Below are 70,652 nucleotides of genomic sequence, written 5' to 3'. Positions count from 1 at the left end.
CATGGGAGGTCCGCGGTTCAAACCCCGGGCCTCCTTGACCCGTGTGGAGCTGGCCCATGCGCAGTGCTGATGCGCGCAAGGAGTGCCGTGCCACGCAGGGGTGTCCCCCGCGTAGGGGAGCCCCATGCGCAAGGAGTGCGCCCCGTAAGGAGAGCCACCCAGCGCGAAAGAAAGTGCAGCCTGCCCAGGAATGATGCCGCACACAAGGAGAGCTGACACAGCAAGATGACGCAACAAAAAGAAACACAGATTCCCAGAGCCACTGATAAGGATAGAAGCGGTCACAGAAGACACACAGCGAATGGACACAGAGAGCAGACAACTGGGGGCGGGGGGGGGAGAAAAATTAAAAAAAATAAATTAAAAAAAAATCTTAAAAGAAAAAGGACCCACTCGGTGTGGGCGCCTGCACACCTGGCACGGGGGAGCAGGGCTGGCAGGGAGACCCGATGCCCTCCGGGCACTGGGCTGTGGGGATGGGGCCCGGGGGCAGCAGCAGCCTGGGACGATGAGTCTGCAGGGAACCGAGCCGGGTGTCGTTTCCCACCCACCGGGCTTCTGTCGGTCCAGAAATCTGTTTCTTGGGCTCTCATTTCCTGCCAGGCAGGTTCTGTGTCCAGTGCAGAGGGCAGTGGGTTTTCTCTGGTGAGGCTCTAAGGTGGGTGGGGACAGAGCCTGGAGGCTGCGCAGCCCCCACCTCCTGTCGGTGCAGCCATGGAGCGGGTCATGGGGCCAGGCACTAACGCAGGCGCAGAGGAGGCTGCAGGTGCAGCGGGCGCCGTCAGAGCAGGCCCTTCCCCTTTCTTTGCCTCAGTTTCCCCTCTGTCCCAGAGTAGAACTCTACAGTCCTCAGAGCGCAGAGTGAGGGAGAAATAAAGGAACTTACCTCTCGTTAACAAATGCTTATTCTCTTGCCATGTGCCAAGTACTATTCTAAGAGTGTTACAGTGGAGGAAACTGAGGCACAGAGAATTTAAGGAGTGTGTCCAATATCATGCATCTCTAGAAGGCAGAGCCAGGATCCAACCACACACTGGCCCCAGACCCCATACAGTTCACCTCTGTTTTTTGAGTTTCTGGGGCTGGGGCTTGAACTCTGGGCCTTGTATGTGGGAAGCATGTGCTCAGCTGCTGGGCTTCACTGGCTTCCCTGAGTTGGTTTTTTCGTTTGTTTTGTTTTGTTTTTAGGAGGTACCGGGGATCAAACCTGGGACCTCGTCATGGGAGGCAGGTGCTCAGCCACTTGAGCTACATCTGCTCCCACCTCTTTTTTTTTTTTGTAAGGACAGAGTATACTTTCCATGGGGTTTCTCCATTTCTTCTTAGTCACTTTTTAGAAAAATTGTTAATCAGCTTTAATGAGGAATAACTGACATACAATTAAGTCTACAGTTTGATGAGTATTGACACACATAACACCATGTAAACAATGGACATCAAAAGCATTTCCAGCACCCTAAATATTTCCCGTACGTTTCTCCCAGTCGATTCTACCCGTACCACAAGTTCCAGGCAACCACTGATCTGATTTCCACCACTACAGAGTGACGTCGCCTGTTTGAGAACGCTGGAGGAATGGACTCTCGGCAGAGCCTTTCCTGAGTGGCTTCTCCCAAGTTCGTGTCTTGGAGATTCACCCACGCTGCTGCATGCATCGGTCACCTGCTCCCCCCCCTTACTGAGCGGCGTTCTGTTGTGGATGCGCTACGACTGGTCCGTCCGTTCACCGTGGATGGACCTGTATGACTACATCTATTTACCATACGACCCAGCAAGTGCCTTCCTAGGCATCTGTCAAGAAACACGAAAGCATGTGCACACACACACAGACGCCTGCACACACATGGATTCAGAAAAGCCAGGAGCTGGCAACCATCGCAGCATTGTTCGTTCCCCGTGTCAGCTCAGCTAGGTCACGGTGTCCAGCTGTGTGGTCAACAAGTCCTGGCCTGATTGTTACTGGGAGGGTGTTTCTTCTCTGCGGGTGTTCACTTCTCTGCGGATGGTAAAATCCGCTGCCTTTTTTGTACTTATTGATCGGGCCCCTTGGGCAAGTGGGTGGCCTCCAATTCACACGGCCACCTCCACCAGCACCCGCCCTGCCCCCACCCACCACTTCACACGCCGCCCCCCCAGCACCCGCCCTGCCCACCCACCGTGCAGGTCAGAGGCGCTCAGACACTGGAGGCACGGCGCCGAGGCCTGCCCTGCGGCCGGCTTCCAGAGAGGCGGTCTCAAGGCTGGGAGCGCACCGGCCCTTGTGCGTGCGGTGGGCTGATGACCCGCGCCTAGGGCCCTTGGCACAGACGGCGGTCATCCTGCAAGGTCCAGGAGCACTGAGGAAAGCGGGCTTTACTTGCTGCTGTTAGGTTTTTCTGTTTTGCTTTTTTTCTCTCCTCCCCCCTCCCACTTGTCTGCTCTCTGTGTGCATTCTCTGTGTGCTGTTCTGTGACCGCTTCTATCCTTATCAGCGGCACGGGAATCTGTGTTTCTTTTTGCTGTGTCATCTTGCTGTGTCAGCTCTCCATGTGTGCAACGCCATTCCTAGGCAGGCTGCTCTTTCTTTCGCGCTGGGCGGCTCTCCTTACGGGGCGCACTCCTTGCGCGTGGGGCTCCCCTACGCGGGGAAACCCCTGCGTGGCAGGACACTCCTTGCGCGCATCAGCACTGCGCATGGGCCAGCTCCACATGGGTCAAGGAGGCCCGCAGTTTGAACCCTGGACTCTCCATATGGCAGATGGATGCTCTATCAGTTGAGCCACATCTGCTTCCCTCTGTTGGGTGTTTTTAATGCAGTGTGTAATTCCTGCCGCAGTCGAGTGCTGCCGTCTCGTACATCTCGCTTACACACCACACTCACGCACGCCTGTGGCGCTGAGGGGGTAAACAGTTGGCGCCTTAGGGGTGTGGGTTGTTGACGAGCATCCTCCTTTCCTGGGGAATATAAAGAACGCCACGCAGCCTGATCAGCTTCTCTTCTCTCGAGGGCCTTAGCCCAGGCGTGGGCCGGCGCGTTGGCCTCGGGCGAGCGGAGGTGTCTAATCCAAAGGCCCCTGCACCCGTTTCCCGGGGCGTTTTGGTCCTCACTGGCTCATTCCATTGGGCAGATGAGGGGAAACCACACATATTGTCTCAGCACGTGCTTTCGCTGTTCACAGGGCAAGATGCATTTTCGGTTTATTGGATCTTCAATTTCAATTCACAAAGTGGCGATGGTGCAGGTCCAGGAAATGTGTCTATTTAAATGAGTCTCAAGATGACTGGTCATCTTGGAGGCAGATCTTTGTAGTGATCATGGAAAGCAGTTGTTCATGATCTAGAAAGTGGAGAAAAGCTGGTTGCAAACTAATTGAAACAGGCTGCTATCGTTTATCTTAAAATACATACATTTACATTTAAATACACAGATATATTCTGGAAAAATACTTATTAACACTGGTTACCTTTTCAGGGAATGGGACTTGGATTTGGGGCTGGGTTTAAATCATTTACATTTTACTTTATACCCTTCCACACTCTCTGAGCATTTAGCTGTAGGCATGCATCAGTCTTACAATAAAAACAAGGTTTTCAAATTGTCATTTTAGGAAAATCACAGAGGCTATAAAAAGGAACACAGGAAGGACTGGCCTCGTGCCTCCAGCTGGACCGGACACGCTGTGGAAGACGGGGTCCCCTGCGGGCAGATGGGGGGCTCCGTGGACAGTGACTGCCTGAGGGCTGGTCTCAGGAGAAACAGGGAAAGGGAGGAAGGCGAGAAGCGATCAGGCTCGGGTAAGCCTAACCTCCGCCTGACCCCGCGGGGCGCCCGGGGGCAGACCTTGCGCCCCAGAGGGAGCTGGGGGGGACCCCTGCCCCCCTCGGTCACCGCACAGGCCTCTGGGAGAGGCGGCAGCTGTGAGCCGTTAGCCCGGCCCCTGCGGCAGCTGGGATGGGAACAGCTGAGCAGGTGAGAGGGCGCCAGGGGAGCCCCCGCTCCCTGAAGAATTGTGAACTGAACTGGAACCAGCTTCCTTGTCAACAAATTCATCAACTGTAAATAGATTTGTGAAATGCTTTCTTTGGGTGGGAAGGAGGATGGTGGCATTAGCAAATCACAAGTTACAGGACATTTCAGAAGCTGAAATATTCAAATGAAGACATAAAGAGCAGAACGACATTGGTTTGGCAGAATCCAATCAGACTGCAAGATTTTTGGAATTGGGGAAATCATCAAAAGGCTTGAGGAGAGGATGTGTGGCAGCTCAGAGCTGAATCCTGCTCAGGAAGGAGATGATGGGTGCTCTAATTCGGGCACTGCTGTTTGTAGAGAGGGCCTTTTAGAACTATATACAGGGAGCAGATGTGGCTCAAGTGGTTGAGTGCCTGCCTCCCACACAGAGGTCCTGGGTTCAGTTCCTAGTGCCTCCTGAATAAACAAAAACAAACAAGCAAAACAGACAAAAACCAGCTCAAGGAAGCCAGTGTGGCTCAGTGGTTGGTGCTGGCTTCCCACATACAAGACCCTGGGTTCAAACCCCAGCCCTTGGTACTACCAAAAAAAAAAAATTCACAGATAAGGCATACCTGTAGTTGGGTTTATCATCCTTTCTGCTTTGGTTGTTAGGAAAGCTCAAAGCCAAATTTGAACCCCAGTGTAGACTCCGGAACCCACAAATAAGGACAAAATAACCCAGGGAACGAGGCTACGTAAAGGCAGGGATTGACGTAGGAGGGACGTTTGCGGATGGCCACGCTTCCCGGGTACCTGATCGGAACGCGCCGTGTGCCTGCGTGCCGGAAGTACGGCTCGCCTGGCATCTGCTTGTGAAGAGCAGCTTTGCTTCCAGACAGCGCAGTAAGGAAGTTTCAAACTTTCAAAGCTGCCTGATCTAACAAAGGCAATATTCTAGGGAAAAAAAGATATGTTTGAAAAAGAAGCGGCCCCCTATTTCTCTTCTGCCAGCGATAGCAAAAGGCCTCTCAAGCTTTCCAGGAAACGTAGCTGCTGTGATCCCAGGCTGACCTGAAAAGTGAAATATTGAAATTCAATCTCCATTAAAGAGGGATTCATTTTCTTCTTAGTTTTGTGCTCATAAGAAGGGAAATGACCACGAGAATCCATAAAAGGGTATTCTGCTAACTCGTCTTTCTAGCATCTCCACCACGGAGTCACCTGTGCACCTGAGGATTATTCGTTTTATGGAGCAAAATTTGCCTGGAACAAGCCCTGAGGGCTCAGCTTGTGCCCGGCCTCTGCGCTCTTGGGGATCCCGCTGCAGGAAAGAAAGCTGGGGACCGGGGATTCTCTTCCCCCAGGCCCTCAAGGCAAGTAGAGAGGAACACCTTTGCACAAAGTCTAGTCCATCGAAAACGCCCTCAGGGAAATGAAGCACAGGCTCCAGGCCGCGCCACGGGGGAAGCCGCTGGCCGCGCCCCGTCCGCTCGCCTGTCGCCCGCCCTCAGGAGGCAGCTCCGGGCCCCGCCTGGCCTGGGAGGGCCTCGGAGGACCCGGGACGGCTGAGGTTTGGGAACCCCCACTGCGGCCCGAGCCCAGGGAAAGGGCTCCCTTTTTACCACTTTCCAGTGTCATCCCTCTCGATTCCGGCAGAGAATGGGAACGAGCTGGCCCTCCCGGGGTGCCCCGTGCAGCCCATAAAACGAGGCGACTTCGACGTGTGGCTCCTCCTCGGCCACAGGCTTTCCTCCAGTGGGAACAACTGACGATCCCGCTGAGCCCCGAGGCCAGCGCAGGTCTCCCCAGGGTCATTTCCCCGAAGGCCGAGGCCGCGACTTCCCCCAGAGGAGGGGTCCCCCTCTTCGGGTGGAGGCAGCCCTTGGGGCCTGCGGGCAGAAGGCCTGCCCTGCGGGGGCTGCAGGGGACCGCGTGCGCCCCCTCCTCTCATCCAAAGCCCGTGGAGGGAGCCGCTGAGCGCCCACTCCCCATGGACGAGGCCCAGGTTCAATCCCCGGTACCGCCTTAAAAAACAGCCCGGCAGCGGGAAACGACAGTGCAGGGGGCCACTTAGAGGCCAGCAGCCCTTCCTTCCCAGACGCCCCTCACGCCGTCTCTGCATGAAGCACAGCCCTTCAGTGAACTGGTCACGCACCTGCCCCGTGTCCCTGGCCCTGCCTCATCGTCACCATGGAGGGCGGTTGACAAATCCTCCTGCTAACTTCCCACGCACAGCCTGCTGGCATGTCGTAGGGCGCGGAAGAGCTCGCTGTCCCCTCTGTGAACGGCGCCCGCAGACCTTCTCTTTCAAACCTAAGCTGGGTTTCTCCAAACGGGGCATGTTTCTATTTCGTGGGAAACGGGCAATGTAGAGCTGCTTTGGTGGCAGCTCACTGCTTTTCCTCACTGCTTCGGTGGCAAGGAAACTCAAAGCCAAAATTTCGTTCCATTTTCCAGCACTTATTTAGGTGCCGCGCCCAATGTCCTCCGTTGCAATGGGAGAAGAAAGCGCGTGAGAATGAGCACGCCTCTCCACCGCCTCCCTGGGGCAGAGTCGTGAGTTGGCGTAGGAAGGAAAACAAGCTGAGGGCCTTGACCTTCTAAGCAACACAGTGTTTCCTATTTTTATCAACGATCTAAGTTTTCCTTTCGTTTGTCTTTGATCACTATTTAAAACCCTTCAGATTTGCTGTGGAATAAGATATAAGTATAAATAGAGGAAGGAAGGAAATACATTCATCTACCAAGCCGTTTCTGAGGAAGGGAGCAGCTTGCCACTTTGGCTAAGTCATCGCCAAGACAGGGCCTTCTCCAATGTGCCAGGGGCGTGTTAGAACCGGGAAGCCTCCCATCTGTGGGCCTGGCTGCTGCGGTACCCAGGGCCCCGACCAGCGCCCGCAATCAGCTACCCGACAGGGCCAGCACCCCTGGCTCCTCCACCTCCATCAGGGCCCTGCAGCCAAGTTCAGAAGCAGCCCCACTTCCCGCTTCCCGAGGGGCGCTCCCTGGGCTCAGGCCTTTCGCGCACATGGATCGGGCAGAGTTAGTGATGTGCTCCCCTCAGGATGCAGAGCAGGCAAGGGTGCATCTAGTGAGGACAGCGCTGGATGTGCGTGAGACGGCCTCCGTGGGGGGTCCCCAGGATCCCCGTAGGGTCTCCGCATCCGTCACGGCCCAGCTGCTGCCCACCTCCCTGCCCAGTGCTCTTTCCTGCTGAGTCTGGATGCAGCCTCTGAGCCACTCCAGGTGCCAGCAGGCGGTGGGGGGGGGGCATGCGGGCACAGAGTGCTGCTCCGGGGCCTGGGGGGTCCACACCTGCAGAGCTAGGCCAGGTCCTTCTCCTTTCCCACGGGCGCAGAGCCGGTCTTTCTGAACTGCCTGAACAGGCCTGGCTGACCTTTTTTTGAGGCTGGCCCGGAACATTCTTCTCAGGAGTGAAGGTCAGGGACATGACGGGACAGCTGGTTGGTGCGCTCTGGCCTGAGCTCACACGTGGGCTCTCTCTCGGCTTTGGGCTTTGTTCATCAGCAAGTGGCCAGGACTCCTGCCGCGGGAGGGCGGGTGGCAGGCACCGCCTGGCCGCCCCAGCCCTGAGCTCGCAGACGCCACGGGAGACACAGGCGGCGCTCCCCACTCAGCCTTCTCCCAGGCTCGGCTGAACACAGGGCCAGAGGGCGCGGACGTGGACGTGGCGAGTGGTTGAGCGCCTGCCTCCTCCCAGGCTCCATCCCCGGTACCTCCAGAAAGCGCAACTGGGATGCAGTAAAGGCCTTTCCCCCTGTTCCTCAGCGAGGGCGCCAGCAGCGCCTCCCCCTCCCCTGGGAGCGCAGGCCGGGGTGGGAGGCGGCTACCTGGGCGGGGGCCTGTGGCAGGGGCGACGCCCCCGCGGACGCCCAGGACAGAGGGAGGCCCCTCGGCTGAGCGCCGGGGACGCGCAGACCCGAGGGGGCAGCTCGTGGCTGGGCGGGCGCTGTCCCGGGGCCGCTCCTGGGGACGCGTTCTTCCCCTAGGATTGGAAAGCCGGGGGGCTCCCTGGAAGGACGCCCCCCGCCCCCCCGGGACCCTCACCCCCCAGCGGCCGCGGGTGGGGCCAGAGCACGTGCGTGCACGGGCCTCCCAGGCGAAGGCACAGGCTCCCCAAGCCCTGAGCTGACGTGAGGAGCGGAGCCACCGCGAGGCGTGTAAGCCCGGTGACCGCTGTGCCCCAAACACACCAGCCGGTGTCGGCCACCCGGACCCCAGCGAGTCAGAGGGCACGACTCAAGGGCACGTGCGGGATTTGCACTCGGGGCATGACCGGAAAGGGTCGCTCCATGGACTGCCCCAGCCGCGCGCCCCGGTGGCCGCCTCCTCCTGACCTTGGCCGACTCTCGGAGCTGCCCTTGGGACGCCCGCGGGTCAGCCCCCGCCCGCCGGATGTGGGATCTGGAGAGCGGCCCCTTAGCGCTCCCCAAAGCTGGAGTCGCTGAAAGAGGACCTCCGCCTCGGGCGCCTACACGCGGGTTTCGCGGGGAGCCGGGACCCGCGAGGACCTGTGCGTGGTCCCCGGGCGGCGCGGCCGGGAGCTTGCTCTGCAGACGAGGAAGCCGAGGTGCGGGGCCTCGAGGTCCCGGCCGCACGCCGACTTGGCTGCGATACTCGAGAGCTCGCGTGCCCTAGAGCAGGCACCGGTGCCCGCGGCTGGAGCGCCAGCCGACCCCGCCTCCCTGCTCTCAGCGGCCCTGGCACCGCACCGTCCTGTTCTTTGCTTCCCCGCCTCACCCCTCAGGCCCCGGGGAGATCCCTGAGGACACAAGGCCCACTCCGCAGAGGTGCCTGGCCCCGGCCCGGGCGGGCGCTGCGCTCCCTTCAGGATGTTCAGGAGCGGGGTGGGGGTCCCCGAAATGCCGCGGGACAGGGCTCTTGGCCTCAAGGTGTGCCCTTGCAGGTGGGGGCGGGGGCCTCGGGCCTCCACCTGGAGCGCAGGTGGCCGAGCAGGGCCAGGGAGCAGGGCCAGGCCGAGCAGGGCCAGCGCGGCGTGGCCGAGCGCCGGGACGCCCGCCGTGGAGAGGCCCAGGCTCTTAGCGCGGTAACCTCGAGGCGGCTGCCAGGGGCACGAAGTCCGCGGGAAAACCGGGAAGATCCAGTGATGCCCCAGGATGCCCCAGAGGAGGACAGGCCGAGGCGGGGTGGGCGTCGTATTGGCGGGCGCGCTGCCTCCAGGGGCAGTCGCCGTCCTCGTGACCCCCACCGCCTTGGACAGGAGCCGCCTCGCCCTGGTGGGGCTGGAGCAGGAGGCACACCTGGCGGGCAGGGGGCGGGGCAGCAGAGGCAGGGGAGGGCAGAGGCATGAGCCTGCAGGCTGGAGCCCGAGAGAGCCAAGAGCGGCCTTTGGGTCTGAAGAATGAGGACTGGCAAGAAGGAAGGGACGAAGGGAGCAGGTGGAGCGCCAGTGGTTGAGCGCCTGCCTCCCAAGGACGAGGCCCTGGGTTTGATCCCCGGTACCTCCTAAAAACAAATGAACAAAAAAAACCAACTCTCATTGGGGAGTGGGTGTGGCTCAAGTGGCTGAGCGCCTGCCTCCCAAGGACGACTCACTGGGGAGTGGGTGTCACTCAGTGTTGAGCTCCTGCTTCCATGTACGAGGTCCTGGGTTCAATCCCTGGTACCTCCTTAAAAAAATAAGAATGAAGGTGTAGGGTACTAGTCCAACCAGTCTCTGGTGGCGTTTTCCTCTTAGACGACTGAGTTGGTCTGGACCAGGGATTAGTTAACAAATTCATCTCTGCACCCAAAGCTTCGGTGCGTCTTGGCTCCCTTCACGGTCCTCGGCCCCCTTGGCTCCAGCGCCCTGCTTCCCCTGCTCTTGAGCCACGTCCTCCCAGGGCCACGGCGGGCCATGGCGGGCCCTGCGCGCTGGACGCGCCCTCCTCCTCCACCCCCCTGCAGTGCTGGGCCTGCCTGCCCAGCCTCACCCCGCCCTCCCAGGCGCCACCCGGGCCTCCCTGCCCCCCGACCCTCAGGCTCCCCTTCTCCACGCTCCCCTGCTGGGCTCGCCCCTCTCCCCACCCATCCTGGAGTCCACGGTTTTCCTTCTGGCCTAGTCCCTGCCGGCCCCCTGGATTGCTCGCATCCCAGGCCTTCCGCCCGCCCTCTGGGCGAAACCCCGAGCCCAGGTCAACCCTGACATCGGCCATGTGCGCCCCCCCAGCTCCCCACCACTCATGCGGGGGCCAGGGCGAAGGCAGGCCTCCAGCCGCACCTGCTCCCGCTCCCCGAGAAGACCCCTGCGTGCAGCCCGGGCCGCCCCGCGCCGCCTCAAGCCCGCTCGGCCCCCTCGGGCGGCCTTGCTCCCTCGCTCACCTGAGCCGAGTCCCGCCGTGGGTTTCCCTCCGCTCCTTTCTCTCCCCTCGTGCCCCACACTCGCCTTGGACGGTCTTGGTGCTGGCCTCCGCGGTCCAGGGGGCACCCCACTCCCGGGACGTCCTTCCTGGGCCAGCAGCTCCCCTCCAGGTCCCGCCTCCCCACTGGCCCCTTTCCTGGCCTCTGAATATCCTCACGTATTTCACAAGCACCGCCCGGGGGCCTCCTTGCTGCCCCCAGGGGTCCCACCCTGCGAAGAGGTGGGTCCCAGTTCCTCCTTCCCTGGCCACCGCTAGAGCTGCTCTCCCACGGCCCGTCGCCTCCGCGCAGGGGCGTCCTCCCCGGCTCCTTCCCAGCCCACCCACTACACTGGACACGGAGCACAGTTTCTTCTCTTCGGAAACGCCTACTCCCGTGACTTCCGGGACACTCCATTGTCTTGGTTCTCCCTTTTTCCTTTTTATTTTGAAACTCCCATTTTTTTTCAGTACTCACTTTGCATCAGACATTATCTTAAGTACTTTTGGGTATGTTGTCTTGTTTAAAATCACCCTCTGGAAGGCATGTGACATCCCCCACATCCGAAACAGAGGAATGGAAGGTGGAGAAGTCAAGACTGAGCCAAGGTCCCGTGTGGAAAAGGAGGAAGACGCAGAGTGAGGCGGCTAGTAAGAGTCAACAGACGGACCTGGAACCTGCCAGAGCCCACGCGGGCGCGAGTACCCCGAGGAGGCTGCTGAAGGACCCCCAGCCCCAGGATTCTGCCATCCAGAGCAAAGACCTCTTCTGGGAGCAAGGAGAAGCCCCGGGTGTTCCCTGGGGACTTTATCATCGGCCCTCACTGGGGCATTGATGGGGGGGTGACCAAGCAAAACCACAAACAGCTGGAACCCTCCCCTGCCACCAGCAGAGGGCTGGAAGAGTTAACAGCTGAAAAGCCAGGCTAAGCCTGAGTGCGCGCGCGCGGCTCTCTCGCCCCTGGACCCGTTCCTGCCTTCTGCGCGCCGCTCTCACCATTTGTCCTCTGCAAGTAAACCTGGGGATTTATAACCCATAATGGGGAATTGTAGCTTGTACGTCAGCCCTCTTCATCCCTTTTCACCCCCTTCCTCTCTACCCGGGACCCCTGCTCTGTTATTTTCTCCCATTTCTCTTCCCTCCCTCCCTGAATAAATGGCCTGACTCGTCCGACATGTGAAATTTGTTTCTGCAGCATAGCCAAGACCCTAGACAAAATCTGGTGACAGGAGTACAAAGACAGGTCTGTCTTCGCCCAGCGCTGGCCGCCTGCTGAGCCATTCTGCACCTGAGCCTCTCCGCCCGGCGAGCGGGGCCCGGCGCCCTGTGCCGTGTGGGCACTCCTGCCCGCCGCTCGCGCTGCCTGCGTGCCCGGGCGCCCCTGCTCCCGCCCTGACCTCTCGAGCGTCCAGAGGGCCGTGGCCTCCTCAGGAAGGGCTCCTGGCCTCGCGGTAGGCTTAGGAGCCGCCTTCTCCCTTTCCTGGGCGCTCTCTGCACCACTGCCGGTCCCTCGGCACACTGTACAGTCCTTATCTGTGTATGATCCTCTCGCCACAGGACCTGGGGCCGTAGTGAGAAAAGGACAGAAAGTGACCTTTGGGGCTTGGGAACCGGGAGGCCATTGGTGACCTTGATGAGCAGAGCGATGGGCGGAAGCCGGATTTTAGAGGCGCGGATGGGAGGCAAGGGGTGGGAAAGCCAGTGTAGACGATGCTCAAGAAACGTCAGCCAACGCCTGCGTGGAGGCAGCGGGCCTGAGACGGGAGGCGGTGCCGGGAGGCTCCACAGCCCTGGCCAGCGCCGGCTCCTGCGCGCTCCTCCTCCTGTGCGAGCCGAGGCAGAGCGCAGCGGGGCCGGGCCCTCGGTGAGGCTGCGGGGCACGCGTGCGTGTGTGGACCCCGGGGCCCCTGCACTGCGTCGCTTGGCGCCCCAGCCTTCCCCACCGCCGACGCTGGGTGGGAGGAAACCAGGGCGGGCGGCGCGGGAGCCCGCGGCTGTGCGCTGGGAGGAAGCCCCCTGGAGACCCCGTCCCCACCCTCTCCTCTCCCCAAGCCCTGAGCTTTCCTCACTTGCTGCGCCTGGCAGGGCCTTCCTGCTGCCCTGGGGTCCCAAAGGTCCCAAAGAACGTCTGCCCGGCCTCCAGCACCACCCACCAGGTCTCCGTCTGAAGGGGAACCGAGGCTCCCTTCCATTGCCCTAGCACAACTCCACCCACACATGGCATTGCGCGATGGACACGTGGGCCCTGCCCGACCCAGAGGGCACAGCGAGACGCCGGGGGCTCCGCCGCACAGAGGCCAAGGACAGCCAGGCAAGAACCGGCGGCCACAGCTTTCCGAAAGCTCCAGAAAGCTGCCAAAGGACGGCAGTAACGAGGCAAGCACCGAAGCCAGGAAAAGGCCCCTGGAAAGCAGTGGGGTCCCCTGGCCCTCGATGGCTGGCTCGCCCTGGGCGGGGGGGCCACGGCACCTCTCCCATGCAGGGGCCTGCGCGCCGGCCTCAGGCCCGAGGGGCTCACCGTCCCAGAGCCTGCCCTGTTCGAAGGCGGTGGCGGAGCTCACGGAGGCAGTCGGAGTGGAAAGTGTGCAGCCGGGTGAGGCGGGCTGGCTGCAGGGCACGTTCGGGGAGAGCCGGCCGAGACTGCCTCCTAGGGAAGGGGGGACATTGGTACTCCTGTAAGCAGGGGAATTCCTGGGGCCAAGCGCACTTACCCAAGGCAAGAGCAGGGCCAGGAAGGCCCCTACGCTTTGACCTGGAGCTGTTCTCCAAGCTCATCGTATGGATAAGCCCTGAAGGAGAGCACTCGGGGGCTTGATCTGCAAAGACCCGAAAGGTGTTTTCCTTTTTCCTTCTTATATTTTTCTTTCTTTGTTGTTAGCTCCTGGCATTCAAGGAAAGAAAGCTCCAGCATATACTAGATGAATACAAGCTTAAAGAGCAGATGCCTGGGAGTCTGAAGTCCAGGGAGTGGTGGTGGTGGGGAATAAATAAATAAGTAAATCTTAAAAAAAAATGTTCCAAAACTAGACAGGTAGTTAGGAAGGTAGGTAGGTAGATAGGTAGGTAGATAGATCATTAGATGATAGATAAATGATAGATGATGATAGATGGATAAATTGATAAAAGAGATAGGTGCTAGATGATAGGTAGATATTAGATGATAGATGATAGATAAATGGACAGATTGATAGAAAAGATAGGTAATTAGATAAATGATAGATGATGGTAGATGGATAGATTGATAAAAACAGGTAGAAAGATGCTAGATAGACAGATGTAAGAGATGGATAGATAGATAGATAGATAGATAGATAGATAGATAGATAGATAGATAGATAGATAGATAGATAGATAGAGAATGAATGATATGGCAAAGGTCACAAAAAGTTAAAACCGGTGGATGTGGATTTCTGGGGGCTTGGGGCTTTGTTGAGTCCTCTGTATGAGGTTTGTATTATTTTTATAACTATCTTCTAAGTTTGAAATTATTTCAAAATAAAAAGTTTTTGAAAACCCGACAGGTGGCCTGGAGGCTGGAGGACGTGGCAAGGCCCTAACTTGGGGGGCCCCCAGCATACGCCCCCAGGCTCCCCGCGCCCCCATGGCTGACTCGGGCGCGCTGCACCCTGCCGCCCGCCCAGCCTGCTCGTCTCCTCTCTTGGGCATTAACGCACTCCCCATCTCCCGGCTCCTGGCGTCCCCAGGGGCCAGGCGCTGCTTCCGCGCCATCGTGCTTGTTAAGTGGAGCGCCCGGGCGCTTGTCCTCTGAGGGACACCACGGCTCATCACCCCTGGGGAAACGACCCTCCGGACGCGCAGGGCGGCTCCGCTCCATGCTGCGCCGCAGAACCCACGCGCCTTCCAGTCCTGCTCCCATTTTATCCTGCGAAGGACCATCCTCACTACCCAGCTCTGACCAGCCCGGGGTGCCTTGTCTCCTCTGAAAACGCCACGGAGGGAGAAGCCCCCTCCTCTGGACAGATGCCCCGTTTCCTGCCTTCTCTTGGGCCAGCAAGGCTGACCTCTGAATTTCTTCAAAACCTGGCCTGCTCAGCCGTCTTCTCCCAGATCCCAGGCGTGCCTGCTCCCAGCCACCCTCACGGCATCCTCAGCTCAGGGACAGCCAGTCTTTGGAAAGACTCTTTGGACAACAGAGAGCATGGGGTGATTCTGAGCGTGAGCGAAGGGCAAGGCAGGACTCAGGAGAGGCCCACCTGGCTTCCAAACCCGGGGCAGCGCGGCTGGGGTAAGAGCCGAGTCCGCGTGGGTTACAGTTGACAAGGAAACGCCGTGCAAGTGTCCCGGGGATGAACCGACGGGTGAGGGCTGACGGTGTGCACACTGGAGTTCTACGCGCAGAGGTGCCAGTGACCTTGGAACGGATGCTGTGCAAAAGGCGCGCCTGGCACTGGGCTAACATGTAATCACATCACCCCAACGGATCCGCCCAGCAACTCGTGCGAGACATATTCAGTGAGTGTTTGCATGGGAGGGCAGAACCCATCCGTCAGGCCAAGAGAGGTTAACAGGGATTGGCTCTGGGTTGTGGGATTTGCAGGTGACTTTTGTTTTCTTCTCTGTGCTTATCTGTAGTCTCTGATTCTCTACAGCAAAAAGTTATTACTGGGCAGCAGATGTGGCTCAGGTGGTAGAGCTTCCGTCTACCATAGGGGAGGACCTGGGTTCGATCCCTGGGGCCTCCTGGTGAAAAAGAAGAAGAGACAGCTCGCCTGCACAGTGAGCCAGTGCCCACACGAGAGTCCTCGTGGTGAGCCAGTGCCCGCACAAGTGAGTCACGCAGCAAGATGATGATGCATCAAAAGAGAGACAAGGGGAGCGTCAAGGTGAAGCGCAGCAGAAACAGGAACTGAGGTGGCACAATTGACAGGGAACCTCTCTCCCCATCAGAGGTCTCCAGGATTGAACCCCAGTGAATCCTAGAGGAGAGAAAGGGAAGAGAAGACAACACAGACAGCAAAAACAGCAGGGCGGGAGGAGAGGAAGGGGGGAAAATCAATAAATGAATCTCTTAAAAAAAGTCATTGCAATGAGAAAACAAGGGAACCTAAGTAAAGCGGCTAGTTCAGTGCTTTGCATGTCTGGTTTCATGTGATGCTCAGAAAAGAACCTACAAGGTGTATATGTTATTCCTGGTCCACAGATGAGAAACTGAGGCTCAGAAGTCCATGTCGTCCAGGGCTGCTGTCTGTAAGGAGACGAGCTGCACTTTGGTCCACGCTGCTCTGACCCCTCATCTCCACCACACTGCATCGCCGCTCAAATCGGAGGAGGTGGGGTTCTCTCCTATGCTGGGAGAGCGCTCCCACTTGCCCTGCCCACCCGGGTTCCCCAAGAGTTAAGACACACAGCTGCCAAGCAGGGAGGGCTTCCTGGAAGAGGGGACGCCGGACCTGCTGTGAGAGAGGGGCGGGAAGGGGCCTCCTCAGAGGGCTGAGGTGTGACAAAGGCCAAGGGTGGAGGGTTTAGGGAGGAGGAGAAACCAGTGACTGGAGCAGAGTGGCAGAGCAGGGGGCCCGAGGCCAGGCGGGCCGAGGTGAGACGCCGGCTCTGCGGCTGGCGCGGCGTGAGCTGCGGGGAAAGCGGACCCCAGGCCCCGGGCTCCTCCGCCGGCCCCGGAGCTGACCGTGCACCTAGGTCTTCGTCACCCAGCAGACCTTCCTCCTTAGAGGGCCCCAGCCCTCTTCCTCAGGGACATTCTCCACCCGGCATGTGTCGTCTTGGCGGAGGGTAAGGCCCGGTGCCTGAAATTAGCCAGAGCTGATTTTGTTCCTTCCTGATACAAGTTTGTGCCCCCAAAGGGTGCTGGGAACTCTCAGCGAGTTCCAGAGGGCCAGCGAGTTAGCACGGTGCCTGGCGCAAAACAAACACTCTCTGCGGTAGCGCTGAAAAAACCAGCCAGCCTCGGCGGACTCCTGTCCTAGTAAAAACCAGAGCCTAAATAGGATTTGGGGCCCCTTTTATACAGAGGATGTAGGAGTGGGGGTCAAACGGCGCTTGTATGCACAAGGGCTTTTTGTTAGTTTCTTCAAGTGTCTTACCTGAGTATTAGATAGGTTATATCCTCCAGGTGAGCTTGAATTAGCACATATCCCCCACATTCCAGGTAAGCTTTTACCCCAAACCCCCCACATTCCAGGTAAACTTTAATTAACACATTTGGCTTGCATCCTTCCTGAATATCCAAAGCTTATACCTCTCAACTGGCTTTCCAGGGCACTAGGCACACTTGATATAGAATAAGTGTGAATTTATGCAGTGGCCATATGAGCAGCAATCATCCCCAAGAAGGGAGGCACGGGAGGGGAGGCCGAGCAGCGGTCAGCCACAGCCACCACGCCAGCCTTTTCCAAATTTTTTCTTTTTCTTTTTTCTTTTGGAGATACCAGTTTTCAAACGCAGGACCTTGTACATGGGAAGCAGGCACTCAACCACTGAGCTACATCCGCTCCCCTCACGTTTTCTTTTAATACAGATCTGGCAACAAGTACGTTTTATTTTTTATTTTTATTTTATTTTTTAAAATTTCTCTCCCCTTCCCTTCCCCTTATTTGTCTGCTCTCTGTGTCCATTCTCTGTGTGTTCTTCTGTGTCCGCTTGGATACTTGTCAGCGGCGCTCCGAATCTGTCTTGTTTTGTTGCGTCATCTTGCTGCATTAGCTCTCCATGTGCGCGGCACCATTCCTGGGCAGGCTGCACTTTCTTTCGCGCTGGGCGGCTCTCCTTACGGGGCGCACTCCTTGCGCGTGGGGCTCCCCTACGCAGGGTACACCCCTGCGTGGCAGGGCACTCCTTGCGCGCATCAGCACTGCGCATGGGCCAGCTCCACACGGGTCAGGGAGGCCCGGGGTTTGAACTGTGGACCTCCCATGTGGTAGACGGACGCCCTATCCACTGGGCCAAGTCCGCTTCCCAACAGGTACATTTTATATCATGACTCAGCAATTGGGGGATCCCGGACCCTCACTGGCTCTGGAAAGTCCTGGGGTGGTGATGATTAGAGCCCCTTGGTGCTCTGAGAGCCCCGGGTCGATGGCCAGCTCGCCCGAGCACACCTGCGTGCACGCGCACGTGTCGCACGGCGCCAAGCAAGCTGCGCGCCGGTATTTCCTGTTCTATTTGCTCAGAGCTGGTCACGACGCACACCCGAGGAGGCCGCGATCCTCGTTCTTCTGGCAATGCCGGAAGCATCCGCTTGCTCCTCCCTGGTTCTCTGCTCAACAAAATGAGCCCTGTCATGTCTTTGGTGCGTCCTGCCGCGGTGCTGGGACCCAGGGGCCCGCGTTCTGAGCGGCCGGATAAACGGCGGACACGCCGGTGGAAACGCGTGTGTCCCCGCTTCTACCAACCCGTCTGCTTCGGCTCTAAAGGTTTCAGACCCCGTTATTACCTCCCTGTGATGAGCACAAAAACTTAATTTGGCTTTAGGAGAGAAAAGTTTTTAAAATATCAACAACGAGGACCCTGGTTTGTTCATTAAAATATGTTCCCGCGGGGCTGGCTCAACTAGAGGACAAGTTTGCTCTCCGGAGTTACAAGTGCACAGGAAGGAGCCGCTTGGCGGCTTGGTGCCAAAGTGGTAGAGCACGAGCCGGCGGCAGAGGTAATTACGACTCGCACCAGGCCCTCATCCGGGCGTCTCGATGGCCTGGACCCATGGACCATGCCTGAATGCTGGGGTCCAGGGAACGGCGGCCCACCCCGCGGAGCACCTCTGGGCTCTCCTGGGAGTGGACCCTGCGGGCGGGTGGGCATTGGAGGGAGGCCAGCGTGTGCTCATGCCCCCAGACAGCGTCAGGAGAGGGAGAAAACACGGGCACACGGGCCCCAGAGGAGCGCCCCCAGCCAGCCATCAGCTCCCGGGGCAGAGCGAGCTCGTGGGGACTGACCGCACGGGAGAACGGCATCTTTACCATGTCCCTTCGCTGTCCAGGCCAAAACCAAAGAAAGCTCGGCCCAGCATCTTTTTTTTTTTTTTAAAGATTTATTTATTTTTTCTCTCCCCTCCCCCCCCACCCCGGTTGTCTGTTCTCTGTGTCTATTTGCTGCATCTTCTTTGTCTGCTTATTTTGTTGTCAGTGGCACAGCGTCTCTTTTTGTTGTATCATCTTGCTGTGTCAGCTCTCCGTGTGTGCGGTGCCATTCCTGGGCAGGCTGCACTTTCTTTTGCGCTGGGCGGCTCTCCTTACAGGGTGCACTCCTTGCGCGTGGAGCTCCCCTACGCGGGGTACACCCCTGTGTGGCAGGGCACTCCTTGCGCGCATCAGCACTGCGCATGGGCCAGCTCCACACGGGTCAAGGAGGCCCGGGGCTTGAACCGTGGACCTCCCATGTGGTAGACGGACGCCCTCACCACTGGGCCAAGTCCGACTCCTCGGCCCGGCATCTTTTGAAGGCCCCAGAGGGGAGGGGAACAAAGAAACCAAATGCGGGTCCAGATGAAGTTTCATCCTGGGCCCTCGTGGCTCTGTTTTCCTTGGGCTTAGTTTGTAAGAAACCGCTTTTGGGAATCAGATGCTTGTGTTTTCTGGCTTTGGGCACAGGAAGCTTTGAAGTGGCCTTGGCTGGTTGGGAAGGGTCGTGGTTAAACCTAAGAGGATCTAAGGTTACTGCGGCAGGACACATCATTTCTGTGGCCGGGGATTTTGGAAATGCACTTGCCAGGTTCTGCACGGCCCTTGCTATTCCTTCTTCAGTTGCTTTTGCTGTTTAAACAGAGGTCAGGAAAACGCAGGAGCAAACCGGCTCCCTAGGTTGACCCAAGCTTGAGAGAGAAGCCCCCCGTTTAACCGCTGATTATGCCCACAGCCAATCACTTCTCTGCTAGAACCAGGAGCTATCCTTGAAAATGGAAATAAGACTGCTAAAATCAAGCACGTGTCCACCAGATGCCGACTCTCCTGCCCTACAGAGGAGACTTTAAAAAGACGCTTAGCGAAGGCTGTGGTTACATCCGCTGGTGTCAGCTGGTGGCTCTGCAGCAGCAGCTATCGTGAGATCAAAGGCACAGCTTAGTGCGTGCGCCTGGGATGGCAGGAAGGAAGCCGCTGCGAAGACGCACGGCTGGCTGACGCCCCGCATCTGGAACAGCCGGTGTCTCCACAGCCAGCCATCATCTTCCCACATGGCTCTGTCCCAGACGTGGGCTCTGGAGGAAGCCGTTGGACTCCCCTCGGAGCAGCAGACAGTGAAAAGATGCATTCCAGTCCTCGGTGCCTGCAAGTTAGATTTCTACAAGAACTACAAACAACTAACAGTTACAATTCACCTTTAAGGTACCGACCATCCCGCCTGCCAGAAAATATAAAGAAATGAGGGGCTGTATGGGGCTGCGTCCAAAAACACCATTCCTGCACGGGGAGAAAGCAGAAGAGGCTGGAGAGGACGCAGTCAAGGGCACACATCCTGGTTGTGAAAACGAGTTAAATACCTAGGCAAGCCAGACTGTCGGTCACTCACATTGGAACTGGATGCCCTGGGGTGGCACCTGCGCGGCCCCTCGGACCACGGGCCATTGTCTTCAGGACAGGGCGGGACCACTGCCGCAGCGGAGTGGTGGGGGCACACGGCACTGCCCTTGGATCTGGGATTCCCCGGCCTTGGGTGCATGGCGCTTTTATGGAAACGCAGCGTGTGAAAGCCTGCGGTTCACACAAGGATTCAAAGAATCCCTTTGAGGATCCAATTCCCTTGATGTGCTTAAAATAAGATTCACTTGGTGTGCCACTTTCCCCAAATGCCCCCCACGCGTGCACAGCAAGCTCCGCTCACTCTGCCTCCAGGGCCGGGTGGCAGGGCAGTGGGCGGAGCCCTCTCCCACCGCGGCACAAGGAGACCGCCTGTACACCTGCGCAGTCACCGCCTTCCCCCTGGCCGCACACCCGCTGGCCGGGAGACGCCTGTTGACTGCCGAGTTCCAGCCGGATCTGGAAACTTCCAAATCAAGCCCCACAGCCCCCACGCTTCTTTCTTTTGGAGGAGGTACCGGGGATTGAACCTGGGACCTTGTACACGGGAAGCTGTGCACACCCACTGAGCCACGCCCACCCCCGGCCCACCCTTTCTTGAAGCAGCTTCCCCTCCCCCCGTGCTGCAGTGCCTACTTTTCTCAGGTGGTTGGGTTCTAGGTCGAGCATTAGCCGTGATGATACGATGGAGCGCTTTAAAATCCAAGGAAGGCCTGTTTTCTTCACGTAACCGTGCGGCCCAAAGGCTGGGCTTCAGGTGGGAGCCAGCGCCCATCCTTGCTGCGAGGCGTTTCCGCTCAGCCTGAGCCCTCCCTCTGCCGGCTCCCACGAGGTCAGGCCGGGAGCGAGATGGGTTCTAACAGTGGGCTCGAGGGAAGCGGACTTGGCCCAGTGGTTAGGGCGTCCGCCTACCACATGGGAGGTCCCCGGTTCAAACCCTGGGCCTCCTTGACCCGTGTGGAGCTGGCCCATGCGCAGTGCTGATGCGCGCAAGGAGTGCCGCGCCACGCAGGGGTGTCCCCATGTAGGGGAGCCCCACGCGCAAGGAGTACACCCGTAAGGAGAGCCACCCAGCACGAAAGAAAGTGCAGCCTGCCCAGGAATGACGCCACACACATGGAGAGCTGACGCAGCAAGATGATGCAGCAACAAAAGAGACACAGATTTCCGTGCCGCTGCCAACAACAGAAGCGGACAAAGAAGACGCAGCAAATAGACACAGAGAACAGACAACCGGGGTGGGAGGAAGGGGACAGAAATAAATAAAAATAAATTTTTAAAAAACAAAACAGCGGGTTCGAGCCTCCCTGAGGCCCCCGCAGGGCCTCTCTCCTGGCGAGACGCTGCGCCTCCAGATGGAAGCGCCCACAGGGTCCCGGGCCCATGCGGGGTCTGCGCAGGCCAGAAATAACCCTCCGAAGGCCCCGCCGCCAGCTCTCAGGGCCGATTTGTGGCTGCGACATAGTTAAATGACACCGACGGAGGCCTGGGGCAACAAAGTGCAGGGAAGCGAGCTATCGTTGCAGAGCCCAAGTCTCCTGTGGAAATGACATGCAGAGCTTGAGTCTGGATCTGACGGTTTTTTTCCCACTGATGCAGAGGAAGGAACCATGTTCCTCTGAGGACGTGGGCTTCCACTGACATTAACGGAAAATGTTTGGGCATGCAGACACCCACAAATTCAGAGCCCAAAACAAAGTCGAATGTACATGTTTATTCCCTCATCAGCCTGCAAAGAAGCCTTCTTTTCTAGATAGCACTGCTCTTGGGCTGAATCTGATATTAGGTAGCAAGAGTTTCCAAGTTTCAACCACCTTTACACACAAAGACTTTTAAGTCCTTCATGCCAGATTTGCTGGCTGTGCTCTGCCGTTCTCTAAATTCAAAACCCAGCTGTGAAATGAGCGTTGAGTAATGACTTACATATCTGCTCATTTCTAATGAATGGAAACAGCTGCTGCTCACAGGAGAGGCCATCCGTGTGCAGATGGCTCGAAAGGACCCTAAGACACGTCACAAAAGCTGCCCTTCCTCCAGGGTTTTTCCCAGATTGCCTCGAATCCATCTTAACTCTAGATTTTCTGTGATCTGCAGTATCACAATCATCCCCCTTTGGGCTATAAAACCCTCCCCAGTAAAGCTGAGAACGTCTCCCAGCTGTGCGGCGCTGGTAGCACTTTTAAGCAGAGCCCGCGGGGATTCGATGTTGAGTGTCTTCTCTCATCCAGTATTGCTGGGGCGGGAACTGTCCCAGCTACATTTATTTTCCATATACCTAAATCTTGGGCTTCCAAGGGTCATGCTCTTTTTTTTTTTTTAAATAGTTTATTATTATTATTTACTAGAGAAGCTGTAGGTTTACAGCTTCCATGCATAAAACATGTAAAATGCATATACCACCCCAGTGCTCCTTCCTCTGTTGATTTTGCATAGCACACTGTCTCGAGGGCCCTCGGAAGCACGTGCTGGTGGAGCGGAGCCTGACCGTGAAGGCCAGTTTTTAAACTGCCCTGTAACCGTGACAGCCTCAGGGCTGTGGGCGTGGTTGAATGGTTCACCCCCGCATTCCACGGCCCCAGAACCCATCAGCTGCTGTAGTTCCCGTAAACGTCACCTTTTTATTTTGTTCTTTTATTTCTTGTCCAGCTGTCAGTTGTCATTTCATACACATCTAAGGGTGTCAGGTGTTTTTTGCAAACCATCCTGTGCCCTTTTAATTTCTGCTCCGGATGCCTGAGCCTCCATGTCCCTGGCCCCCGTGTCCCTGGCCCCCCTGTCCCTGGCCTCCATGTTCCTGGCCCCGTGTCCCTGGCCCCCGTGTCCCTGGCCTCCGTGTCCCTGGCCCCCGTGTCCCTGGCCTCCGTGTCCCTGGCCCCCGTGTCCCTGGCCCCCGTGTCCCTGGCCTCCGTGTCCCTGGCCCCCGTGTCCCTGGCCTCCGTGTCCCTGGCCCCCGTGTCCCTGGCCCCCGTGTCCCTGGCCTCTGTGTCCCTGGCCCCCGTGTCCCTGGCCTCCGTGTCCCTGGCCTCCGTGTCCCTGGCCCCCGTGTCCCTGGCCCCCGTGTCCCTGGCCTCCGTGTCTCTGGCCCCCGTGTCCCTGGCCTCCGTGTCCCTGGCCTCCGTGTCCCTGGCCCCCCTGGCCCTGGCCTCCGTGTCCCTGGCCCCCCTGGCCCTGGCCTCCGTGTCCCTGGCCCCCGTGTCCCTGGCCCCCGTGTCCCTGGCCTCCGTGTCCCTGGCCCCCGTGTCCCTGGCCCCCCTGGCCCTGGCCTCCGTGTCCCTGGCCCCCGTGTCCCTGGCCCCCGTGTCCCTGGCCCCCCTGGCCCTGGCCTCCGTGTCCCTGGCCCCCGTGTCCCTGGCCCCCGTGTCCCTGGCCTCCGTGTCCCTGGCCCCCGTGTCCCTGGCCTCCGTGTTCCTGGCCTCCGTGTCCCTGGCCCCCCTGGCCCTGGCCCCCGTGTCCCTGGCCTCCGTGTCCCTGGCCTCCGTGTCCCTGGCCCCCGTGTCCCTGGCCTCCGTGTCCCTGGCCCCCGTGTCCCTGGCCCCCGTGTCCCTGGCCTCCGTGTTCCTGGCCCCCGTGTGCTCGGCCTCCGTGTGCTGGCCCCCGTGTGCTCGACCTCCGTGTGCTCGACCTCCGTGTGCTCGGCCCCCGTGTGCTCGGCCCCCGTGTGCTCGGCCCCCGTGTGCTCGGCCTCCGTGTTCCTGGCCCCCGTGTGCTTGGCCTCCGTGTGCTCGGCCTCCGTGTTCCTGGCCCCTGTGTGCTCGGCCTCCGTGTGCTCGGCCTCCGTGTGCTGGCCCCCGTGTGCTCGGCCCCCGTGTGCTCGGCCCCCGTGTGCTCGGCCTCCGTGTTCCTGGCCCCCGTGTGCTTGGCCTCCGTGTGCTCGGCCTCCGTGTGCTGGCCCCCGTGTGCTCGGCCTCCGTGTGCCTTGGCCAGCCCTCAGTGTCCCTGAGGAGGCGCTGATGGTCCTAGGGCCTGGATTTCCTGTGGGCCTCTCCCGGCACCCACAGCGCACAGGGAAAGCGCCGGTGCAGGGGCCGCCCCTCCGTGCTGGGGAGCGGAGGTCCCGGCCGAGCAGAGGGGCGTTGAGCCTGGCGTCCGGGGCACCAACCCCGCCGCAGGCGCTGGCCCCGGGGGAGGAGCCTGGCAGCACCTGGCCGGTCGAGCTGCCTGGTGACGGCCTTCTCCCTGGATCTGCGCACATACCCCACACGCCCGCATGTAACAGGCTCAAACCCCAGTGCCGACGGCGCAGCGCGACTGGGGTTTCCCTCGCGTTGAAGGCACTAGTCCGTCCGGGCCGCGCTGGGAAGGACAGTGGTTTGGGGCGAATGCCGAGTCCTTGAGGCCCTGCTGCCCCGGCTGTGACGTGGAGGACGCCCGCGAGCGCTTCGGCCGGGCCAGCTCTGACCATCGGGCAATCACCCCCACTCTGGGTCTGCGTTCCCTCATCCATTCAATAGCCTGCAATACAGATTTGCTCATCAGCGTCTCTTAAACTCTGAATTGGAACGCCCTCTGGGGAGGCCTGCGCCCTATGCCCTTTTTGAAAACTAGAGAGCGCGGGTCACACACCGGCCTTTCCTGCCAGGCCCTGTTGTCCCAAGAGCAGAGGAGGCGGCGACGCGGGGGTCTTCCCGGTGCCCACTCCTTCTTCTCTGCGTAAGCGCGCGGACTTTTGTTCCGGCAGCCCCGCTTCCTCGCCTCCCCGTTGTCTGTGTGGTTTATGTGCTCTGGCAAAAGGCGACTCTTCCAGGCTTTGGGAAGGACGTGAATTCCAGCCCTACATGTATCAGCAGTCCCAGTCACTGGCCACGTTATCTGTTGATGGGTGGGCTCATGGCCAAGGAGACAAAAGGGTGGGTTTACTGTGAGTGAGGAAAAAAGCTTTCTCAGTCTTCTGATAGAACTTCCAAAAGCAAGACTTCTCCCTGGTCAATGGTGAGGAAGCAAGATACTCTGCCGGTTGTTCGCAGCCGTCTTGTCACCACGACAGGAACCAGGCTGAGAACGAGTCTTTGCCACAGAAGGCAAAATGGGTAGTGCGAAAAGAAACTGGCTCTTTAATGACTGAATCATACCACTCCTGGTGCTGCACTACTTCTGAACCTTCTATTTCTATGAACCAATAACTGCTCTTTATTGTGATCTGTTTTTCATTACCTGCCCTGACCCCACTGTCAGTAGCTTAATTGACAAGATCCATTCCAGTTTAAAATTGTCAAAGATCGTTTGTTAGTGGCCTTCAGTCATCTGTGCCACCAGTGACACCCTTGGGGCTGTGAAATGGGGACACCGCCACAGGCTGGCACCGAAAGGCCCTGTTCACGAAGAGAAAATATGCAAGCTGTGCAAGTGCCTGCCGCTGGGCCCCACGCTCACGCCACCGAACACCAGCTCCCACACTGCACAGGGCCAGGCTGAGGCCCCGGACACCGCCCTTCAGGCCAATCTTGACCTTCACCTCCAGGGACATCCAGGGGGACAGGCGTGCAGAAAGATCGTTCCGATTTTCGTTTCTCTCCTCAAGCCACCCTTCGCTGCATCAGCCACAAGGGCCGGCTCGCGGGCGCGGCTCTGCGGTCACGCAGGCGCCCTCCGCCCCTCAGAAGGGCCCTTGCTGGCGTAGCCTCCTTTGTGTCCGTCTTGAAATGCGCGATGGTTCTACCTTGCGCTTGTGTTCTGTAAGCGAGGTCCGGGGGGACGCGAGGGGAGGGGCGGGCAGCCCCCTCTTTCCGTGCCACCCGGTCCCACGCAGCGCTCGGGGGAGCCACAGTGCACGGGTGGGGCCGCGGCAGCCGGAAGTTCTTTCTTGAATCCGGAGAAAGAAGATTATGTTCCTGAGCTTGTCTTGGGCCCTGGGGCACGGGGCCCTCTGGCCTGGGCTGGGTGCCTGAGGGGAAGCACAGGCTGCATCTCCACCTTCTTCCTGAGCCGGGAGTAACCCGAGACACGGAGAGGAGGGCCAGCGCCGCCTCCGCCCTGCCCCGGGAGAGAGGCCTCGGGGACCGCCAGCGGGGAAGCTGGAGCACGAGGCCCCAGGAGGCCGGGCCGCGGACACCGCAGGGTCAGGAGACGCCCCGGCCAATCGCCCCGCCGCAGGGCGCCGGGACCACCCGGAGCTGACTTCGGTGAGAAGGCGGCTCTGGTGGTGCCTTGGTTTGCACATTTCACGGTCTCAGAACTGTACGCTTTTATCCCAAGCAGAATCCCCATTATAAAGGCCAACCCACAGGGAGCAACCGCGTCTCTCCCACTCCGGAAGGTCCCAGGATCAGTTCCCCAAGTCGCCTAAGGAGAAGACAAGCAGACACAGAAGAACACACAGCGAATGGACAGAGAGAGCAGACCACGGAGGCAGAGAAATAAAATAAAAATAGATCTTTAAAAAAAAGCCAAGCCATGTTTGGTAATTTGCATCGGCAGCCCTTTGGCAAACTAAGACAAAGACCCAGAGGGATACAAGGTACCAGCGGGGTTGCCTGCACGCCTAAGTGAGGAGTGGAGGACAGCCCCTGCCCCACACTTGCCACGTCCACAGGAGCCTTCGTGAAATGCAGACGGAAGGCAACGGTGTTCAAAGAACGGCTTTTTAGCTCATGCCTCCTCACTGCCGGCACTTCCCTGCCTTAGCCGCCACCCCCCGGAACTCGATGCCGGAGAAGGGGAAGCAGGGCAGCCAGGGGTCCTTTTCCTTCCAACCCCTCCTTGCTCATCGACGGGCTGGAGGTGGTGCTGGAAGAATGCACATGTATCAAGAGGAGAAATAAAAAGTCAGGAGAGTTTTGGGTAATGTTTCCACTTCTTTCTTAAGGTACAAAACCCATCGCAGGTAAGAACTGTGAGATGCAAATCCCATGCCTTCGGAGGGTCTGCATCTGCCTCGCAGCCAGTGTTCTCGTGTTTGCATTTACACCTGGTGCTATCTGATGTTAAGGTGGATGGTAAAACGTGTGCTAATGAGTTATAATTCAAATTTTTCTTTATTTAGGACAACATTAATAGCAATTTAAAAATGCCAAGGTAAGCTGAGAAGCACCACAGAGGAAAGGAAAGAGCTTTATATTTTGTATTTTAGCGCCACTCTTGTCCCGCCTTTTGAGTGAGGCACTCTGCACTGCCCTCTTGTGCTGGGCCCTCAAATCGTGCAGCTGCCCTGACGACACAGCAGTGCCCACAGGTGAGCCAGGTGACAGCAAGCGTTTCAGTCCATCTAGCCAATCTGTTTTGTTTTTTAAAGATTTATTTAGTTATTTATTTCCCCCTCCCCCTCCTCCCACCCTGCTGTTTTTGCTGTCTGTGCTGTCTTCTCTTCCCATTTTCTTTCCTCCAGGATTCACTAGGATTCGATCCTGGGGACCTCTGATGGGGAGAGAGGTTCCCTGTCAGCTGCACCACCTCAGTTCCTGGTCTCTGCTGCACTTCACCTTGACTCTCCCCTTGTCTCTCTTTTGTTGAGTCATCATCTTGCTGCGTGACTCACTGGTGTGGGTGCTCAGCTCACCATGTGGGCACTGGCTCGCTGTGCAGGCACGCTTTCTCTCCTTTTTCACCGGGAGGCCCCGGGGATCGAACCCGGGTCCTCCCACTACGGTAGGCGGAAGCCCTATCACTTGCGCCACACCTGCTTCCCCAGCCAGTCTGTTTTGATCCCCACTTTAAAGTTGGCTGTCAGGAAGATGACAGAAAACCGAGGAGCCAACGAGTCCCAGGCCCCTTCCGCCTCTGGAGGCTTGCTGCGGGCTGACGGGGCGATGGGCTTCCTGGCAGGCCCTTCCCGCGCCGCACGCTCGAGGCAGAGCTGCCTGGCCGGGTGCGGGCCCCGTGGTCGGTGCCACGGAGCCGCATTCCCAGGGCAGGCGCCCGCCACGGAAGCAAGGCCAGAGAGAAGCCTCAGCGGACGGTCCTGCTGAGCCCAGGAGAGCCCCCCGCCGAGCCCCCGCCTCCCTGGAGCCGGCGGGCTCTTCGCCCTGACGTTGGCAGCCCTGGTCGTAACTTGCTAGACCTGCCGAAACGAGGTTCTGCCTGCTGGGGCCACAGCCACACACGCGCGCAGCCTCGGCTCTCCAGGAGCCAGCAGAGTCGACTCCCGGCCCTTCTCTTTACTGGGAAAAGGCACCCGGGTTCCTGACCAGGCGAGCAGGACTGTGTTTTCTGGGAGTGGCCCTGGACCTGCCGTCAATTTGTATTATCTGAACCTGCTGCAGCTGAGTTTCGTTTGTCAGCTAATGTGTTTATGTCTCCACGCCTTTTCTTTCTTAAACAGATCTCGCCTTTATGAACAGTGTCTCTTGCAATGAGTCTGATTGTAGGCCGATTCCTCTCCCGTGTCCTTCTAACACTACCACGTGGTCCTCGGTGCGCCTTTGATCTGGTAACTGCTGACTGGCTGTGCTGGCAGCTTGCAATCAAGCCAATGGGTAAATCATATTGAACATCCAAAAAAACCCAAAGGAAGGTGCGGGCAGGCCTGGGGGCGCATGCCCGCTCTCCGCGCAGGGCCCTGCCGGCGCCCGCGGCACTCCCTGGCCCGCAGCAGCACGCCCGGCCCCCTCCGTGGCCCCACGGCCTGCCCCCGCCGCCCGTCGCCTCTTTGCCTCTCCGAAGGTCCTCGGTCGTGTGGATTGAGGGACCGCCCTGCACAAGGACGACCTCGTCCTCGCCGAGCTCGCCTCCACGCGCCCTGACCCTCATTCCCATTCTGAGGCCCTGGGGGTTAGCACGTCAGCACAGCCTTTGGGGGGACACGGGTCAAACGCAGTGGCCCTCATTTTTAAAACGAGCGCAATCAGAGCACCCACTAGTCGGCTTGCCCCGGCGACCGAGCGTCCCAGGCCCCGCGCCGGGGACGCCGTCGTCATTGCGATTCTCCCTCTGAAGGGGGGACAGCCGCGGCACCGCTGTTTCACACGCCAGTCCTTGCCGAGTGGAGACGTTTTTACACACGAGGGCTCCGTGGCGAGCTGAGCCGGGATGGTCCCAGGCGGGGTCTGCGGGTGGCCCCGGCCTTGCCCCCGGCGCCGTCCTCCGAGCCGCGTGCCCCCGAGAGGCGGCCTGCCTGGCCCCGTGAGGCCGGCCGCGCTCTCGCACTGCCAGGCCGCAAGTCCCCCGGCTCAGTGTCAACTCCAGACCTAGCGAGTCAAAATCTCGACGCCAGGCCGGGGTCTGTGCCTCCCCGCGGCTCCCAGGGGTCCACACAGCACGGTTTCACGAGGAGGGGTTTGCTCCTCAGCGGGGGAGGCTGCGACAGCTTGAAGTACTTCCTGGAATCCCGGAAGATTCCGTTCTTAAACTCATCTACTCCTGTGGGTGGCGTCGCCTCTGACTGCGCTCGATGCCCTTTGGATGACGTGACCAGATCACTTCTGATTGGCCTGCGCCAGGGAGACGCGACACAGGCTGGGTTTCCACCCTCTCGCTGGGCCTTATGAGGGCGACGGAGACCCACAGGTTCTATGGTCATGGCAGAGAGCTCTGGAGTTCAGTGCCTGGCCAGTGGGCCCTACTTTGGAGTTTGTGCTCCTGAGTCTGATGGAGCTGGACTCAGATGTGACTTTTCCACACATGCCTCTTCTGTCACTTTTACTGACCTGTGGTTGGCGCTAGGGATGGTCCTTACTCAGGAGACCTGAATCTCTGCACTGTCCATGTGCCAGCTGGGCCCTGAGCCTCAGCAGAGTTGCAACTCCTACTCTCCACATTGTTGGACTTACCCAGGTCAGCTAACAGGGAGGTGAGGATGGTGAAACAACACACCAGGGAACGGAGAGTATCTACAACTGCAAGCAGGAGAATCGCATCCATCAGCCTCATGGAATCTAAGCTCCCTCTTGATCTAGAGGTGGAGTGGACATCACCATCCCAGGGCCCACAGATGGAGGAATAAAATATGGATTAGAGTGGACTTACTGGTATTCTACTGTAAAACTTTTGTGACTACTAATAGAAGAAATTGTATCATTGATGGGGACAAAGTGACCAAAGTAGTTGCTGAGGGCAGGGAGTGGGAAGAAGAGATGTGATGTGGGGCATTTTCTGGACTTAAGAGTTGTCCTGAATGATACTGCAGGGACAGATGCTGGACTTTATATATCCTGCCTTAACCCACTGAATGGACTGGGGGAGAGTGCGAACTACAGGGCAAACTATTATCCACGTGGTGCAGCAGTGCTCCAAGATGTGTTCACCGAGTGCGATGAGTGTGCCACAGTGATGGGGGGTTGTTGGTGTGGGAGGAGTGGGGGGGGGAGTGGGGTTATATGGGAACCCTTTGTGATTTTTATAATGTAACATTCTACGCGGGAGGGCTGCGGGAAGACAGAGGCGGGCAGGCTGCGCAGAGAGAGGCCCCTGGGGGCCGGGCCCCGGGCAGCTCAGGGCCAGGCCAGCCGCCCGTCGCCCGCCCGCTCACCGCGCGGCAGGGCAAGCACCAGGGGCCGACTCGGGAGAGAAAGCAGCTCTGCTGGCGCCTTGATTTGGACATTCCACGGCCTCGGAACCGTGAGCTTTCACCCCACATAAATCTCCTTTCTCAAAGCCAACCCATTTCTGCCACTTTGCATGGGCAGCCTGGAAGCAAATGAAGACAAAAGTAGTGGTTAGTGCGGTGCTGAGCTAAGACCCCTCAGTCAGGATGGGGCTTAATCCTGCTACTGGGGCCTTCTAGGGGAGGCCAGAGACAGAGGAAGCCACAGGAGGAAGCCGGAAGCCGGCGGAGCCCCGAGAAGCCAGGGGAGGCCGCGCCTTCGCTGGTGACAGACACCCGGGCCCAGGACGCCGCGGCTTCTGAGAAAGCACTGCCTTGAAGACACCTCGATCTGGACTTCTCCCAGCCTCAAGACCAGGAGCCAGTTAAGTCCCATTGTTGAAGCCAACTCAGGAAACTAAAATAGTCAGGGACCCCAAATCCCCACCCCCTGTCGACTCCCCAGCCTCCTGGGGGGCCACGACACAGTCACTGCTCATTAGAGGCCCTGGCATCGGAGCTGGGTTTCGGGGAGCTTTGGTGATGCCTGGGCAATCGGGGTTTTTTTTGTTGTTGTTTTGTTTTGTTCATTGAGATGGTGAGGCCGGGGATTGAACCCGGGGCCTCGTAGGCGGGAAGTCGGCACTCAGCCACTGAGCCACGTCGGCTCCCTGGAGTTGGTTTTCTCGTTTGTTTGCTTGGTGCTGTTGTTTTGTTGCTGTTTAGGAGGCACCGGGAACTGAACCTGGGACCTCCCGTGTGGGAAGTAGGCCCTCAACCACATCCACTTTCCTGGATGATGGTCTGACAGCAGCAACTACTGCAAACAAATACTCAAGTTGAATGAGATTCCAACGTGGTTCTGGTTTTAGACAAAAATGAGAGTTTCTAGCTATTGAGTCAGTTTGAAAGAGCCGAATTAAAATGGCTAAATCAGCTGAGATGCCAAAGGAGAAAATAATTCAGAGTTCAAGCAAGCGGGAGGATATAAGAATCAAATGATTGGAGCCGACCCATCCTCTATGCCAAGGACACAGATAAACTGATGCCCAACTTATTGAAGGCTGTGAAGAGAAAGAACCCGTGGAAGGGAGCCTTCCACAGGGGCTCCGGGATCGGCGGGCTCTCGGTTCTAGCTACAGCTTGACGCGGGGCTCGTGGCGCAGCTCTCACTGTCAGTGGTGGCTCCAGCTACGGGTTGCCAGTGGGCGTTAGAGACGTGTTAGCGCCCTCCTGCAGGTCAGAACTGGAAATATTAGAAACATTTTTGAAAGGGAAAATCTTGGTAGGGAAAAAAGGATAAGTTTTGGCTTAGTCTATTCTCAAGGATCTCCAGAACCTGTTTCCTAGGTACAGAAAGCGTATTCTCCTGCTCTCTTGCTTAAGTTAATTAGTTTAATGAGGGAAAACTGAGACCAGGACCCAGTAGTTTTTTCTGCATTGCTACCTCTCAAGTGGGGCTTCTGAGTTACCAAATGCCCAGGAGGCGATTGGCAAAGGGTGCAGGAGGATAAACTCAAACTAAACTCGCCATCTTTCCAAATGGCTCTCAGCCTCCCTGTATCTGTATCGGCACCAGAGGTCAGTCCTCTGTGCCACTTTGGCCCTGTCCTGGATGTCTCAGAAACTCGGTCTCTGTCTCATCTTTCACATCGATCCTTCTCCCCCATCCCTGTACCAGTACCTTCATCATCCTCTCCCTGGACTATTCCACAGCCACCCACTATTCCCCAGAAGTGATGGTTGATACCAATTTGCACGAGTTCATGTTTGTTTAGCACATAAACTGAAGAGAGATGAACTTCTTTATAGAGTTTCATCCGCTCTTCCTTGCAGTTGAAAAAGGTTTGGGGAGAATGAGGCGGAATGGGCATGATGGTCCTTATCAACATAGACCTCACAACCTCAGAGGGAGCTAAGAGGTATACCCAAGGTTCCAGAGCAAACCAGGGCACAAAAGAGCTGCCAGGGGTGTAGGAAGCAGTAAAGGAAACCCAACAGGGGAGGGCCAGGAGGGGATCAGGGAGAGCTTCAAGGAGAAGGAGAGGTTTACACTGAGCTTTGGTGGATGGGTAGGGTTTGGAAAGTTCAAGTTCTGGGAGGTGGCTTCTCCATGAGGGAAGATGGTAAACTAAAGAAGCTATTTGAGGAAGAAAAGCTCAGGATGAGTTTAGGGAGTGGCAAATCGTAACCTTTAGCTGGAGCATAGGATGTTTGTAATGGAGAGATGAGATTGGAACCAGATATTGAGAGGAGATGGTGCTTCCGTTCCACATCAGAGCATTTGGATTTTATTGGGAAGATAAAGGGAGCTGAAGGATTCAGAGCTGGGAAGTGACATAATGGAAGTTGAGTCTTGGGGAAAAGAGTGGAACCAAAGGGGTGGTGCTGGCAGCAGGGGACAATGAGGAGACTGAGCAGTAATTCAGCTGGGGGCAAGCACGAGGTAGCAGCAGTGTGGCAGTTTGAGATTATTTTTGAATTCCAAAAAGAGAGATAATGTTTGGTCTGTTCGTCTGGGTGTAATCCCCTTTGGTCGTATTAGACCCACCTGAGATGTCTTTTTTTTTTTTTTTTTTTTGTAGAAATTTTTATTTATCAATTCATATTACCATCCAGAGATATTAAAATATATACTGACATTGAACAAACACAAAAACAATTACATACAACACACCAACAGAAATATAAAATTTACAATTTGACTCATAATTCTTACTTTTGAGATGTCTTTGATGAAATTAGCTGTTAAGATTAGGGCTTTGATTCAATGACAGCAGTAGGGGGTGACTCAGGGTTGAGTTCCCGCCCCCTTGGTGCGCTCTATAAGTGGACATTCAAGAAGACACAGAAGAAGATACATGGGAAGAGAGAGCTCCAGAGATGCCAGAGGAGAGAACTCCGTCAGGACACAGAGGAGGAGAGGACTGCAATCCTGAGCCCCAGGAAGAGAGACAAGCCTTTGCCATCAGCCTACAGCTGAGAGAGAGGAAGGCAGAGCCCTCACAGACGTCGCCTGCCATCTTGCTTCAACACGTGGCAACTGACTTTGGTGAGAAAAGCCTTGAGTTGGACTCCTTAGTGCCTTGAAACCGTAATCTTCTACCCCAAATAAATGCCCTTTATAAAAGCCAGCAGATCCCTGGTACTCCGCATCAGCACCCCTTTGGCTACTAATACAGGCAGGGTGCCTTGAATACCAATTAGATGCGGAAAGGAAGGAAAGAAAGGAATAAGAAATGACTCGGGTGCTGTGCCTCTGTGACAAAAATGATGGTGGCACTAACGAAGGGCGCAGGGTGCAAAGCTTTGGGGAAAGGATGTGTGTTTGGTTCAGAATCCATTGCATTGAATGGGTCAAGGAAATTTACTGGAATTACACGATTATGTCGTACTAGATAAGGAATGTGGAAAACTTAGAAAAGCAAAAAGAAGAAAATTTAAGTCACTCTAAAGAGTAGTTTGGTGTCTATGTATCTCATGTCCAACTGTATCAAATTTGGGAAAAAGCCAAGGAGGATTTTTCCCAGACTAGATTCTAAAAGGAAATGTTAGTTGTGAAAATGTTTAATCATTCAGAAAAGTATAGAGAGTAACAGAGCAAATATTCAGGCATCTACAATACCGAGATTTTTATTTGTGTGTTTTGAAGTTTTGAAGCTTTTTATTTGGAAAGAATTCCAGAGTGTAATTTCCTAAACTTAGTACAGTTTAATTTAGTCCACATTCCAATTTTGTTGACCAAGTAAAGTTCTTTGTAGCATCTGCCCTGCCCCCTGTACAGCTTCCAGTCTAGGCTCAGCATTTAGTTGTCATGTGTCTTTAGTCTCCTTGAATCCGAAATGTTTCCACAGCCTTTCTTTGTTTCCTATATTCACATTTTTGAAGAATGCAGTCCTTTTTTAATAGAATGCTCACTTTTAATGTTCCCTTGTGTTTAGAGTAAGGCTATGCACTCTTCCTTTTTTTTTTTCTTCATTTAAAAATGTTTATTTACAGCTGAGATCTGAAGAAGCTGGGCCCATGGAGCGTTAAGAGGAAGAAGGGGGAAACGGACTTGGCCCAGTGGTTAGGGCGTCCGTCTACCACATGGGAGGTCCACGGTTCAAACCCCGGGCCTCCCTGACCCGTGTGGAGCTGGCCCAAGGGCAGTGCTGATGTGCGCAAGGAGTGCCGTGCCACGCAGGGGTGTCCCCTGCGTAGGGGAGCCCCATGTGCAAGGAGTGCACCCCGTAAAGAGAGCCGCCCAGCGCGAAAGAAAGAGCAGCCTGCCCAGGAATGGTGCCGCCCACACTTCCGGTGCCACTGACGACAACAGAAGCGGACAAAGAAACAAGATGCAGCAAAGAGACACAGAGAACAGACAACCGGGGGAGGGGGCAAATTAAATAAATATATAAATCTTTAAAAAAAAAGAGGAAGAAGGAAGGAGAGACCAGGCAGAGATCGCCCACCATGTTGCTTCAACACATGGCAACTGACTTTGGTGAGAAAGCACCTCTTACAGTACCTTGAACTGGATTCTTTAGGGCCTTGTAATTGTAAACTTTTATCCCAAATACATACCCTTTATAAAAGCCACAAAAACATGTTTATTGAAATGTATCATTCATACATGAACACCCATAAACAAACATGGGTGAACCTACAAAACAAACATGCACATCCTCATCCAGGCTCCCACATATCACCCCGCCACCACCGCCTCGCAGCGTGGTGAAACGTGTCACAAACCATGAGAGAGCATGGTCACAATATCACTTCTCAACACAGGTTATGTATTCCAGGCTAGACCACTGCGGAGGGGCTGGACCACTGCATCCCCTCAGTGTGGGCGTTAATTTTGAACTCCCAAGTTTTGCCCAACTTCTCCCCTGTGTACTAACTTTCTTTTCCTGCCTTGCAACCAATGAGCAGTCTATGGGAACCTTCTAAGGCAATGCAAATACCCTCCTTGTTATAAAAATTCTCTCTTAGACTTAGCATCCACTGATGATTTTTGCCTAACCCAATCTTTATCTGAGGGGGCAGGTGGGAGGAAGGAGAACTCTGGGCAAATAAATGCAATTTGGAAGGCTGTGGGAACTAAGAAAGCCTGGTGTTTTTAGGGAAGCAATGGTGCTTTAGTCTGACCAGATTCTCCAGACAAGAAGGGAAGAAGAGACGGCACGGGAAGTCAAGAGCAACCAGGTAACACAGGGTCTTTCCAGTGAGCTGAGGTTTACATGGTTCTATATGGTGCAGGGGCGGGGGTCACTAAGCAGGAAGGGGCATCGCTGGCTGCTGTGTGGATGCTGAGCTGAGGCCGGGAGTCATTCACAAACTCAGAGGTGAGAGCTCAGGGACCAAGCAGGCCACAGACAGGGCAGCGTCCTCTGGCCGGTCAGCCGTTCTAGTCTCCTTCAGGAGCAGCCATGTTAAGGAGCTGGACCAGGGGATTTATTGTGCACCCAGGAAATAGCCCCTTTTCTGGGAAGGCAAGGCTGACAGGAGTTTGGAGACCCTGAGAGTACTTCCTCCCTTGCCAACCTAGCATCTCTGTCAGGGCTCCTGTTGCAGGAACCGGTGGGGGGTGTGTGTATGTGTTTGTGGTGGGGTTGGGGGCTGGGGATGGGAGGGACTTGCTGAATTTCAGGAGAAAGTAGACATATAATATAGACACTGTGGCTTCTTCCCCAAGGGACACTGAACCAACCTGCCTGTCTCAATTCCTGCCAGAGTATGATGGTTTGAAGCTATATGGACCCCAGAAGAGTTAATCCATTCCTGTGGGTGTGGACCCATTGCAAGTAGGGCGTTCTGATGAGGTTATTTCGGTTAAGGTGTGACCCAGAGTGGATTTTAATCCTCTTACTGGGGTCCTTTATAAACAGGATGAATATGAAGAGAGACAGACAGACAGAGGCAGAGAGAGAGAGAGAAACAGAGACACAGAAACAGAGAAAGACGGAAAGAGAGAGCCAATGAAGCAAGAAGCAGAAGGGAGAGACCAACAGATGCTGCCATGTGCCTTGCCAAGTGGCAGAGAAATCCAGGATCCCTGGCAGCTGTTCTTCAAGAAGAAAGCATTGCTTGATGATGCCTTGATTTGGGTATGTTGTCCAGCCTCAAAAGATGTAAGCTTGTCAGTTAATATACTCCCACTGTTAAAAGCCAACTCATTTCTGGTACCTTGCATTTTGGCAGCCCAGCAAACTAAAGCACAGAGCATTCATGATTCTGGACAGAGGCTCCAGCACCACTGCCCCCACATGGGTCCCCACAGCAGGAGGTATGCTCCAGAGGGGACGGGGTGGTGGTCCTCAGAGCCGTCCCCAGTCATCCCTCGGGGGGAGGGGGCTGGGTTCATCACCTGTGGGAGAAGGTCAGGTCCAGCAGCTGATGGCTTTACCCAGTCATCCACTATTTACTGAGCTCCTACCATGTGCCAGGCAGCACCCAGGACACTGAGAATGCACCCTGAATACATCATCCAGGGAGGAGTGGTGAGGAGGTGGGGAGGTAGATGGTGATGGAGAATTAATACAGACACGCAAAAGTAGCCACACACTCTCGATCCTTAGTCCTTGGTACATGTCTACCCACCAACTGCTCTTTCCTGATACTATTTCTCTAAGATTTGTGGCTCATGACTTCCCACCATTTCCTTTTAATCACATTTTCATCTATAAAAATGTTTGAACACACATCTCACCAGGAGGTAAATGTTTTCACCCAGAAGAGTCCCAAAGTTTGGGCTCTACTTCTGGGATGTTCCAGATGCCATCATCTAAACCAGGCTTTCTGCGGTTGTGGTCCAGGCCCTCCAGTGACAAAGGACCCGAGCAAATGATGGTGGGAGGGAAAGTCCAGCTTGGCATGGAGCGAGGGTATGGTGAGGCAGGAATGACAGAAAGCTATGCCAAACCCAAAGCGCTCACGTCTGTGGGTTATGTTTCCCAGCACTGTAGCCATTATACATTAGTTGTATCAGCTACTCCACTCATTCAAATATTTTTTTGAACCATATTATGTTCAAAACACATACTCTGTACTATGGAAGCTAATGATTAAGAAGTAGTAAGTGTAAGGCAAAGACAGCCAAACAGAAGGCAGGGCACTATCTTCCCAGCTCCAGCCTGAGCCCAGCACTGCCAACTCCATGAGGCTTGCTCCAGGTCTTAGCTCATCACGTGATCCCAGAGCCCACAGAACTCCAGAACTAAAGTAGGTCTCAGCGCTGCGACTCGCCATCACGGGTGATGTGGGACTGCGCCGGTGGCATGCCTTCTCCAGACCGCCTGGCATTGTTCGTGTTTGCTGACACAGTTCTGGGGACCAAGAGTGATTCATGAGAAAGGCTGGTGGGAGGTCTCCCCTGGGCCGGTTTCCCTCCTCCATGTGTATCAGCTGTGGCCTGCAGGGTCACCAACCATCTCCCGTCTGCCTGCCAGTGTGTCCCTGTGAGTGCTTATCAGAGCTGAGAGGCGCACCCACGATTTCACCGAAGAGGAGACCGAGGCTCAGAGAGGTTGAGAGGCTTGCCCCAGGATTCCCGGCAGGGGCACAGGGGGCCTGGAGGCCAGGATATTAACAGTGGTCACTCACCAAGCAACTGCTAAGTGCCAGGAATCACTTGGCCCTACTGACAATGACACATATGCCATCTCATTACGAATCCCACAGCAATCCTACCTGGGGAGCATCATTAGCCCTATTGACAGGTGGCACATCAGAGACTCAGATATTTCAAATTTGCCCAAAAGTCAGAGCTGGCAACTGCCAGAGCCCACATTTGATCCAGATATATTGATGGAGCTGGATCCCTTCTGACCTCAGTGCACAAATCCAGCTGCTCTCCACTATAAGGGCACAAATCCAGCTGCTCTCCACTATAAGGGCACAAATCCAGCTGCTCTCCACTATAAGGGCACAAATCCAGCTGCTCTCCTCTATAAGGGCACAAATCCAGCTGCTCTCCACTATAAGGGCACAAATCCAGCTGCTCTCCACTATAAGGGCACAAATCCAGCTACTCTCCTCTATAAGGGCACAAATCCAGCTGCTCTCCACTATAAGGGCACAAATCCAGCTGCTCTCCTCTATAAGGGCACAAATCCAGCTGCTCTCCTCTATAAGGGCACAAATCCAGCTGCTCTCCTCTATAAGGGCACAAATCCAGCTGCTCTCCTCTATAAGGGCACAAATCCAGCTGCTCTCCTCTATAAGGGCACAAATCCAGCTGCTCTCCACTATAAGGGCACAAATCCAGCTGCTCTCCTCTATAAGGGCACTCGACAAAAGTCCATGCAGGCAGGGTGACCGTGCACTTGGCCACAGCAGCCTGGGCCAACACCCCAGCAGCCTGGGTACCTGACCCTGCCTCCCTGTGGACTTGCTGTGGTCTGAGCAAGGTGGTCTACACTGTGAGAAATGGCTTCATTTCCTTGAAAGAAATGTTCATGAATTCTTAGGTGCACAGCAAAAACCCAACCTATTGAGTAAGAAGACAGCAAATTCTCCTGCCATAGGAAATGAGGTAGCCCTCCTCCCCTGCAACCTGTTGTTTTTTAAAAGATTTATTTCTTTTATCTGCCCCCCTGCTCCCCAAAATGGCCCCCTCATCTGTCTGCTCATTGTCTGCTCACTGTGTCCACTCATCTTCTCTAGGAGGGACCAGTAACTACATCCAGGACCTCCCACGTGGGAGGCCAGGGCCCAACTGCCTGAGCCACATTGGCTCCCTTTGGCAGTCTGATATAGTTATGAATTCCAAAAATAGTTACTGGATTATGTTTGTGATCTGGTCTGTACCTGGGCATGATTGAGTTATGATTAGGGCTTTGATTGGGCCACATAATTAGGGGGTTGAGTCCTCGCCCCTTGGTGGGGGGGGGCTCACAGATAAAAGGCATGGCAAAGGACAGAGTTGAGGTTTCTGAAGTTGCAGTGTTGATGTTGGAGTTTGATGCTGAAGCCTTAAGCTGGAGCCCTGGGAAGTAAGCTCACAGAGGAAACAGAAGCCCCAGGAAGAGAGGAACCCTGAGCCCAGGAAGAAGCAAGACCCTGGAAGGGAGGAACCCTGAGCCCTGGAAGAAGCAAGCCCTGGGAAGAAAGGAGCCTTGAACCCAGAGAGAAGCAAGACCCTGGAAGGGAGGAACCCAGCTGTTAGCAGCCATCTTGCTCCAACACGTGAAAATAGACTGGTGAGGGAAGTCACTTATGCTTTATGGCCTGGTGTCTGTAAGCGCCTACCCCAAATAGATAGCCTTCATAAAACCCAGCCACTTTCTGGTGCTGTGCATCAGCACCCCTTTGGCTGGCTAAGACACTCGCCAATAACCTGTTCTCAAGAAGCTCTGCTCTGTCTGAAGGTGTGAATCCACAGTCATTGCTGCTGTGCTCAGGCACTTCCAAGCTAGGAGGCCGGGGCCCGTCAGCAGCCTGGGTGCAGGGCTGCCTGGTGAGAAGGGCCTCCGTGCAGGCGAAGCTGGCAGTGACAGGAGCGTCTGCCGCGGGGCACCAAGGGGGAAGGACACCGCCTCGGAGCGCGCGTCCAGGGCCCGCAGCTGGGCCGCAGCGTGCTTCACCCACCCCCGCCGGGGCCCACGGCGGGCAGCAGCCCCAGCAGACGCCTCTTCCTCTGGCACGTCTCTCAGGCCAGGCGATTTAGGCGGCGCGTCAGAGCCGGGGAGGTGGCAGGAGACACCGGCTTCATTCCCCCACCACTGTGCCCAGGGACATGTCCTGCTTGACGCCTCGCCTTGGCACCTGGAGGGTTCTGTTTGCCGTACGACGGGAGGTGGGTCAGTTCCGAGCCGGTGGCATGGCACAGGCCCTTGCCAGGCTCTCCCACTCGTTTAATTCTCCCAGTTACCCAGGAGGCGGGGATGCCCCCCTTTCACGGGAGAAGACAGGCTCCTACCAGGGCCAGGGAGTTTGGTCAAGGTCACCTTGCCGGCAGGCAGCAGAACTGGGATTTGAGACGAGGCTTCCGCGGCTCTGTGCGAAACCCCGTCTCCGTGATTTCAAAGCCCAAGTCTCTCACCTTACCACAGAGTGAGAAAAAAGAGAAAGAAACCCTAGAAAAGAAGTGCTCCCAAAGTGAGGTCAGAGGTTATACAAAGAGCCATTTGTGCTTTCTGATAAATCCTGTGGGTCCATGATCTCATTTACCAGGTAAGTATTATTATCCCATTTTACAGTTGAGGAGACTGAGGGTCAGAAGAGACAAGGATTTGCACAGGTGTCTTAGGATCAGCAAGCTGAGCTGCAGGGACAGGGGTGGCTCAGTGAGTTGAGCACCTGCTTCCCACATCCGAGGTCCTGGGTTCAATCCCCGGTACGTCCTGAAAAACAAAACAAACAAACAAAGCTGAGCTTCTGCTCTTTCTCCACCAGAACCACTTTGGATTGGTTGGACTGCGACAGGAAACGGCGGGGCTGAGCACACAGGGCTCTGTGCTCCTTCGTCCCTCGCACGCAGTGCTGGCGCGCCCCAGGGCCGCCCTCCTGTCCCACACAGTAGGTCTTCAGTCTATGTCTGATGAAGGGACTAATCAAATGTCTCTTCACGTGCCTCTGTTTTTCCACAATGTCCTTGTAAATCCTGTGACCATGTGTCCTCGCCCACAGAAAACCAGGAGAGCGGCGGCCCCGGGTACACACAGCCCACCCCCTGCCCCTGGCCTGGTTTCCCCTGACGGCGTGGACTGGAAGCCTTCCTCTGCCCTTCCCTTGCGCCCTGAGCCGTGGCCAGCCGGGAGCTGCGGATCTACTGTTGGGGACTGCAGTTAACCGGGCCGATCACCACGGGGCGCCCAAGGGTCGGCCCCTCAAAATCCCAGCGGGAACTGCCCTCCGGCCCAACACGCAGCCCCCTGAGGGCTCCGGAGGGCCCAGGGCCCCCAGCCCCCAGCAGCCGGGAGGAGGGCGTTCTCAGCACAGTGCAAGGGGGGCTCTTGTTAGGACACCAAGCCCCTGCCCTGAGCAAGCCTGTGTCGGAGAGCTTCTCCCGCGGGCCAGCGGGCGTGCCCCCGGGGCTGTGGAGGACTGTGCTGCCTCTGACAACACCCCAGAAAGCGTCCCCAGCCCCACACACCTCCCTTGCTACGTCCCCACCCCAGACGTGCGGCTTTCCCGCTCTGTCTGCGGGCCCTGGGGCAGTTTCCGAAGGCGGGAACTGCAGCCCCACAGGCTATAGGTGCCAGGATGTGATATCTAAGTAACATTTAGCCTTGGTTGACTTTTCTTCTCAAGGGTTGGTGAGGACTTCAAATCTTCTAGCCACTGGTCACCCATTTTCCTTAAATACCATAGAAGAGAAATACTGGAGGGAAGAGAGATAAGGGCAAACCATTGGTTCTCAGGTGGTAGAACTGCCACAGATTTATGAATTTCCTTTGAGACAGCATTGCCTTAGTTTTCCAGGCTGCTGTGACAAATGCCATCTAGTGGGTTGGCTTAAACGATTGGAATTTATTGCTCATGAGTTCAGAAGCGAGAAGCCCAAAATCCGGGCATCATGGAGCCAGGTTTTCTCCCTAAGACGGGGTGTCCCGGGGCTGGCAAGCCTCGAGTTCCCATGACCATGTCCTTTGCTTTCTCTTGGGGTTCCCATCGACTTTTGGCTCCCAGCTTTCCGTTTGGCTTTCCGTATGTCTGGATTGATTTCATTTATAAAGAATTCCAGTAATATGGAGTAAGACACATCCTGGTTAGGGCAGCCACACCTTAACTAAAAATAACACCTTCAAAAGGTCCTACCAACAATGCCTTCAAGTCTAAATTGAGGTGCATGATTCAGCCCATCACAAACACGTTTCACTGCTTCTCTCATACCTACAAATCCAAGATATTCCAGTTTTCAAGTCCACGGAGGCTCTGTGGAAACCATCTGTGTTTGTCTGTGTCACATTATAGGAACACAAACATTTCTCCCTTGAGCCACTAACTGGGGTAAGAGGTATACACTTTCATTTCCTGGGAACCTTGAAGAAAGGTGTCACACTGCAAACAGTAGTGTAGGGCTGCCTAAGGATTTTTTAGAAGTTAACTAGCCCACACTGACTGATCTCTTCAGCCACCAACTGCAAACAATGGTAGAAACAATAAAACCCTGGGAGCTTATTGGTAATGATTTCAGACGCAACGAGGTGGCAACCAACGGAACAAGTCACACGGTGTGCACTGTTAGGTCCATTTGATAAATGAGGCGATTATTAGGCCTTCAGGCCATTTATTTTCATAAACTGGCAGGATGGATGAGAACTATAAAAGAGGGATGTGTTACTAATTCTGTCACGCCCTAAAGAATGTTCCCTAAGAGACAGGGAGGGGACTGACAGGAGATCTGAGCTTTGGCACGCAGCCAGAGGCATTCCCCTCAAGAGGCTCCAAGGCTTGTGCTCAGCGTCACTTAGAAGGAGGGAAGTTCTCCTTAACCCAGCCGTGAGGTATTTTTCACCTATTGGGTTGGGAAAGATGGAACAAGTCAGGCTTTAGTGAAGGGGAAGGAAACTGAGGATACGCTGTTGGGAGAATGTGAACGGATGTACCTTCTTTGCAGGACAATTTGGCACAGTCTATCACAGCCACAGCAGGCAAGATAATGTGCAAAATACAAAGACATTAGACAGTTCCCTTAAAATAAGTAATTAGATGTGGGATTCCTGAATGGGAAAGGATGAGCAATTTTACGGTTTTTGAGATAAAACTGATTTCCAAAGGAGCTGTTTCCATTTCAAGCTACTATCAATATATGATAGTGCCAGTTTCAACACATCCTGGCCAGCATGGGGAATTTAGAGCTATTAAAACATTTTAAATAATTTAATAAGAAAAATGGAATTTATTATTTTAATTTGCATTTTTATCACCAGTGGTATTGCACATTCTTTTTTTTGTTTTTCTGGTTGCATGTTCTCCTTCATGAATTACTTTTTATGTCATTGGTACAGATTCGTTTCAATTCAAAGCAAAAATACACATCTTTTGCGTGCCGAAGCGACGCACACACACGCACACAAGCTGCAATTTGAGGAAACAGCGGTGAACATGCTCTTATATACACAACAGAACCGGCTGCGGGGATTTACAGATTTCAAATTTATTACCAAAGACCCAATAATTATTTTGGTGGGAGCCTGAAAAACCCACAAAACTCGGGCACATGTGTCTACCTTCACATGGGAGCTTTGCAAAATAGGGAGGAGGGTCCTGCAAATGCAGGAGAGCCCGAGGCAGGTGACGGCGGCTACAAGACAAGGGCGTAGTCCTTTTCTAGTACTAAGGAAAAGACCATAGTGCACGCTCTTATTTGGCAGACCCTAAGAGGCGGGGGTTGTGGTACAGCATTTACCTTCCCTCTGGGGTGAAGAGACAGCAACCTGGGAGCCTATGTTGGGAATGACAGTGGTGGCACGGGTTCTGTCTCAGAACTACTGCATCACAAAGAGCAGTGGTAACAGGCTGCCACTTCCTCTCCTAGAAGTTCAGTGACGATACATTTTAATCCATAAAAATTGCCAAATGAATTCTTAATCCACTTTCAATTTACAATCCCATTGTATATCTCAACAGTTCTCAACCAAGGACAAATTTGCTTCCCAGGGCACGTCGGGCAAGGTCTGGAGACGTTTTTGCTCATCGCCTCTGAGGTGGGCACGCTGCCAGCCTCTAGTGGGGAGAGGCCAGGCTAGCTGCTACTGCCCTACAAAGCACTGGGCAGCCCCCCAGTGCAGGACTGTCCGGCCCCAAACGGCACCGTGGTGAGGGCGAGAAAGCCTGGTGTACCTGGCTAACGTTCTTGGTATTAGTGTTCAAATTTATGAAACACTCTTCATTTAAGCCTCTGCTGTGTGTCATAAATCGACAGTAAGCCTGTGTGCGTGTGTCACTCTTGTTAACATTTAGCATAGCACTAGGTCAGTGTGGTGATTAGGCTATTGTGTCTACTCGGCCAGGTGTTTGTGCCCAGTTGCTTGGTCAAGCAAGCCCTGGGGTAACTGCACTACAAGGGCATTTATGGACTTCAGTCACCATTGACTTTACTGCAGTGGTAAGTCATAGATAGCTGGTTATACTTACATCAATCAGGGAGACTGCCATCAGCAATGAGTGACACTTAAGTCAATCAGTTGAATGCCTTAAAGGGGGAGTGATTCCAGCATTGAGAATTTCCCAGCTCATCTTTGGACAGCCAACATCTCCCAGAACTCGTCAAGAGCCTTCAAGGGACTTTGTTTTTGTTTTAAGATTTTTTAAATTTATTTCTCTCTCTCCTCCCCCCACCTCCCCCAGTTGTCTGCTCTCTGTGTCCATTTGCTGTGTGTTCTTCTGTGACCGCTTCTATCCTAATCAGCGGCACCAGGAATCTGTTTCATTTTGTTGCGTCATCTTGTTGTGTCAGCTCTCCGTGTGGACGGCGTCATTCCTGGGCAGGCTGCAATTTCTTTCGCGCTGGGCGGCTCTCCTTACGGGGCGCACTCCTTGCGCGTGGGGCTCCCCTACCGGGGACACCCCTGCGTGGCAGGGCACTCCTTGCGCACATCAGCACTGCACGTGGGCCAGCTGCACACGGGTCAAGGAGGCCCGGGGTTTGAACCGCGGACCTCCCTGTGGTAGGCGGACGCCCTAATCACTGGGCCAGGTCCGCTTCCCTCAGTGGGCTTTGGTTGCAGCTGCTGGTTGCAGCCTGTCTGGGGAACCTGGCCTTGTGCCTCCCCATGGCTGTGTGAGGGACTCTGATAAATCTCTCACTATCGACAGATATCCCTTGTTGATTCTGTTTCCCTAGAGAACCCTAACACAGTCAGTATTTAACATTACTTATTTTCACCCCAAAGCTCCAACCTGAACCAAGACACATCCTTGACTTGGGGATTGTGTTTTGAGCGACTGCCTTGGTGAAATAAGCAGTTAATTCCTAAATTAGATGTGAGAGGGACCCCGGCTCATAACTTGCCTTTGATTCACACTGAATGTTAAACATTAACCATCTCCACGTACCTGGTCCTCCAAAACTCGCGGTTAACCAGTGTCGTTGACTGTGTCTCACGAGGGCGCCCGGGTCACCCATATTTTATCATCTGTGCACCCCACCCTCTCTTCCCTAGCTCCTGCGTCCTGAGGGATTCAGCGAAGAGTGTGCGGGGAGGAGCCCACCAGCGCCCTGCGGGTCCTTCCTCGCCTGGTGGAGGCAAGAAAAACGACTTCTTTTGAGCCTGACCACACTTTTAAAATCACCGAGTCCAAGCCACCGGCCCAGAGACCCAGTCGTCAGCCACTGGGATTCCCGCGACTCCCGCGGCGGCCCTGCCGGCGGCAAGTCCTTCCAGCACCCGGCTCGCCGGCTTCCGCCCCGCGGGGCGCTGTTCCTCGCAGGCGAGGAAACACCCACCCGCCTCAGGCCGCTCAGGGCTTTTCTTTCCCGCCACCCAATGAAGGAAAACACTCCCGCCACCAGTTATTCTCCTTCCGGGAGGCGTCGGTGGGTGCGTCGTCATCTCCCCGTGGACGAGTCCGGGAGGCCACCTGCCAGGAGGCCTTCTCCTGCTCACAGCGCCCGGGACTGTCCCGCCTCACCCGCGGCGCCGGCGGCAGCGACCCCGGAAGGGCGAGCCCGGGAGGGGACCCCCTCCCGCAGTGCCCCCTCCGCCGCCGCCCCGCCCTCCCCGCCCTCCCCGCCGCCGCCCCGCCCCCCGCCGCCGCCCGCTCCCGCCCTCCCCGCCGCGGCTCCGCCCTCCCCGACACCGCCCGCTCCCGCCCTCCCCGCCGCCGCCCGCTCCCGCCCCCCCCGCCGCGGCCCCGCCCTCCCCGCCGCGGCTCCGCCCTCCCCGCCGCCGCCCGCTCCCGCCCCCCCCGCCGCGGCCCCGCCCTCCCCGCCGCGGCTCCGCCCTCCCCGCCGCCGCCCGCTCCCGCCCCCCCCGCCGCGGCCCCGCCCTCCCCGCCGCGGCTCCGCCCTCCCCGCCGCCGCCCGCTCCCGCCCTCCCCGCCGCCGCCCGCTCCCGCCCTCCCCGCCGCGGCTCCGCCCTCCCCGCCGCCGCCCGCTCCCGCCCTCCCCGCCGCCGCCCGCTCCCGCCCTCCCCGCCGCCGCCCGCTCCCGCCCCCCCCCCGCCGCGGCCCCGCCCTCCCCGCCGCGGCCCCGCCCTCCCCGCCGCCGCCCGCTCCCGCCCTCCCCGCCGCCGCCCGCTCCCGCCCTCCCCGCCGCGGCTCCGCCCTCCCCGCCGCGGCTCCGCCCTCCCCGCCGCCGCCCGCTCCCGCCCTCCCCGCCGCGGCTCCGCCCCCCGCCGCCGCCCGCTCCCGCCCCTCCCCGCCGCGGCCCCGCCCTCCCCGCCGCGGCTCCGCCCTCCCCGCCGCCGCCCGCTCCCGCCCTCCCCGCCGCGGCTCCGCCCTCCCCGCCGCCGCCCGCTCCCGCCCTCCCCGCCGCCGCCCGCTCCCGCCCTCCCCGCCGCCGCCCGCTCCCGCCCCCCCCCCGCCGCGGCCCCGCCCTCCCCGCCGCGGCCCCGCCCTCCCCGCCGCGGCTCCGCCCTCCCCGCCGCCGCCCGCTCCCGCCCTCCCCGCCGCCGCCCGCTCCCGCCCTCCCCGCCGCCGCCCGCTCCCGCCCTCCCCGCCGCGGCCCCGCCCTCCCCGCCGCGGCTCCGCCCTCCCCGACACCGCCCGCTCCCGCCCTCCCCGCCGCCGCCCGCTCCCGCCCTCCCCGCCGCGGCCCCGCCCTCCCCGCCGCGGCTCCGCCCTCCCCGACACCGCCCGCTCCCGCCCTCCCCGCCGCCGCCCGCTCCCGCCCTCCCCGCCGCGGCCCCGCCCTCCCCACCGCGGCCCCGCCCTCCGCCACCGCCCCCTCCCGCCCTCCTCGCCGCGGCCCCGCCCTCCCCCGCCGCGGCCCCGCCCTCCCCGCCGCGGCCCCGCCGTGGCTCCGCGCGCCGCCAGGGGGCAGCAGAGCGCCCCGCGGCGGGCGGCGGCGGCGCGGGCTCGAGGCCTCGTGGGCGAGGGGCCGGGCGTACCCGGGGTCCTTCCGAGCCTGCGAGGCGGCCGGGGGCAGCTGCGGGGCTGTCGCCGGCCGAGCCCCCCCCGCTGTGGGCGTGCCCGCCCTGGGCAGACTCGGGAGGGCGGTGGCCACGCTTAGGGCCTCCTCGGCCCTGCCCCACAAGCAGCCCCCGGCTCCTGAGTCAAATAAAGCTTCCTGCCGCCCCCTCCCAAAGACGGCGTCGGTGGGTCTGGGCCGGGGCCCCCGCGTGTGGCTTTGCCAGCGTCCCTGGTATTCCACAGGCCGCACTCGGGGAATCAGTAAAGAACCGTACGGCGCGGAAGCCCCTTCACCCTGCGGTTTATACAGACAAGAGCGGCGGGACCGGGCTGGAACCGTGAGGCAAGACACGCGCCCTTTGCAGGAGGTTCGAGGAGGCCCTCTTTTTAAACTAAATTAAGATGTGATCCACATACCACAGCGTTACCCTTTTAAAGTAATGGCTTTTACTATAGTTTTAGTATACATTTAGTGTCTTCCCTATAAATGTAGTATTGCAGTATACAATAAATATTGTATTTCATGGGCTATAGTTAGTGGTAATATCTGACGAAGCTCTTTCCTGGTTTGCAGCACATGCTTTGCAACAATGCAAGGTGTTGGTGATGTACGAGGGCACTGGATGAGGATACACCTGTTTGTTTTGTACCTTCACAACTTTTACTGCGCACTTACTGTTTACATATGTCCATGTATGAAGGATATACTTCACTAAACATTTTTAAATGGAAAAAATGTATATTTAGTATAGTCGCCACATTCAATACATTCACCATCATCACTAATTCTAGGACGTTTTCATCACCCCAGAGAGAAATCCATTAGTAGTCACTCCCCATTCTCACCCCTCAACTCGTGGCAACACCCCTCTCATTTCTCCCTTTTAAGGTTGGTACTGCACTTGCACAGCCCTGAGTGAGGGTCGCCTTAATTTTGTACCCCACTCTTGGCCCTGCCAGGAGGACTCTGTAGGAAGAAAGAGTGGTCTTCTCTCCAACTTTTGGCCAGACCACACACTGAGTAAGTTGAAGGACTCTCTGCAACGATGCTGGGGTCTGGGGAAACACAGTAATTTATAGCTGGGGCTGGAGCTGGCCAAAAAAGGGTCAGTGGTTCATTTTGAGCGTGCTTCAACCCCGGGTCAAAACAGACAAATCTGCAGTCTTCCTGGGAGTTCACTGAGGAGGGCATACTGGCTGGTGTCTCAGCAGCTCCCCAGATCCCCTGAGAACAGTGCAAAGTGTCAAAGAATGTTTTCTTCCAAACCAGACAATTATATGGTAAAGGACAGAAATATTGGATTTTTTTTTTTTTGAAAGCAGGACTCTTTGGAAAGTGATTATGAGATTCTGAGGATGAATAATAGTAACAGCTGCAACACAAGAAAACATGGGGAATTTACCATGGGGAATTAGTGACAAAAGTGTTGGAAGAGCCGAAAAATTATACAGAAGTTGGGATGGAGGTAGGGGGTGGGCAACCAGGAGATTAGCAACAGATATTAGAAGCTGCTTCTGTTCGTGGGATCATGAGTGGAATAAATTTAGCGGCTCAGAGGCATGGTTACCTGTCAGGAGCTGGAACCAGCGGGGAGGAGAACTGCTGTTGGTAATGCTGCCTAATGCCAGGTGTGTCCTACTAATATGCCCACTTCACAGATGAGTAAAGGAAGGTACCGAGAGATTAAGTAATTTCCTAGTGGCACATGGTTACTAAATGCACCGTAAATTAAACCCAGGAGCTCTGTCCACATGCCATGCTCTTGACCTCGTATTACTTCCAGATATTGGAGATGGGATGATGGTTGTAGCAGGTTGACATGGTTATGAATTCCAGAAGTAGATATTGGATTCTGTTTGTAATCTGGTTTGTACCTGGGCATGATTAAGTTATGATTAACACTTTGATTGGGCCACGTCATTAGAGCATTGAGTCCCCACCCCTTGGTGGGTGGGGACACACAGATAAAAGGCATGGCAAAGGACAGAGTTAAGGGTTTCTGATGCTGGAGTTTTGATGTTGGAGATTGGTGCTGAAATCTTAAGCTGGAGCCCCAGGAAGTCAGCACACAGAGGAAAGAGAAGCCAGCCCAGGGGAAAGAGGACTTGAGCCAGGAAAAGAGTATGGAGGAATAGGGATGGCTCCTTAGACACGGCAGAAACCCCAGGGAGAGACGGAGCCATTTGCCTGGTAGTCTACAGCTGACTATGTGGAAAGAGGCAAAGCCTAGAGAGCCTCATCGTCTACAGCTGACCTTGTGGAGCTAACAGAGGAGCTGAGCCCAGAGGAACCCAGGAAGCCTGAACCCTCGCAGACGTCGGCTGCCATCTTGCTCCAACATGTGGAAATAGACTTTGGTGAGGGAAGTAACTTATGCTTTATGGCCTGGTAACTGTAAGCTCCTACCCCAAATAAATACCCATTCTAAAAATGAACCAATTTCTGGTATTTTGCATCAGCACCCCCTTGGCTGACTAATGCAGTGGTATTGAGTTAAAGGTTCATTTAACATTCTATTAGATATAACATATACATATCTACATTTTCTTATGCATTCGTTCCATGTAAGCCTTGAGGTGGCCTATGTAATGTAGCCCTGTTAGTAAAGGTGAACTCATTCATTCATTGAACAAATATTTGAGTACTTACTCCAAGCCAGACTCTGTGAATGAAAGATTATTTCATAAAATCTAATACAGTCCATGAGGAACTTTAACTACAACCGAGTAATGAGTGAAGGTGTGTATGCCTGCGTTTAACTACAAAGGAATCCAAGGAAAAGAGCGTATGCCTGACTTCCTGGTGGAAACCACGGAAATGAAGAAGGCACCAAAGCTGGTCAAAGCTGTGCACCACGCAGGAAGCACTGAGGGCCCACTGATGGGGACTCCCCAGGTCATTGATCTTTGGCCCCTCCTTCCTCCCCAAGATCATGCAAAAGAATGTCTTTGCTTTTTCATTTATTTTGCATTATTCTCAAATAAATGATTGCTGTGTAACTATTCTCTTTCTTTTCATGCTTCCCTTCTGATATTACTCTTCAATTTCAGTCACTTTTTTCTATATTAGCTGTCAACTAATCCTGACAGTTTCCTACTTTATGAGAAAACTTTTAGAATCCCCCATTTCCAATGCCACTTGAATCAAAGAGCATTTTTCATAGAAGCTTTCATTTTCTCTTTGACCTTTCTCAGCATTATGATCTTCCTGAAAGGAATTTAAGAAAAAGAGAAACAGGGAGGGGAGGGTGGGAAAATGGCCGAGGGAGGAGTTCCAGGAATCAGTCCATCCGCCAGAACAACTATTACACAGGCAGGATCTGTCAAACTGTCAGAACACTGAGCAGCTTCTAGGAAAGAACAGGAGAAAGAGGCTGGGACGTTACAGTAGAGACCAGTGGGGGAAGCAGGTGTGGCGCAAGCAGTTGAGTGCCTGCTTCCCACATGGGAGGTCCTGGGTTCAGTGCCCATTGCCTCCTGAAAACAAACAAACAACAAGCAAAACAAAATGAAAAAAGCAACGTGGGGGAGTCAGTGTGGCTCAGTGGTTGAGTGCCTGCTTCCCACATGGGAAATCCCAGGTTCCATTCCCAGTGCCTCCTAAACACAAAAGCAAAACCAAAAAACAACAACCAGCAAAACAAAATGAAATAATCAATTTAGGGGAGCCAATGTAGCTCAATGGCTGAGTGCCAGCTTCCCACATATGAGGTCCCAGGTTCAGTCCCTGGCCCCAGCACACACACACACAAAAACCAGTAAATCGCTTTCTTTGCACAGCAGTTACCAGTGCACATCCCCAACTCTCAGGGCAGGCAGCAGTGGGGTCTGGCCCCTGGCTGGCTTGCTAATGCCAAAGAAAGGTAAAACAAAAAAATCCTCTCCCCAAGATCTAGAGTAGGGTGTTGGCTGGCTTGCTGATGAGTGCTTTTGATGAACCATTTCAGATTACTGGGGGCCCAGCTCTGAGGGGGGCCATTGGTCCATCCCCCCTGGACAAAGGCGGCGGTGGAGGGGACTTGAAGAAGGTGGCTGCCCAGAGCTGTGAAGGACAGCCGAAGGGCTGTGCTTGCTGGGCAGGGCCTGAGGCAGGAAAGCGCAGCACTGGGGAGCCAGGGCGGAAGCTCCTGGTACCCTCCTGGCCCCTCCTTCCTCCCCTTCCAGGGCAGTTTGGAGACAGCCAATGCTCCTTTTGTGGTATCTGGCCTTGTCCCAGCTGGGAAAGACTAATGTGGGAAACCACTCTTCAGAGTGCAACTCCCCCTACCTCCCCCCAAAAGAATTTGCCCTCCAGGTCAAAGCAGCTTGAAATAATGAAAGCAGTGTAAGAAACAATTGAGGCAGGTGGAGTGGGGCAAAGGCTCACATGCTTTAAACACGGGGAAGAAGGAGCAGGTTTGTCTCCTGGGAAGCAGAGGAGACATTCAAGCTCCTGTAACAGGGGAGCTCCTAAGGCCACTAGCAAGCACATGCCCAGGATAGAATCCAGGCCCAGGGAAGATGGGGAGGCCCCTACAATTTGTATTTGCCTTGGGATGACCTCCTTGATAGGAAGGCTGACACTCAAGAAAACCTCTGTCATATCACCAGCTGGATACAAACTCAAGAAACAGACATCACAGAGAATAAATCTCAGCATTAACTCTTAAAAAATTAAAATGTACAGAAAAGAAAACAAGACAAACAAACAGAAAATGATGGCCCATCCAAAGGAAAAGGATAAAAATCCAGAAAGCCTCAATGAAGAAGACCAGACTGAACATACTAAACAAAGACTTAAAATAAAATGATTTTCAATATATTCAAGGAGATGAAGGAAAATACAGAGAAAGAACTAAAGGATATCAGGGGGAAAATGAATAAACAATATGAGAATCTCAATAAAGAGAGAGAGATTTTTAAAAGGAACCAAACAAAATTACTGGAGTTGAGGACCACAAAAACTGAAATGAAAAATTCCCAGGAGGGTTTCAGCAGCATATTGGAGTTGCCAGAAGAAAGAATCAGCAAACTCAAAGGCAACACAATTGAAATGAGTCAGGCTGAGAAGCAGGAAGAAAAAAATTATAAAAAGTGAAAATAAGGGGAAGGTGGAAAAGAGGGAGGATGTTGGGTATAAGGGAGTCCCCTGTATTTAGTACATGACTTTTCTGTAATCTAAAACTTCTTTGAGGACAACATGAAAAAACAAAAATAAGACACTGGAGGAATAAATGGAAGAAAATGTCACTGTACATATAGGACAACAGATCTTACAGTGATGAAAGGCAAAATGTCAAAAAAAATTTTTAGTATTTTTTCGTTAGTCTTATCCCAAATTTTTAATTTTTAATTTAAAAACATCTTTTGTGTTTTATTTCTTATTTTTAAAAGTATCGTTTTTATTTTATTATTAATTATATTTGGCTATTTTATTGGCTTCATTTTTGAAAAAGTTCTGGATCAGAGAATGCTTACAACTGTGGCAGGGGAGGAGCACTGGTGTGGGGTGTCAGTGACGGGGGATGCATGGGAGGAAGCTCACCTGGGCACACACGTAAAGCATATAACTGTGTTCAAATGTTCATGGGACATTGTCATGGTGGGTGGAGATTCACACAATAACCAAAGGAATATCAAATGCCCCTTCTGGGCAGCTCTGCCACATTCTCCAATAGATCAGCAAGAATCCCCCAAGTACAGGGGCAACGACTAGTGAAGGAGGAGGGTCCACTGACGGGCCCTTGATATTGATGACTGTGTGTATGAACCTTTACTCTCGAAATCGAAACCTAGCCTAGTATTATAGGGAGCCTAAGAACTGCCTCCTGGGAGCCTCCTTGTTGCTAAATTTGTGACCGCTCTCTAAGCCCAAAGCAGCCTATAAATACATTACCTTCCCCACAAGGGTGGGCTATGACTCCCAGGCACCAGGGGATTACTACCAAGCACCAACTTGCAATACAACTGGAAAAGGACCATAACCAAAAGGGGGAAAATGAGTTTATATGGCTAAGAGACTTCAAAGCGAGTCGGGAGGTCGTTCCAGAGGTTGCACTTATGCATGTCTAAGCACGATCTGATCGACGACCAAAAAGATACTACCCCAAATAGTGGGGCTCCTGAGGGCTCTGGTGATATCTAGACACTATAGTCAGGGTAGATGGCTCAGGAGTTTGGTGCCTTGTCAGTGGGCCCTACTTTGGAACTTATGCTCCCCAGTGTGACAGAGTTTGACACAGTTGTGGTTTCCCTACACATGGCTCTTCTGTCCTTCTATCTGAACTCAAAATTAGTACTACAGTTGGTAGGTGTACGTTCAAGAGACTTAAATCTTTGGGCTGTCCCTTTGCCAGCTGGGCACTGAATCTTAACAAAGTTGCAATACCTACCCTCCAGTTCATTGGTCTCACCCAGGACAACTAACAAGGAGGTGATGATGGACAACATACCAAGGATCTGAGAGAGTCTACAACTGTAAGCAAGAGAGTCCCATCCATCAGCTCTATGGGATTGCAGCCCCCTCTCAATTAGAGGTGGAGTGGACATCACCATCCCAGAATCCTTAGGATTGGGGAGTGAGCTATTCACTAAAGTAGACTTACTGGTATTCTGTAGACTTATTGTGAGTCTAGCAATGGAAGAAATTATATCAATGATGTGTAAACAGTGGCCACTGGAGGTTCTAAGGGCAGAGAGAGGGAAAAACAGGTATAATATGGGGGCACTTTGGGACTTGGAAATTGTCCTAAATGACACTGCAATGACAGATGCAGGCCATTGTATATCTTGCCATAACCAACAGAATTGGGTGGGAGAGAGTGTAAACTACAATGTAAGCTTTAATCCACATTTAGTGGCAATGTTCCAAAATATGTTCATCAATTGCAATGAATGTACCACACAAATGAGGGATGTTGTTAATGTGGGAAAGTGTGGGAGATGCGGGGAGTAGGGCATGAGGGAATCCCTATATTATTTATGTAACATTTATGTAATCTAAATATCTTTAAAAAATTAAAATTAAAAGAAGTTATTGCATGGCATACAGGGGAATATTGTACAACAGTGAAAATAAATGTATTCCAGCTATACCCAACAATGTGGATTAATCTTGTTTACATATTGCTGAGAAAAAAAATCAAGATCTAAAATACATATAATATCATTTCACTTATGTAAAATTTTTTTACAATGTTAAAGTAATATTTTTAGTAATACAGAAGTAATAAAACAATAAAGAAAAGAAAGTGAAATAATTATTACAAAAATCAAGTTTGTGTTTGCTAATTGGGGGTGGAGTAAGGTTTTAACTGTGGAGGGTTATCTGGGGTTTCTGAGGTGGTCTTGATTTTATATTTCTTGTCATATATGATAGTTATGTGGGAATTTGTTTTGTAATTATTCATTTAACTTTACATATATATATTACATGCATTTATATACAACTGTTATCTTTCCCAGTAAAAATACTGCAAAAGACTGGAAATAAACTAACTCATTAAAAAAAATGAAAATAGCTTAAGAGACCTGTAGGACACCATGAAGTATACCAATATATACATTATGGTAGTTCCAGGAGGAGAAGAAAGAGAGAAAGAGACAGAGGACTATCGGAAAAATAATGATAGAAAACTTCCCAAACTTAACAAAACGCGTGAATATGCACATCCAAGAAGCCCAGACAACACCAAACAGGATAAACTTGAAGAAAAATATGCCTCATCATATATTAATCAAATAGTCAAATGTGTAGGACAAGGAGAGAGTTCTGGATGCTCCAAGAGAAAAACAATGTGTTAGGTACAAGGGAGGACCAGTTAGGTTAAGTGCTGATTTCTAATCAGAAGCCACGGAGACAAGAAGGCAGTGGGTTGAAATACTTAAAATGCAGAAAGAAATTAATCCCCAATGAAGACTCTTATATACAACAGCCTTCTTGGCAGAAATAGAAAAGGCAATCATCAAGTTAATATGGAAAAGTGAGGGGCCCAAAATAGCTAAAGCCATCTTGCAAAAGAAGGACAAAGTTGGAGTCCTCACACTTCAGATCTTAAAACTTATTACAAAGACACAGTAATCAAAACAGCATTGTCCTGGCACAAAGACAGACATACAGACCAGTGGAATCAAATTAGAGTTCAGAAATCCATCTCTAATTTATGGCCATTTGATTTTTGACAAGGGGGACAAAGACCACTCGATTGGGAAAGAATAGTCACTTCAATAGATGGTGCCGGGAGAACTGGATATCTATATGCAAAAGAAATAAAGAGGACCCCTGTCTCATACAATATACAAAAATTCAAAATGAATCAAAGACCTAAATTTAAGAACTAGGACTATAAATCTCCTAGAAGAAAATACAGGGAAGCATCTTCAGAATCTTGTGCTAGGTAATGGTTTCTAAGACTTTATGTCTAAAGTTCAAGTGACAAAAGAAAAAAATAGACAAATGGGACCTCATCAAAATTAAAAACTTTTATGCCTCCAAGGACTTTATCATAGAAGTGAAATGACAATCTACACAATGGGAGACAATATTTGGAAGCCCATATCTGATAAGGGTTGGATAGGCAGAATACATAAAGAAATCCTACAACTCGACAACAAAAAGACAACCTAATTTAAAAATGGGCAAAAGGCTTGAATAGACATACCTTCAAAGAAGACACACAAAAATAGCCAGAAGGCACATGAAAAGATGCTCAAAATCATTAGCCGTTAGAGAAATGCAAATCCAAACCACAATGAGATACCATTTCACACCCACTAGAAGGGCTACCTTAAAGAAAGAGAAAATTACAAGTATTGGAGAGGATGTGGAGAATTAGGAACATTCATTCATTGCTGGTGGAAAAGTAAAATGGTGAACCCGCTGTGGAAGGCAGTTTGGCAGTTCCTGCGAAAGATAAGCATAGAATTACCATATGACCTGTTAAATTTTTAGTTTTCTAAACTGCTTAAGCAAAACACCATGAAATGGGCCAGGTTAAACAATGGGAATTTATTCACTCACGGTTTGAGCCTGGGGGAAAGTCCAAATAAAGGCGTCATCAAGGCAACGCTTTCTTCCCAAAGACGGTGCAATCCCAGGACTGCCTGCTGGCGATAGGGTGCTCGGCTCGTCACAAGGCAAGGCACACGGCCTCTCCTTGCCTTCTGGGTTCCACTGAATTCCAGCTTCTTACTCCTGTGGCTTCCTCTGTCTGAATTTCACTCTCTTATAAAGGACCCCAGCAGTAGGATTCAGACGATCCTGACCGAGGTGGGCCACACTTACCTGAAGTCACCTCACTGAAAGGTCCTACTTACAGTGAGTTCACACCTACAGGAGTGGATTAAATTGAAGAACGTGTTTTTTTCTGGGGTACAGATAGCCTCAAACCTCCACACACTTTTAGGTATATACCCAGAAGAGCTGAACGCAGGGACTTGAACAGGTATCTGCACACCGATGTCCAGTGTTAGTCATGATTGCCACAGGGTGGCAGCAACCCAAGTGTCCGTCAACAGTGAATGGATGGATAAACAACAATTATGCTGCCCTGAAAAGGAGTACCTGCTACAGATACATGCTACAACACGGATGAGCTTGAAGACATCGTGTTGGAGAAAGCAGCCAGCCACAAAAAATACTGTATGATTTCTCCTATATGAAATCATTAGAAAACACAAACTCACAGAGGCAGAATCGAGAATCTAGGTGAACAGGGGACAGGGTGGGAAACAGCGAGTGAAGGATTAAAATTTACTGAGTTTCTATTTGCAATGCTGGAAATGCTTTGGTAATCGATGGTGATGATGGGAGTACAACACTGTGAATGTAATTAACAGCACTGAAATATATACTTGAATGAGCTTAAAAGGGGAAATTTTAGGTTATATATGTTATTAGAATAACTTTTTTAAAATCCATGGAACTGTACAACACAATGAGCTCTAAGTTAAACCATGGACAATAGAACACTTATAAAAATGTGCTTTCATCGATTCTAATAAATGTTCCACACCAATGCAAGGTATTACTAATAAGGTGACTGAGGGGAATCTTGTATTTTATGCAGTTTCTCTAGTAAAAATTAAGAATAAATAAAAAAGAAAGAGAAACAAGCTGGCTGAGTCCCTGAGGAGTTCGTGGACCAGATAAAGAGTGAGAAGACAGCCCAGGCCTTGGCGTGCTGGGGGCCGTGTGGAACTGGGCGGTGGCCCAAGCCTGGCGGGGCGGTCCCCGAGGCCTGTGGGAGGGTGCGATGATGTGGCTGTGTGTCGTTCTCAGCCACAGCCAAGTTTTTCCAGCCCTAGTCGCTGCCTTAGAGTAGGCTGTGGGGAAGGGGTAGTTCCTGCCTCCATTTCTCCACTCCTGGACTGCCGGGCCCACACGAGCCCAAGTCCTCAGGGCTGGAAACAGCGCCAGCCGCGCTCCTGGGCGTTCCCTCCCCCCAGCCTGCTCCCGCAGCCCTTGCCTTTTGGAGGGACCCCACACTCTCCCCACGGCTTCGGCCACCGCCTCACGCGCTTGGCTTGTTCTCTCTTCACTGGAATCCCCCCGCCAAAGGCCCTGCAGGCGCCGCCTCTCCTTTCTCACACATTTACCTTCCCACACTATCTTTACGGTGATCAAGTTTCCTCAGAAAAATACAATCCTTTGGTAGATAAACTTGGAGAGAATTGGCATTTTACTCTTCCTTTTCTCATTCCTATCAATGCGAAAATTTAAAGTCCATTCCTGTGAAAAAATTTTTTTCAAGTAGAAAATCAACCCCTGTGGTCACATGAGCCAATTTCTAAAATAAATCTCTTTCAGTTCTGTTTCTTTGGAGAAACCTGACTGATACGGTATCTTATGTTTAATTCTATTTTCTAGTTGGTTATTCTTGATATAGAGAAATTCTATTGGCCTTTTGAGACACTGGTCTTATATCCAACAAACTTGTTGAACTCTCAGAAAAAAAATCAAATCATCTGCAAATAATGATGGTCTTACCCCTTCCTTCTTAATGTTTATACCTCTTGCTTCATATTCTTGTCCACGGCATTGGCTATCATTTACAGAATGGGGAATCCTTCCTGCTTTGTCTTAGTCTTGATTTCAATAATGTTTTCAGGAGTGATACTTTTAAAATATTTAGAAACTGGAATGACCAGAGCCCTGACCAAACAGAATGGAGATAACAAGCAGTCAGGACAGACGCCCGCACAAATACTTGGTACAGCTAAACCAATGTGCAGCGATGGCACGTAGCATTTTATCATTACGCATGATGTTGTTGGTTGCTTTGTAATAGATTTAAAGTAATATTTTACTGCTTATTTAACCAAGAATCTTTTTCAGGTATTATTTTGCTATTGCAAACAACACCCCAGGGAATAACCTTTACAAATATCATTATACAGGTGTTCTGGTGGGATGGATTTCTCAAAATAGAATTTAAGTTAACTTAAATGTATCTGTAATTTTGTTAGATACTGAAAAATTCCCCTGTGCAGGAGGTGGGGACGGTAACAGTTACATTCATGCCTGCGCTGTGTAAAAGGGCCTTCTCCCTGAAAGCTTTGCCAACCAAACTTTTGGATTTTTGCCAATTGGAAGGGTGAGAAATGCTCTTTCAGTATATTTTCAATTGTATTTCGCTAATTATAAGTGTAGTTGAGAATTTTTTCATACATTTGCAGTTGTCTGAAAAATATTTATTCACATCCTTTGGCCATTTATCTATTGATTTTATAAGTTCTTTATATAAAAAAGTCCCTGTGGACACAGCAGTGAACAGAACAAAGTCCCTACTTTCACAAGGCCTCCTTCCAGTGGATGAGCCATTTCTATGACGGGTGCTGCTGGAAAGAACGTTCTTCTCTCAGCTCAGAGACCTAGGCTATTGGCAATGATAATTGATTATGTTGTTCTGTCTTCAACTGTGAGCAATTTTCCCAGTTTGATCTACCCTTCCAGGAAAATAATAAGTTTATTTCCAAAATAAAATAGAGAAATATGTACTCATGCATATTTTAATACGGTATTAAAATTCACATGCTCAAAAATATTTAAAGAAATGGAGAAATGCTTATGATAAGGTTACATGAAAAAGCAAGTCCCGAAACAGTATGCACAGCACAAAAACAATTGTATAGAACTTCCTATAAGCACAGGAAAAATATTGGAAAAGTATTCTCTGAAATGTTTACATTGGTTACTTCTGAGTAGTGTATTCTGGGATTATTTTAATTTTCTTTTTCATCCTTGCTCTATTTGTAATATTTTTTTTAACAATGAACATGCATTGCTTTGAAAAATGGCAAGAACGATATTGTTTTTTAAAGTAATTGAGCAAAATTTAAGCTTAACTTTCAGTCTGGGGTAAACAGTCTTGATTTGATGCGAAGTTCAGGGACAAAGGAGAAACTTGTCGTTTTCAACACTGTGATCTCATTGAGGTTGAGAATCAGTTTGCTTCGAATAATCCATTGACATTCAGCAATAACAATCTCATTTGCTATTTTCTCCAGAGACTGTGAGGTTTACTTGGAATACAAAAAACTTATGAATCATGAATCTCTGAGGATCCAAGCTGCATGTGAGAATACATCACCAACCCATCTAAGCCAACTCCATCTCGGTTTACATTTCTGTTGGTTCATGGTCAGTTTCTGGGCTCTGAGGCAGGTACCTTAGACTGGTCTTTGATTTCTTCCATCTTTGTCCCACATAACCGTGTTATCACCTGTTGATTCTTTCTTTGAGCTATTCTTCCTCTCTGGCTCCCCAGGTACAATGCTAGTCATGACTCAAATCATCTGCTGCCTATTTTATTAACAGCTTTAGAGAAGTTTGGGCCCCGAGCAAAACTTCTTGGGTTCAAATGTGGATTCTACTTCTTTGTAGCCTTGGACAAATTTCTTAATTTGTGCTTTTTCTTTTCTCATTTGTAAAATGGGGGTAGCAATAATACCTAATTTATAAATTTCATGTCAGGATTAAATGAATTGATGTATGAAAAACAGTGACTGGACACATAGTTAATCATCAATAAATGCTAGCTATTTTAATTATTATAATTGATTTATCTGCCTTTACTTTGGGCCTTTCAGTCAGGTCAAAATTCTTAGAATACAAGTTCCATTGTGTTCTTGCTTTGATTCTAAACCTCGATGGGCAGTGGCTCCCTGGGTTGTTTTGGACAATATACTCTGCTGGGAACATCTGCAAGAGCCAGACATCTCAGCGATAGCTAGACAGGGAGAATTTTGGAGACCCAGAACTGAGAGCGAAGTAAAGTCAATAGAGCTCAGTCTAGATTTGGAAATTCTCTTCCTCTAGTCATCTGCTGCTTCTAAAAGTGTAAGCAAGGGATAAGAGACTGAGGAGCTTGAGGAAAGGTTTCAGACTCTATAGGGCCTAGGGAATGAAACGGAAGTTAAGGGCTGTGATAGTTTAGGATTTCTGTGGATCCCAGAAAAGATCATGTGCCTGGGGTGAATCCGTTCCTGTGTGTAAGGGACCCTTTGATCAGATTGGACTGGAGGGGCTTCGACTGGATTACTTCAGTGAGGCATGCCCTGGGTGGGTCTCAGTCCTCTTGCTGGAACCCTTTCTAAACTGAAAGCACACAGACACACAGAAAAAGGGGGCAGAGACAGAGTAACCCCGAGGGGCTGAGAGAGAGGACCCGGGGGCCAGAGGCTGGGAGCAGAGGAGTACAGAGTTTTTGAAAGAGGCCCCAAGAGACTCAAAGAGAGGAGGCCCAGAGGAGAGGGGAGAGGCGAGCCAGAAGCTTGACTGCCCACAGCTGAGCTTGTGGAGAAGCAAGCCTGGAGGAGAAGCCAGGGTGGAGATCCAGAACGGAGAGCTGCCGTGGTGTCTTGCCACGTGGAAGGAGTCCAGGGTCGTCAGCAGCTGGCTTTCAGGGAGACGGCACTTCTGATGAGGCCTCGATGCGGACATTTCCACAGCCTCACAACTGTAAGCTTTTATTCAATAAATTCCCATTATAAAAACCAATCCACTTCTGGTATATTGCTCCCAGCAGCTTTTGGCACCCTGAAACCAGGGCTCATCATAGAGGAAGGACTCTGGAAACATCACAAGCCTTTGATTAGAGTAAGGTCACTCACAGCGAGTGACGCACAGTTTAGAATCATCTCAATTCCTTATTGGATTAAAATAATCTTCTTCTAGTTCTTTACATGCCAGAAGCACACACAGACATCTTCTGGAAGAAGATAATATCATGTGGAGCCTCCGAACATTGGCATCCCCAATTTTAACCCCAATTTTAATTAAAATAACCAACCATATAAGAAAACAAGCTTAGACAAAAAACCATGGGAGGGGCAGAGCAGGCAATAGAAACAGATCCACAGAAAATCCAGACCTTGAAGTAATAAGACACAGACTTCAAATGGATATGTACATGGAATAACAAATCAAGATGACTAAAATTGGCACCAAAATTTGAAACTATATGAAGTAATCAAATGGATATTCTAGAACTTGAAAAATGTTATAACTAAAATTAAGGATCAAAGGAAAAGATAAACAACAAATTATACACAGCTGAAGAAGGAATTAGTGAACTGGAAGATAGGGAAGTAGAAAATACACAGACCAAGCATAGACACAAAAGAATAGAAAAGAGAAGAAATAGAAGGAACTAAGTCTCTCAATCAAGATGGAGTGAAATACTTCAGGGTTCCATTACTCCAGCCAAGCTTTGAACAACCAACAAGAGGGCATGCAGCTGCAGAACTGCCCAAGGGTAAGGAGGGTGGTTCTGGGGGACTCTTCTCCCTGTAGGATACTGCCAGGTCCGGGCCCTGGAGAAGCTGGGCATGCTGTAGGAGCCAGGCTGACTTAGCAAGCACGCAGGGACCACGAAGCAAAACTCTCCCCTCCTGTAAAGACTTCAGTACTCTCTCCTGGCAAATATTCAGTGCCAGCTGACAAGGAAAAAAATTAAAAGTCCAGACATGTTTTCACAGAGCAGTCAAAAAGGGTGAATTTGGAGCTGAAATGTAATAAATTCATAACTGGCACAGTGGGTATGCAATAGTATCTCATCAAGATTTTATTTTATTTTATTTTAAAAGATTTTTTTAAAATTTATTTCTCTCCCCTTCTCCCCGACTCCCCCACCCCGGTTGTCTGTTCTCTCTGTCTATTTGCTGAATCTTCTTTGTCCGCTTCTGTTGTTGTCAGTGGCATGGGAATCTGTGTTTCTTTTTGTTGAGTCATCTTGTTGTGTCAGCTCTCCATGTGTGCAGCGCCATTCTTGGGCAGGCTGCACTTTCTTTCGCACTAGGTGGCTCTCCTTATGGGGCGCACTCCTTGTGCGTGGGACTCCCCTATGTGGGGGACACCCTTGCGTGGCAGGGCACTCCTTGCGCGCATCAGCACTGCACATGGGCCAGCTCCACATGAGTCAAGGAGGCCCAGGGTTTGAACCGCGGACCTACCCAGGTGCAGTTTCCCCCCACACCCTGAAGGGTAGGTTTTCAGCACGTTCCATTGGCAGGGCGTCACAGCATCTCTCTGCCATGCGGTGAACCAGGCAGTGGAGAGGGCAAGCAAGGGGACTCTTACTTGGGTTCTTTGTCTCAGTCCTAGTGATAATAGCTGCTCCTGATAGCTGGAATTTCTACATTTTTTAGAGTTCTCTTTACCTCTTACTAGCCAATCCCTCCACTTCATTTCCCTGTTATAATCGTTCTTCATATTAAGCTTTCCCTGTTCAGATGACTGCAGGTTCTCTCCCTCCTGATAGAACCAGGCTGATACTTCCACCTTTTAAAAGCAGCAATACCAAGTTTTGGCAAAGATGTGAAGCAACTAAATTATATACACTGCTGGTAGAAATCAAAATTGGCACACCCCTTTAGAAACTGTCAGTATTTACTGCAGTGAATAATTGCATACTCTTCAGTTCTCCCACTGGATCAATACCCAAGAGAAAAATGAACATATGTGTGTAGAAAGCATTGACAAGAATGCTCATAGAAGCTTTATTCAAAACAGTCAAAAATCAGAAACAGCACAATTGTCCACCAATAGAATGAATAGTGATATCTGATAGTGAAATTTATACATCCATGGAAATTAACTACTGCTACAAAACAAGGATATATCTCATAAATATACTAAAAATCCAGATCCAAGACATATATCCTGTGTGATTCTATTTATATAAATATTTTTTAAAATAACAAACCTAATCTATGGCATAGGAAGGCAGAATAGTGGATACTGTAAGGCTATCGTTTGCTTAGTTCTGGGCTAACCACATAGAATTTTGGTATGTTTTCAATTGAATTGTTAAATTGGTAGATCTAAGTAATTTCCAATCAGATTAGAAGGATGAACTGGGGTGGATATACGGAGAAAGATTATCTTTTGCCTGGCCTCTCCCACAATACTCCTCTCTAGTTTTTCTTTTTTCATCTGAAAAACAGTGGTTTTAAAAATAAGGCCCCTGCTACTGTGAAAGCCGCCCACTGAAGCATGATTGCCCAGAGGCCTGCCCCTGGAAACAGTCCGGGCAGAATGTGAGGTAACAATCATCTGTGAGTCACCAACACTGCCAACTTTCCAGTGACATCAAAGACAGACGACGGTGAGTCTTTCAAAACTTTCAGGTTCCTCTCCTCTCCTTCAAGTCTCTTGTTCAGGGCTTCATCTCGATCCTTGTGAGTCAGGACTGAGAGGGAACAGGGTGTCACTGCAGCAGTGTTGGGGTGAGCCTGTGAAGATGACATCACCAGGGGTCTGACCTGACAGTGACTGCCTGCCCTCTGAGGGTGACAGGACCTGCCCAGCTGGGACACAGCTAAGTGGTAAGTAGCCATTGACTTCTGATTTGAAAGTGTTGGTTCTAAGCCAACATATATAGGGTCATATATAACATTTCCCTTAAAATTAATTTCCTAGTCTATAAGTGTAATGATGATTAGGCATGTGTAGCAGTTTGATATGGTTCATTAATTCCAAAAATAGATATTGGATTATGTTTGTCAACTGGTCTGGTCCTGGGCATGGTTAAATTATGATTAAGGCTTTGATTGGGCCATGTCAGTAGGGTGTTGAGTCCCTGCCCCTTGGTGGGTGGAGACTCACAGATAAAAGACATGGAAAAGGGCAGAGCTGGAGTTTTTGATGTTGAAGTTTTGATGCTGGAGTCTTGAGCTGGAGTCCCGGGAAGTAAGCATATAGAGAGCTTGGTTGTGAGGAAAGAGAAGCAAGCTCTGGGAAGACAGGAACCCAGGAAGCCTGAGCCCTGGCAGACATCAGCAGCCATCTTGCTCCAATGTGTGGCAAAAGACTTTAGTGAGGGAAGTGTATTAGTCAGAGTTCTCTAGGGAAACAAAATCAACAAGAGTTATCTGTCAATAGTATGTGATTCTATAAGAGTCTCTCATGCAGCCGTGGGGATGCACAAGTCCAGGTTCTGCAGGCAGGTACAACCAGGGGCTGCAATAAAAGTCCAATGAAGGTTCTTGATGAGTTCTGGAGAGGTTGGCTGTCCAAAGAGAAGCTGGGAAATTCTCTCTCAATGCTGGAATCACTTTCACTTTAAGGCATTCCACTGATTGGGTTAAGGGTCAGTCTTGCTGATGGCAATCTCCCTGATGGATGTAATTATACCCAGCTATCTATGATTTACCACTGCAGTAAAGTCACTGGTGACTAAAGTCCATAAATGTCCTTGTATTACAATTAGCTCAGTGCTTGATTGACCAAACAACTGGGCACAGTTACCTGGCCAAGTTGACACAATAGCCCGACCATCACTTATGCTTTATGGCCTGGTAACTGTAAACTTCTACCCCAAATCAATACCCTTTATAAAAGCCACCCCATTTCCAATATTTTGTGTCCACACCCCTTTGGTTGGTTAATACAGCATGTTTCTTTGGCTTATGCTCTTATATCTACATATGTACCATACCTACAGTTTTGTTTTTATCTAAGTTAATGCACACTCACGTATTTTATAATGTATTTACATCACTTCCTCTTCTCAGAGATACTTAAATCATAACTTGGAAATGACTTTTTCCAGCATCCTGAACCCAAGGGACTGCCTTTCCTTCTGCCACTCACTGAATACCAGCCACGCGCCAGACCGTTGTGCTAGATGCTGGCCCTGGGGACGGGAGACGAGGGTTCCTGTGGGATGGGAGGGCATGAACTCATTCTGAGCGGGCAGAGGGGCAGCAGGAGAGGCTTGGAAGAAGCCCACCCCCTTGCCTGGGATTTGAAGGGTCAGCTGGGTGAAGTGAACTGGGCCAGGCAAGGCTATCCAGGGAGAGAGAACAGCACGGCAATGGCAAGGAAGGGAGACCTGGCATGTCTGAGGAATTTCCAGATGGCCAGAGTCTGGGTGTCAGGGGTGAGGAAGGAAGTTCTAGAATGGTTTATAGGGGACAGACCGTGACAGTACTTGCAGGCCACCCTAAGAAGATCAAAACTAACATCATAATAGTAATTACAGTTATTCAACAGCCTGCGTTTATGGAGCACTTGTTATGTGCTGGCCCTCAACACACCCACTTTACTCCTTCCAGGAACCCTGTGAGGTAGGCACTACTTTACGTGGATGATGAATCCTTCCTCAGGAAATGGACTCCATAGAGAAACTGGGAAAGAATGGGCAGGAAAGTAGAAGAACAGGATATAGCTTGATGTCACAAAGGCAAGGGGAGTAAGAGAGTTTCGAAAAGGATTCGTGGGAGGCAGTCGTGGCTCAACTGATAGGGCATCTGCCTACCATATAGGAGGTCCAGTGTTCAAATCCAGGGTCTCCTGACCCGTGTGATGAGCTGACCCACACACAGTGCTGTGTGCAAGGAGTGCCGTGCCAGGCAGGGGTGTCCCCGTGTAGGGATGCCCCATGCGCAAGGAGCGTGCCCCGCAAGTAGAGCCATCCCATGTGAAAAAAGTGCAGCCCACCTAGGAGTGGCGCTGCACACACGAAGAGCTGATGCAGTAAGATGATGCAACAAAAAGAGATGCACCTGGTGCCACCTGATAATGCAAGAGGACACAGAAGAATGCACAGTTGCGGTCACCCCTCGGGCTGAAGCGTGGTTTGCTGGCCTGGCAGGGGAGCGGCCGCAGTAGGCCAAGCCGCTGCCCCCATAATAGGGTGGCTGGTCGGACTCACCGCCACCCCTGAAGGGAGCTCGGCATGGGCGCAGAGTGCCCTCGGGTCTCCCCTTCTCGGCAGCCATGCTTCCGCGGCCGCCCCTCCTCCCAGATAGTGCCACACGATGCCTTCTTTCTCCCTGCGCAGGCGCAGGGCGGAAAATTCCAGTCTGCCCTTTTCCCCTCCCCCGACAGCAGCAACAGCCAGGCGTGGGCGGAAAAATCCAGTCTGCCCTTTTCCCTTCCCCCGACAGCAGCAACAGCCAGGCGTGGGCGGAAAAATCCAGTCTGCCCTCCACCCCAGCAACAGCAGCCACCAATCCCTAAACCCTGCCCCTTCCCCCAGCAACAGCGACAGCCAATCCCTAACCACCACCCCTCCCCCGTCCAGTACCGCCCACTGACCTTTCACCAGCAACCAATCAGAACAGGGCGTGGCTTCGACCAATCAGCCTTCCCCAGCCCCTATAAAACTGTTGCCTCTCCCTCAATAAAGTGGACCTGCGTGTTTACCTCGTCTCCGCGGTAGTTCTTCTGCCGTGCGCCCTCCAGTCCTGAGAGCCCCCGACAAGGGCCGGGCCTCCCTTGTCCCCAGTTCGTCGCCTGCTTCTCCGGGCGACCCCTTCGTCGCCGGCTTCTCCGGGCGACCCCTTCGTCGCCGGCTTCGCCGGGCGACCCCGTCAGCCGAACCGTGCAACCCCTTGTGAGACCGATCCCTCGTCTGCTGCCGGACCGACCCCTCGTCCCAAGTGGGACCGACCCCTCATCCCAAGCGGGACCGACCCCTCATCCAGAGCTGGACCGACCCCTCGTCCGCAGCCAGACCCCACCTCTACCGACCGAGCAAGCCGCCGCAGTTGGCGCTCGTGGGCGCCAGCTGCGGCGGCTTGCTCGGTCGGTAGAGGTGGGGTTGCTCAGCCCCATGTTGGGCGCCAGCTGCGGCGGCTTGCTCGGTCGGTAGAGGTGGGGGGCCTGCCGCAGCCGCTCCCCCGCCAGGCCAGCAAACCACACTTCAGCCCGAGGGGTGACCGCACACAGTGAATGGACACAGAGCAGACAATGGGGAGGAAGGGGAGAGAAATAAAAATAATAATAAATCTATCCAAAAAAAAAAAGGATTCATGTTGGAGAATGGACGTAGCTCAAGTGATTGAGCGACTGCCACCCACATGGAGGGTCCTGGGTTCCGTTCCTGGTGCCTCCTGAAAAAACAAAAACAAACAATAAGCAGAACAAATGAAAAACAAAAACCAGCTTGGAGAAGTTGATGTGGCTCAGTGGTTGAGCACTGGCTTCCCACAGCCAGAGGCCTGGGTACAGTTCCCAACTCCCGGTACCTCAAAAAAGAAAAAAAGATTCATGTCAGGGAAGCGGATTTGGCTCAACGGATAGGGTGTCCACCTACCACATGGGAGGTCCAAGGTTCAAATCCCAGGCCTCCTGACCCATGTGATGAGCTGGCCCCCACGCAGTGCTGGTGTGTGCAAGGAGTGCAGTGCCACGCAGGGGTGTCCCCCGCGTAGGGGAGCCCCACACGCAGGGAGTGCGTGCCTCAAGGAGAGCCGCCCAGTGCAGATTCCTGGTTCTGCTGACAAGAGTATAAGTGGACACAGAAGGACACACAGGAATGGACACAGAGAGCAGACAACTGGGGGAGGGGGGTGAGGGGAAGGGGAGAGAAATAAACTTTTGAAAAATGCATCTTTAAAAAAAAAAGATTCATGTCAAATCTGCCAGGATGACCTTAATAGGCACAGTTTCTGAGGAGTGAAGGGGTAAAAGACAGATTGCTGTAGGATGAAGGTGCAAATGGCAATGTGGAAATAGGGACAGGGCTTGTCACTGGCTCTCTCGAGAAGACACTTCAAGGAGGAGAGAAGGTGAGCAAATAGGTGGAGGGAATGAGAGGATTCTGCTCTTTGCGGGTTGGTTGACTGGTCGTTTTTTATGATGAGACTTGAGCAAGTTTATATGCTGAGAGGCAAGAACGAGCAGAGAGAGATGGACTACCCAGTGACCCCCGAGTCAAGGGCTTGGGGGCTGCCAGGAGGCGGACACAAGCCCCAGGTGTGGTGTGTGGCCTTGCCAAGGGGGCGAGCCAGAAGTTGAGGAATTCCTGCTCTTGTCTCTGCAAGTCGGAGGCAGAGTCTCTGAGAATGCAGGGGCGTCCCGGAGACTTGACTGGAGCCGCGAGTACGTCTGAAGAACACAGAGATACCCTCGTTTCTTGTCACCAAGTGCCATAGAGGGTCTTTCCCACTGCTGCCCAAGCAGGGACTTAGGTTCAGGGGAAAGCCTTACACAGTGAAGCCTCGGCTCTCACCGGCAGTGGCTGATTTTTCCCATTCTCGGGTGACTCTAATGTCTGTGGGGTTGGTGCGGAGATGCCACTTGGAATGGCAAAAGTTGAGAGTAAGAAAGCGCATCTCTAAGCAAACTGAGCCAGCACCCAGAGTGGATTACTCAGCTCAGCTTTTGAGATTCAGCTCATTGGATTAGATCCTCCCTTTCTTTGTGGAAAGCAACTCTACAAAGAAAGCTACTAGCAAAGGCCGGTGATACAGCCGCGGAAAGTGCGAGAATGTCTTAAGAAAGCTGTGAAATAACAGCTTAGAATGAATTCAACAATGTGAAATGCAGACTTCGGCAATAGTTGATATCTAGGGCAAAAAGGGAGGAAGTAATTAAACAGTTTCACCAGTGAGCTCTCTAGTTAGTGCAAGCATTGTTCATAGAGTAAGAAATAAAACCATAGCAGAAGTTGAAGGGGCGGTTGCTTTTTGTGTTGGAATATGTCCAGGAAACACTTCAGAGGTCAGAAGCCTGCATGGACATTTCCTTTGCAAACTGGGGACAGACGGCTGTCATAAAAGAAAAGGGACTATTTCGAACTGTAGCTGTGTTTGCTGAAAATTTTAAGCTGCTCTTTTCTTTAGTGATAATAGTCAATATGCTTTCATTTATGTGTGTGTGTCTATTTCCTTCAGCTGTGGAGTTATAAGAGGAGACATTATGCTCTAACATTAGTGACCAAGTTGTTAAATGCTGCTGTTAACAGGTCTTGTGCTTGATGTGGCTGTCTCTCTTACACACACACACTCACACAGAATATCAGCCTGATGGTGTTTACAAGCAGTATTGAGTAGTTACTCAATAATACCCTTCTAAAACGAACTTTGGCTTCCACTCCCCGCGCCCAAGTCACAGGAGAAAGCCCAGAAAACCTCCTGAATGACTCCATGTTGCTCCAGAGTTCATGCTTGGCAAGGCCCCCTGAGTGAGGCTATACCCCAACCACTTCTTCCAGAAAACACGAGATGGAAATCATTGCTCTTATCACCTGCACAGAGCCCTTGTCTGGTTGCACTGAGGTCTTGCCTGCACTTGACTTACCCATGTCCAGCTCCTTTTTCTCATCCCTTGAGCCACCTTTGTGGTTACCAGAACTTTTGTGGATGATTCTGAAATCTGATAGCTTAGATATCTGGCGTCATTTGGAGATCTTCTCTCTTTCTCACTTCCATTCTTCCTTTCCTCCCTCCCCCTCCCTCCCATCTTTCTTTCTCTTTCCCTTTTTCTTTCTCTCTCTCTCTCTCTCTCTCTCTCTCTTTCTCTCTCTCTCTTTCTCTCTCTCTTTCTTTCTTTCTTTCTTTCTTTCTTTCTTTCTTTCTTTCTTTCTTTCTTTCTTTCTTTCTTTCTTTCTTTCTTTCTTTCTTTCTTTCTTTCTTTCTTTCTTTCTTTCTCTTTATTTCTCTCTCTCTCTTTCCTTCCCAACCTTTGTTTTACAATGCATTTACTGAAAAGTACATGCAACATACATGTTCCGCTTAACACGTTTTTATAAGCACACATACATCCACCATCCAAGTAAAGAAATGGAACGCCACTAGCCTCCCCAGCCTCTCACGTGCTCTCTAATCACACCTCTTAGAGCTCCCCTTCACCCCCCACGCAGGTCATCACTATGGGGCTAACTTCCTTGATTTCCTTTTTTTGTGTTATCACCTGAGTGTATTTCCCTAAATGATCTTAGTTTTTGCCTCCTATCTATTCTAGATATTTTGTGAGTTCTTGTTTCATATCCTCAGCATTTGGCTTTGTCTCACATACTGTTTGTTTTAAACTTCTGCTCCTGAAATGACTCTCCTACTAATACAGAAAACCCTGGTCAGTAGGTCTCACCCTTTGTTTCCCAGGTCACTTGTAACAGAGGACATTCACACATGTGGCTCCTGACTATCACCCTGCCTAAGAGAAGGTCGTGAGCAATTCTCGAGAGAGAATGCCAAAACCTTACTT

At 53.0% G+C, this 70,652-nt stretch overlaps 1 protein-coding gene and 1 long non-coding RNA gene across 2 annotated transcripts in view; one reads left to right on the top strand and one right to left on the bottom strand.

Moving 5' to 3' along the window:
* Nucleotides 1-34,194: 34,194 nt before the first annotated feature.
* LOC131273474 (uncharacterized) lies at nucleotides 34,195-45,891 on the bottom strand. Its single transcript, XR_009180734.2, has 2 exons — nucleotides 45,221-45,891; nucleotides 34,195-40,560 (listed from the first exon to the last, which is right to left on the bottom strand). It is a non-coding gene; the product is annotated as an uncharacterized lncRNA (long non-coding RNA).
* Nucleotides 45,892-63,821: 17,930 nt separating this feature from the next.
* The window catches only part of CCDC70 (coiled-coil domain containing 70), an 8,093-nt gene continuing 1,262 nt past the window's right edge, over nucleotides 63,822-70,652 (top strand). Inside the window, exon 1 of the mRNA XM_004449585.5 lies at nucleotides 63,822-64,042. The gene's annotated coding sequence lies outside the window, so the exon portion shown is untranslated. The remainder of the gene's footprint in view (nucleotides 64,043-70,652) is intronic.

This window comes from Dasypus novemcinctus, chromosome 15, assembly GCF_030445035.2.
Source record: "Dasypus novemcinctus isolate mDasNov1 chromosome 15, mDasNov1.1.hap2, whole genome shotgun sequence".
Taxonomy (NCBI): domain Eukaryota; kingdom Metazoa; phylum Chordata; class Mammalia; order Cingulata; family Dasypodidae; genus Dasypus; species Dasypus novemcinctus.
Note: the sequence above shows the minus strand (reverse complement) of the source record. Positions and strands in the feature narration are given on the sequence as shown.